This window comes from Equus caballus, chromosome 11 (genome assembly GCF_041296265.1).
Source record: "Equus caballus isolate H_3958 breed thoroughbred chromosome 11, TB-T2T, whole genome shotgun sequence".
Taxonomy (NCBI): Eukaryota; Metazoa; Chordata; class Mammalia; order Perissodactyla; family Equidae; genus Equus; species Equus caballus.
In genome coordinates this window covers 60,017,501-60,072,542 of record NC_091694.1, presented here as the reverse complement: position 1 = coordinate 60,072,542, position 55,042 = coordinate 60,017,501, and the positions used below count along the sequence as shown (strand labels likewise).

The 55,042-nt window shown below is 58.0% G+C and overlaps 2 protein-coding genes across 8 annotated transcripts in view; both read left to right on the top strand.

Moving 5' to 3' along the window:
* The first annotated feature begins 2,476 nt into the window (after nt 1–2,476).
* On the top strand, nt 2,477–30,706 carry DRG2 (developmentally regulated GTP binding protein 2). 7 transcript variants are annotated; one of them, XM_023653645.2, is made up of 14 exons: nt 2,593–3,277; nt 6,647–6,802; nt 12,289–12,431; nt 12,511–12,600; nt 13,228–13,288; nt 14,899–14,989; nt 15,627–15,699; nt 15,808–15,898; nt 16,740–16,837; nt 17,224–17,300; nt 18,690–18,778; nt 19,598–19,656; nt 22,942–22,995; nt 23,319–24,131. In XM_023653645.2, exons 1-14 carry the CDS (start codon nt 3,214–3,216, stop codon nt 23,403–23,405), a joined length of 1,233 nt encoding a protein of 410 aa, XP_023509413.2. In that variant the 5' UTR covers nt 2,593–3,213; the 3' UTR covers nt 23,406–24,131. The 7 variants fall into 7 exon arrangements, with proteins under 7 accessions (XP_023509415.1, XP_023509413.2, XP_070082716.1 ...); XM_023653647.2 differs by lacking the exon at nt 12,289–12,431 and having other exon boundaries at nt 2,477–3,277; nt 6,647–6,807; XM_023653644.2 differs by lacking the exons at nt 2,593–3,277; nt 6,647–6,802 and adding an exon at nt 10,502–12,151.
* A 2,332-nt stretch (nt 30,707–33,038) lies between these two features.
* MYO15A (myosin XVA) overlaps nt 33,039–55,042 on the top strand; it is a 52,759-nt gene continuing 30,755 nt past the window's right edge. The window contains exons 1-22 of the mRNA XM_070226611.1: nt 33,039–36,977; nt 39,025–39,107; nt 39,725–39,788; nt 40,593–40,702; nt 41,040–41,114; nt 41,328–41,418; nt 45,359–45,462; nt 45,598–45,661; nt 46,551–46,664; nt 47,177–47,338; nt 48,430–48,543; nt 49,418–49,476; nt 49,563–49,686; nt 50,706–50,801; nt 51,210–51,341; nt 51,849–51,974; nt 52,651–52,728; nt 53,444–53,592; nt 53,710–53,755; nt 53,944–54,068; nt 54,532–54,649; nt 54,977–55,042. The exon at nt 54,977–55,042 is cut by the window's right edge and continues 110 nt beyond it. Coding sequence (XP_070082712.1) covers nt 33,414–36,977; nt 39,025–39,107; nt 39,725–39,788; nt 40,593–40,702; nt 41,040–41,114; nt 41,328–41,418; nt 45,359–45,462; nt 45,598–45,661; nt 46,551–46,664; nt 47,177–47,338; nt 48,430–48,543; nt 49,418–49,476; nt 49,563–49,686; nt 50,706–50,801; nt 51,210–51,341; nt 51,849–51,974; nt 52,651–52,728; nt 53,444–53,592; nt 53,710–53,755; nt 53,944–54,068; nt 54,532–54,649; nt 54,977–55,042 — 5,664 coding nt within the window. The 5' untranslated portion in view covers nt 33,039–33,413. The remainder of the gene's footprint in view (nt 36,978–39,024; nt 39,108–39,724; nt 39,789–40,592; nt 40,703–41,039; nt 41,115–41,327; nt 41,419–45,358; nt 45,463–45,597; nt 45,662–46,550; nt 46,665–47,176; nt 47,339–48,429; nt 48,544–49,417; nt 49,477–49,562; nt 49,687–50,705; nt 50,802–51,209; nt 51,342–51,848; nt 51,975–52,650; nt 52,729–53,443; nt 53,593–53,709; nt 53,756–53,943; nt 54,069–54,531; nt 54,650–54,976) is intronic.

Genomic DNA, 55,042 nt, shown 5'->3' with positions numbered 1-55,042 from the left:
TCTGTACTCATTAAACACTGACTCCTCCCCTCCCCCCCTGGTAACCTCTAATCTGCTTTCTGTCTCTATGAATTTGACGATTCTGGGTATCTCATATAAGTGGAATCATACAGTATTTGTCCTTTTGTGACTGGCTAGTTTCACTTAATACCCCGTGTTGTTCATCTGCTCGTCTGTCTGTGGACAGCTGTGTGTATCGACCCCGCGTTGTTCATCCGCTCGTCTGTCTGTGGACAGCTGTGTGTATCGACCCCGCGTTGTTCATCCGCTCGTCTGTCTGTGGACAGCTGTGTGTATCGACCCCGCGTTGTTCATCCGCTCGTCTGTCTGTGGACAGCTGTGTGTATCGACCACGTGTTGTTCATCCGCTCGTCTGTCTGTGGACAGCTGTGTGTATCGACCCCGCGTTGTTCATCCGCTCGTCTGTCTGTGGACAGCTGTGTGTATCGACCCCGCGTTGTTCATCCGCTCGTCTGTCTGTGGACAGCTGTGTGTATCGACCCCGCGTTGTTCATCCGCTCGTCTGTCTGTGGACAGCTGTGTGTATCGACCCCGCGTTGTTCATCCGCTCGTCTGTCTGTGGACAGCTGTGTGCATAGACCCCATGTTGTTCATCCGCTCACTTGTCTGTGGACAGTTGGGTTGCTCCCACCTTTTGGCTACTGTGAATAATGCTATGAACACGGGTGTGCAAATACCTCTTCAAGACCCTACTTTCAGTTCCTTTGGATATCTATCCAGAAGTGGAATTGCCACATCATATGGTAATTCTATTTTTAATTTTTTGAGGAACCTCCGTACTCCCTTCCATGGTGGCTGCACCATTTTCCATCCCCATCAGCAGTGCGCGAGGTTCCAATTTCTCCACATCCTCACCAACGCTTGTTCTTTTCTGGGTTATTTGTTTGTTTTTATAATAGCCATCCTAATGTGTGTGATGTGGTATCTCATTGTGGTTTTGATTTGCATTTCCATAATGACTAGTGATGTGGAGCATCTCTTCATGTGCTTGTTGTCCACTTGTAACATCTTCTTTGGAGAAATGTCTATTCAAGTCCTTCATACATTTTTAAATTTGGGTTGTTTGTTTTCTTGTTGTCGTCTTGTGGAACTTCTTTATAGATTTGGGATATTAACCCCTTATTAGATATATGATTTGCAAATATTTTCTCCATTCCATGGGTTGCGTTTTCACTCTGCAGATAGTATCTTTGGATGCACAAATCAAGTATTTTTACAGTTCCAGTATCAGCCTCTCCAGAAGTTTGTAAATTCTACCTGAAAGTATCCTTGGGCAAAATGAACAAGCAAGGTTCACAGTTGGTTTCTCGGGTCTGGGTTTGGAGGACCCAGACTTCCCAAGCAGGAGAGCTGACTGCCTAGAGAGCATTGATGCGTGGGTTGTCTCCTTTGACCCTTGAAGTAGGCAGGAGTCTTATGTTATTTACAAACAAATGGAGGCCCACGGGATTGCGACTGGAGCAGACACAACAGCAGAGATGCCAGGACTCTTGGAAGGTGAGTCATATTTCAGAACATTTCTGTTTCCCCAAATGTAAACTGGAAGGGAACACACCTCCGTGGGCACAAGTGTGGTGGTAAATGAAGCCAAGGGAGCCACAAAGGAGAAATGACGTAACGGTGGCTCTGGTATTGAAGGAGAACTTCGGAGCAAGCAAACGATGTGCCAGGTGCTCAACACTGACTTCATTTTCATAGCGACCATATTATTCCCATTTTTAGGATGTAGAAACAGGTTCAGAAAGGTTAAGAAATTTAACCAAGCGCACACAGTTATGAACCTCAGATTTGAACACAAATAGTGTAATTTCAAAGGATCTGCTCCTCACCCACAACTTTTTATTAAAAACATACAGAGGGGCCGGGTGGTTGAATTTGTGTGCTCCACTCCAGTGGCCCAGGGTTTCTCTGGTTCGACTCCTGGATGCGAGCCCGGCACCATTCATCAGGCCATGGTGAGGTGGCGTCCCACATAGCAGAGCCAGAAGGACCTACAGCTAGAAGGTGCAACTATGTACTGGGGGGCTTTGGGGGGCAGAAGAAGAAAAAAAAGACGATGACTGGCAACAGATGTTGGCTGAGGAGCCAATCTTTAAATAAATAAATAACACCATACAGAAAAGTTGAAAGAACAATTCAGTACCCACCCACATACCATCCCCCAGGTCCAACAGCTGTTAACACATCCCACATTTGCTGCAGCAGGCTGTCTCTAAAGGTATACACATTTCCAACTGCTCGAAAGTAAGATGCAGACCTCATAACCTTTCACCCCTGTTAGGGACCGAACGTTTGTGTACCCCCCAATCCTTACGGTGAAGCCCTAACCCCTAACATGACGGTGTTTGGAGATGGGCCTGTGGGAGGTTATCAGGGTCAGACAGGGTGCGGAGAGGGCAGTTCTCGCAGGGCGATCAGCGCCCTCCCAGGAAGAGACACCACCGAGCCCCCCGCTGCCCTGGCCCGCCCCCCGCGCCCCCGGCCCCCCCGCTCCCAGCTCCCCCGCTGCCCCGGCCCCCCGCCCCCAGCTCCCAGCTCCCCCGCTCCCCCTGCCGGCACACGCCACGCAAAGGCCCGGAGGCCAAGCAAGCAGCGCCGCCCGCCGGCAGTAACGGGGTCTCCGGGACCCAGCCGCGCCGGCGCCCCCATCTTGGGCCTCCAGCCTCCGGAGCTGGGAGCAAATTGAACGCCGCTGCCTCGGGGCGGCCGCGCAGCCCGAGACAAGCCCCGAACGCCGCGCGCCGGCTACCGTCACCCCAAGGAAATCCGACCAGCTTTCGCCCAGCGTCCAGCACGGCCCACACGTTACACCCCTTTTCACCCGGAACACCCCCAGGGAGCACTGTGAGGCGCCCGGGCCACCCGACTCGTAAAAGCGCCCCTCTCCAGGTCTGCCCGAGGTGTGCTCGTGCGCGCAGGGCAGGAGTCCCGGCGGGAGACGCCCGGGACCCCCTCCGTTTTCCGCGCCGGGCGGCCCAGCCCGGCCCGGCTCGTTCTGGCGGCCTCCGCGCCCGCCGGCCCAGGGTGCGGAACCAATAGTGTCTGGCACTCCGCTCGACGTCGCCCGCCCGGACTCTGAATCCCGGAGCGCCGAGCGCCAGAGGACGCTGTTCTCCGTGGGCTTCCGCCGCCGCCAAGCCCGAGTTCGCGGTGCCGCCGCGCTCTGTCGGTGCGCCCAGTTCGGCCGCCGCCATGGGGATCCTGGAGAAGATCTCTGAGATCGAGAAGGAGATCGCTCGGACGCAGAAGAACAAGGGTGAGGGCCGGCCCGGCGGGGCTCAGTTCTGCGGTGGAGCGGGAGCCGCGGAGCGGGGCCGGAGCGGTGACCAGGCGGCCCAGCGCGCCCGCGGCAGGCGGTGCCGGACGGGCCCCAGGCCCCACGGCCCGGTCTGATTGCGGGCGGCCCCTGAGGGATCTGGCCAGGCCAGGTGACCGAGTAGAGAGGCCAGCTCACAGCTAGCGTCTGACCCGCAGCGAGGCAGGGTCGGGCTTCGAACCCGGCCTCCTGGCGGCCGGGCTGGGGCGTTGGTGCGCCCCCCTTTTGTGCTGAGAAGTCCGGCGGGAGACCTCTCCCAGGTGCAGCCTCACCCAGCAGCCCGGAGCCCGCAGGTGGCGCGCAGGCAGTCGGGACTCTGGAGGCTGGCGGACTGGGCTTTGAACCCTGGCTCCACCGCTCCCTGCTGTGAAAGCTGGGAAAGTCACTTCGCCCCTTGAAGCCTCAGTGTCCTCATCTGCAAATGAGAAGAAGAATCCCCTGTCCCATCTCAGCTCACAGCTAAGTTAAACTAGGTAGTGTTTGCAAAGAACTTGGCACATGGTGAGCACTCAGTGCAGAAAGCAAAGCCCCAGTGTAAACAGCACATAAGGAAGCAGTGAATCCGGACTTCAGATGGTGAGGGCTAGAGGAGCTCAGAGAAGGGCCTGGAGGAGAGGAGGCTTCCTGGAGGAACTGGGACTTGAGCTGGTTGAGGGGAGGGTATTCCAGCTGAGGGGCGCTGCTGGGGCAAAGGCAGGGGAGTCGAGGTGAGCATAGTGCGTTCGTGGGACAGTGAGAACAGTCTAGATCAGGAGGAATACTGGGAGATGCACTTGGCCAAGGTGGGTGAGACCCAGCGTCTGGCCAGTCCTGCCGTAGGCTTGCAGGAGCCAGGACCTCGAGGTGGCTGGTCTCAGTGTCTGTCCTCCCTTGAGTCCATCTAGTTCTGAAGGCTGAGGAGTTGGGGGACTTCTTCCCTTCATTCATTCTGTAAACCTTCACTGAGCTCACACTTTGTGCTAGGTGCTGTGGTTAAAGCAGCGAACACAGCAGGCACGTCCCTGCCCTCATGGACTGACCTTCCAGTGGACGGTTTGTAAACTAGTAACCAAGTAAACAAGATAATTTCAGCCAGTGATAAATGCTGTGAAGACAAAGCAAGGTGATATAGTAAGAGTATCAGGGGTGAGGGCTGGGCCTACCAAGGTGCAGTGATCAGAGAAGGCCACTGTGAGATGGGGACATTTGAGCTGAGACCAGAATGAGAAGAAGGAACCAGCTGTGCAAGGATCTGGTGGAAGACTGTTCCTGGTAGAGGAAACAGCTGGTGCAAAGGCCCTGAGGCAGGAACAAACTTGGCTTGTTCAGGAATTTGAAGGTCTGGGGCTGGAGTGCAGTGATGGGAAAGGAGAGGGCCAGTCACGTAGGGCCTTGTAGGTCATGGAAAACAGTCTGAGTTGTGTTGTAAGGACAGTGGGAGCTAGTGGAGGGTGTTAAGCAGGGGAGAGACATTGTCTGATTTTTGTTTTAAAAGTTTCCTCTGGCTGCCCTGTGGAGTATCATCTACAGGGCTCAAGAAAAGTAGCAGGGAGGTCAGAGATGCTGCCACTTTGGCAGTGTCAGAGGAGGTGACGTAAAGGTGATTAAAGGATGACGGCGGTCCTTCCCCTCAGAGCCGCCCAGCCTCTTGGGAGGTGACAGGAAGGCCCGTGTGAATCTGACCATTGCTGAACCGCTTCTGGACCATTTCTCACTGCCGTCAGCTTGCTCATTCACTCGGTAAAACCTTCTCTGAGCACCTGCCCTCTGCTGTGCCCCTGGAAGCTGGGGATCCTGCCCTACTGGAGTGAGGAAGTGAAGAAGTTTCAGATAGTGATAAGAACCGTGAAGACAACAAACAAGATCACGAGGCCGAGAGGGGCCCGGGAGGGTGGGGCTGCTGTACACAATAACAGTGACCCACGTTTTTGGGTGCTTACTGTGTGCTGGTCGTTGTTCTTAGTGCTTTCTTTAAGCCTTACAGAAATCGAAGGAAGTAGTTATTACTGTTAACATCCCTGTTTTGCAGGTTAAGGTCAAGAAGATTAACTTTTCCAAAGTGAAGTGGCCAGTAATGGCAGGGTGGGGTTCCAACACAGGCTCTTACCCTGCATGATGTGGCCCTCCAAGGCGGGCAAGGGGGGCCTCTGAAGAGGCGATGTTCGAGCTGAGCCTCAAATGTTGAGAAGGAGCCAGTTCTGGGAAGATAAGGTTGAAACGGAGGCAACAGCAAGTGTAAAGGTCCTGAGGCAAGAATGGGGTCAGCATGTTCTGAAGAAACAAAAAGAAAGCCACAGTGGCTGAGATGTAGTGAATAAAAGGGAGAGTGGTGGGAGATGTTGGAGAAGTAGCCAGGGATCAGGTGACCTGGTCATAACCGCCTGTTATAGCGAAGGTTTTGTAACACCCCCTTTTCTGTCCTGAAATGCAGCTCCCCATCAACAGTGTAACTTTTTACACACAATTCAGAAAAAATCAGCATAATACCCTAATGCTCATATAAAGGAAGAGAAAAAGGGGAGTAACTTATAATTGAAATAGTGTGTGTTCCAATGTGTAACGCGGGGGCACAGCCAAGGTGTAACGAAGGTGCAGTGCGAGGTGGGAGGCCTGCGCTCTGGGCAGAGGCCCTGGGCACGTGGCAGCCGCAGTGCAGACTGATACAGGGGCGTTGTGTTGGTGACTCAGGTACCCTACAAGAGTCGTCACTGTTGGCAGCTGGGATCCCAAGATGGTAAGCACGTCTAGGTAAAGTTTCAAACGAAACGTGTTATAGTCTTTCCTTCACACACACGCTAGTTGCATTCCTGGAAATTTCAGTGTTTATTGACACTGCAAAAAATGCCCTGTGTTTACATGTGAAACAGAGCTGGGCTCTAGGCCCAGGTGATCCTAACCCAGGCCATCCCTCTGTGGATGTCCGGGATGTGAGGAGTCACGTGGGATGCGTGAGCCGCGCTGACTCACGCCTTGTAGGGCAGCTGGCTTCCCTGGACCCTGCTTGGTGAGTGCCAGTGAGGACTTCACCATCACAGTGACAACAGAAAGCACCCCTGAAGCCCCGGGGAGCGGCACTGCCTCTGCTGGGAGCTTCTGACTTGGGGTCATGAGGTCTTAGTAAGGAGACTAGCTTTTATTCTAAATGAAGTCAGAAGCCAAACGGGCATTTTAAGCAGGGAAGTGGTTTTTTCTTTCCTGGTCTCCTTGACAACGATTGCTGTCTGGTTCTGGTGTTCCGCGCCAGCATTTGGTTATGTGGAGAGGCCTGCCTGACCCACGGGGCTTGGGTACCCTGGACACTTACCTTCTGTCTTGCTTTATGTCCTTTAGCCACCGAGTATCACCTGGGCCTGCTGAAAGCAAAACTTGCCAAGTACCGGGCCCAGCTGTTGGAACCGTCCAAATCGGCCTCGTCCAAAGGGGAGGGCTTCGATGTCATGAAGTCGGGCGACGCCCGCGTGGCGCTGATTGGATTTCCCTCTGTGGGTAAGGTCAGTGATGGTCAGTGTGGGCCTTGAGGAAGGCAGGTCGTCTCCTCTCAAACATGACACTGTGCCTCCTCTCACTGCCTTTCTGAATTAGCTTCAGGGACTGAGAAGACCTGCCTCTCTAGGATCAGGGCCTACCCCTTTGTTTTCCTGACTTAGCGAACGTCGTTTCCTCTCGTCAGAAGCGGCTCCACTCGGTCTCTGACTCATCCCTCGGGCACACACCTTTGCTGGAGGCACAGCAGGGAACAGGACAGTTCTGAGCCTGCCCACACAGAACCTCCATTCTTGGGGCAGGAGAGACATAAGCAAGTGGAGTAAAAGATGAGGTGTCTCGGGGCGAGGACTGCTCCGGATGGTGTGCGGGTTGAGGGCTGTGGTCTTGCCATTTTATGTTGTAGGTTCAGGAACGCTGCTCTGGTGAGCAGATATTTGAGCAGAGGCCTGAAGGAAGTGTGGGAGTTTGCAGAGCCCTCCGGAGAGAACATTCTAGGCAGAGGGAATGGCGAGTGCAAAGGCCCATAAGTGGGAGCTGACTTGGTGTGTTCACGGGGGCCCAGGGCACGTGGGTCTGACTGAGTGGCAGGAAGGGCAGTAGGAGATGGGGTAGGGAGAGTGGGTGGCCTCGTGGGCTGCCATACAACTTTGGCTTTGAGTGAAGAATGAAGTGGGAGCCACTACAGTTTTCTAGAAGGTTTCTTCTGTAAGCTTAATTTAGTGTAAAATCCATGTTTAATTTTTATGTGAGGAGTTAAGATAAATATCATTGCAGAGTTTTGAGCAGCAAAGGGACTGAACTGACTGGCTTTTTTTTTGTAATATACTTTACATTTTAGAATAGTCTTGGATTTACAGAAAAATTACAAAGATGGTAGAGAGAGTTCCCATGTACCCACCTCTGGTTTCCTCTACTGTTACATCTTGTACTGGGAGAATGTACTTGTTGCCACTAATGAGTCAATAGAGACCTGTTATCATTAACTAAAGTCCATACTTTATTCAAATTTCCTTAGTTTTCCCCTATTGTCGTTTTTCAGTCCCAGAATCCCACCCAGGATCCCACATAACTTTCAGTTGTCATGTCTCCTTAGGCTCCTCTAGACCTTTTCTTGGGCTTGCTTTGATTTGAGGACTGACACTTTTGAGAAGTGCCTGTAGGCGTTTTGCAGAACACCCCCCAACTGGGATTTGTCTGATGTTTTTCTCATCGCTAGACTGGGTTGTGGACTTTTGGGAGGAAGAGACAGAGATGAAGCGACGTTTTTGTCACCTATCAAGGTTACATGCTCTCAACAGGACTCGTCCCTGTTGACGTTGACCTTGAACGCAGGGCTGAGGTCGTGTTCCTCAGGTTTCTGCACTGTAAAGTCCCTGTTCTCCTCCCGTCCGTGCTGTCCTCTTAGGAGGGAAGTCGCTGTGGGCAGCTCACGCTTGAGGAGTGGGGAGTTAGCTCCAGCCCCTCGCGGAGGGAGCAGCCGCACACGTTATTCAGGGTGTTCTGCACGAGGGATTTGTCTCTTCTCTCCCATTTGTTCTAGTCATTTACTTCTGTCAGTGTGGACTCCCAGGAGTTTATTTTGTACTTTGGGTTCTAAACGCATGCTGTGTTACTTTGTTACTCAGGTTGTTGTAGCTCTGGGGCTATTTCAGATGGCTTCTTTGACATGCTCCTGTTGTGTTTGTAGCGCTTCCTTACTTTCTGATACTGCATGCTTTAGCCTCGGCTTGTATATTCCTTGCCCCAGCCCTGGAATTGGCTGTTTCCCCGAGGAGCTCTGTTCTTTGTATTGGAGAATGGTATGTAGAGACCAAGATCCTGGGTGCTGACAGGCTGTGTCGCAGAGCCCCTCTGGCTGCCGTGGGAGGAGAGGCTGAGGCAAGGGTGGGGGCGGCAGGCCAGTGAAGAGGCTGCTTGGATAGAGGCCGAGTAAGCAACAGCCAGGAGGCTTCGACCAGGTGCCGGAGGAGTAGCCTTTAAATCAATTCAGCTAAAAATGTGTCTGCCCCGTTACTCTGGGCCGCACGTGGGGGAGGTCGGCACCAGCCCCGTTTGTGGAGTGCTGGCTGCGGGCAGGGAGGATGCTCTGTGCCGTCCGTGCTTCCTTCCCTTTGTTCTCTCCTCTGCCTGTGGAACGGGGATGGGGTTGGTCTGCTCCCTGACTCCCTTCACACACGCGCACACAATGAAACTGGGATCATATCTGCACTTGCCACTGGCATTTTCATTTCACCGTGGATATCTGTCATGTTCACACGTCAGAGTTCCCTCGTCTCTAAGGGCTGCCTGGAAACCGACGCTGTGGTCCTATGTCATTACCGACAGTCCGTTCCTTCCCTCCCCTGCTGATGGTAGCTCAGTAGTCCCCAGACTTTTGTCTGACCTCTCAGGGCTGCGGTGACTGTCCTGTGCTGGGACCTTTGTCCCCTGGAGCTGGGGTTTCTGGAAGAAGCACTCCTGGAAGGGAGCATGGTAGTTCCCGGGTTTGTGGGTTTTAAAAATGGCCATCAGCACTGCTGGTTGCCCTCCACAGAAGCTCTGGCTGAGTCCATTTGGGGACAGTTAGGAACGTCTCCTGGTGCCTGGTCACGCACCCCCATGTGGTGCTGTGTCAGAGCGGGGCTGTGTGCTGGGGCAGGCGCAGATTGCAGTCAGACTAGTCTCTGCTTCGAGATCTGCAGGGTTCCTTCTTGATGGCATTTAAGTGCTTCTTAATCTTTGGAAACACTCACCCCAGTTGGATTTTGTTCCCAGTACCCAGCTGTATGCTTTTCTCCTTGTCCTCCCTTGGGGTGGGCGCAGGAAATACCAGGTCACTTTCGTTATCCTCTGAGCCAGGTGGACTGAGGAAGGGAAGTCGCTGTGGAGGAAGGTTACAGAACACACTGGAAACCTGTCACTGAGCCCCTGTAGCTCCTGCTCCTCCAGGCCGCTTGCAGTCCCTCCAGCCTGTCCCTTTCACCCTTCCATAGAACGTGAGCACCCCCTTTACCTGAGGTTTCCTGACCTGAGCTCAAACACCTTTAGTCACGGGGTGCTCATGACTCCCCAGCTCCACAAAAGCTGGACACAGAGTGGCTCACGGGCCTCCTGCTTCAGCCCCTCAGGAGGAGCTGCCACCCCCACTGCAGGAGCCCCTTCAGCTGAAGAGGGCTGGGACTGCCCCCAAGCGTGCCCTCTGCTGGCTGACCCCCTCACAGTCTTCAGTCCTGGCGTGGTGTCCAGATCCCTCTCTGCCTTTTTGGTCCTTTCTCATTTTTCCCAATTTTGTATAATAAAAATTTCCAAACCTGCAGAAGAGGTGGAAGAATGAGTATGATACACCCCCTGTCGAGATGCATTGATTACTGGCATTTTGCCGTATTGCACTCTCTCTTTATATTTGCGTGTATGTGTGTAGGGGTTTGTTTTTGTTTTGACTGAACCATTTGAGAATAAATTGCAGACGTCATGCTTCATCACCCTTTACCCCTAAATATTTAAGCGTATATCTCCGAAGAATAAGGACATTTTCCTACTTAGCCGCAAACTGTAATATCACACCAAATAAAATGAACAGCAATCCAGTCATCCTCTAGAGCCTGGGCCGTATTCTGATTTCAGCAGTTACCCCAAAAGGACTTTTGCAGCTGGTCTGTCCAAACTAGGGTCCATTCTGGGACCATGTATGGCCCCTGTGTGTTGTCTGTTTTAATCTAGACCTTTGTCAAGACCCTGGCTCTCTGAGAGACCAGAGCAGTCATCCTACAGAAGGCCCGTGCTCTGGAGTCGTCTGCTTGCTTCCTGGTGGGTGCTTTGGCTTGTTCGTCTGTTCGTTGTACTTCCTGTGAGCCAAAAGTCAGATGGAGGGCCAGGTCTGTGTTGGCCGGGTTCCATGTTGGAGGTGGTGCGTACCTCATTTTCCACCATGCCAGAACCCCTGATAGCTGGTTTCATTTCCAGAACCCCTGGGTTGAAGGGAAGAACGCTCTGTACCCTCTTCGTATGGTTACCTTACCCGACCCCCTAGCGACCAGAAAGCCACCTGTAGGGAGTTACTGTGGTGGCTCACTGAACTCAGGCCCTGTCAGTGTCCTTTTAGTGACTTTGACACCAGTGATTGTGCCTGCCGGCGGTTCTTATTAGTGGTTGTAAAATGTCAATTTTCTAGTTCTCTTGTTCCTTCCTCACTTATCAGCTGACATTCCTCTGTCGAGTAGCACTTCTCTCATCACTGTGGGCTGTTTGGTTACCCTGAAAGAGTTGCATCTGGAAAGGCAGGACACATGCTTGTGTGTTGCCCTGAAATGACCAAGCAAGGTGGTGGGTTCAGAGCTGCCCGCGGGTGACAGGTGAGTATTTTCAGGCTTTAACTCTTCCGGTGTTATTATGAACTCATTAGTTTTGGCCTTTTCTTTTGATTTTACTTTCCAGCCTGCCAAGGGCTTTTTTCCCCAGGTGAAAAGCCCAGGCTGGGAGAAGCTGCTCTAGTTACCAAGGGCTGTGCTCCTGGGGTCTGGACCCTGTGGCCAGATCCCACCACCCTTTTGGGAGTCTGTGCTCTCCGACCGTGGGAAGGCCCAGGCCTCTGTCCTGCAGAGGCCAGACAGCATCAGGGTGTCCTCCGGGTTGGCTTCTAGTAACTGTTGCTCAGTGTCTTGGCAGCCGTTACCCTGGGGGCCCTGCGTCCACCCCACCAGGTTTCATCCTCCCTCAAGATGCCAGGAGCTCCCCAGGGCAGAGGGTCTCGACTTGAGGCCTCTGTGTCCTTCGCATGCCCATTCTGGGTTTCAGAGGCCTGAGGGGGTGTGAGTGAGACGTGCCCCCAGCCTTCCTGCTTGCCACTGAGGGGGCAGGGTCCGGGTGGCACTGGCCCCTTGCCACTGCATCTCAGACTTCCTGTTCCAGGTGCCCTGCTGACTAGGATGGGGGTAGGAGGCCAGGGCTGGGTTTCTTTCCCTCCTGGCGCTGCCCACTGCTTTGCTGGCCTCTGGGCCCCAGTGTCCATCACTGTGGTCTTGCTGTGCTCTAGGTGTGGTGCACCACATCCCGTAGCATCTCCTTGAACCCCCATGCGGCCCTGTGAGGTAGGGACCGGGTGGATGGCCAGTCTACATCTGAGGACTCTGAAGTCAGAGGATGAAGTTTCTTGCCCACGGTGCCCCAGCAGAGGCAGGATCCAAGGCAGGGTCTCTCTAACTCCCGGCCAGGTCACAGCCCCATTCCCACAGGGAACTCTGATGCAAGTGTTCGCATCCAGATCCTTCCTGGCTCACCTCTCTGTTCCTTGGCAGCACATTCTTCCACATCTGGCTCCGTCTCAGACTGTAAGGTCGATACCTCCTTGCACATCTCCTTACCCCTCCCTGGGTGAGCAGCAACTTCCAGTGCCATGGGGCTATCTCTGGGGCCCAGGAGGGTCTGGAGGGTGTGTGGAGCTAGGGGAGGGCCCCTGATTTACTTGGGGAACCCACTTAGAAACCAGGTTCCTGTGTCCACCGAGACAGGCCTTGAGGCCTCCAAGGAACAGAGGGGCCTTCTGCTGCCTGAACCCCCCAGGCGTGGCCAGAGGTGCCTTTTCCAGCTATTCTCTTCACACCCATCCAAATTACCAAGCCAAGTGGGGGAGACCTCTCTGCTGCCTGCACCGGTAGGCTCCCAGCCTGTGGGGAACCTCCGAAGGGGCTGGGACTGGACTTCTCACTGCAACGACCATCTGTTTCTCCTAGTCCACCTTCTTGAGTCTGATGACCTCCACAGCCAGCGAAGCTGCGTCCTATGAGTTCACAACCCTGACATGTATCCCTGGGGTCATTGAAGTGAGTTGGTGTTTACTGGGTCCAGGGGGAGGGGTGTGAGCTTGTGTCTGTGATTGTGTGTGTGTATGTTGTCTTTGGGTGTCCCTTGTGGGGAAGGCTCTAAACTGAGCTGCTTGGCCCTCAAGCACTGGCACCTCTCGGGGTTCTGGCTGCTGGGACCCCAGGATGCCTGGGCTGTCCTGGAATCCTGACTGGTTCTGCAAGGCAGGCCAGCGTACGGCAGCTCTCCCTGGTGTCCCTTCATGCACTTCTGCCCCACACCACCCCACCTCGGGTTATTCATTGCTGGTTGTCTGGATCCTTCCTTTTCCCGTGAGGCTTCGGCGCCCGTGGCGGCTGGGGTCCTGTGGCCTTGAGCCTCTCACAGTGAAGTGATTCATCTGGGAAGAGCTGTCACCATCAGTGATGCGCGTGTGGGGTTGTAAAAGCTCAAGAGCTCCCCCAGGTGGCTCTCAGCCCGCAGGCTGTGCCGGGCTGGCGCAGTGACAAGGCTTAGGCTTGACCCTGGAGGCTCACCCTGGGCTTCCCACTGCCCCTGAACCACAGGCTGTTGTAGGTGTCCTGGGTTTAGGCAGGCCCTTCCCAGCACTGACCCAGCCTCACTCTACCTTCTGTTCTGCTTCCTAGTACAAAGGAGCCAACATCCAGCTCCTGGACCTTCCTGGAATCATTGAAGGCGCAGCACAAGGTGGGAGGCGGGAGCAGGTGGGGGAGACAGGGTGGAGCTCAGCGCCCAGGCGCCCTCTTCCACAGGGTCTTGGGCGTACTGGCCTCACTGTTAAAATTGGGTGTGGCTACGGAGGGTTGCTGGCTAGGGGTAGGCTTACAGCCCCTCACACTGCTCAGTGCTCTGTGCTTAAGGGACTCTGGCCTCCTATGTTCCTGGGAGGCCCCATCTCGAATCTGAGGAAACTGAGACCCAGTGAGGTGAAATGACTTGCCAAAGGTCACACGGCTCACCAGACAGGTTTGAATTCCCACATCCGCTCTATGTGCTCCACCATGCCACTGAGCAGACTCCTGAGAGGAATGGATACTTGTTAGCTGGCCAGCTCAGACCACACTGCTGGTCCTAGAGCCGTGTCCTTTGTTGTTTTGTCTTTGAGATGGGAGCATGCCTGTGGCTTCTGGTGGCAGGTGGCCGCCTGCAGCATTTGCAGAGACGGTTACCAGCTGATGGTTATCCAGCACTTGTAAGTGCCGCGCTGGTGCTGACCGTTATCTCGCTTACTCCTCAGATAGCCCTGTGACTTAGGAAGTGTCATTATTTCCTTTTCATAGCCAGGAGGGACCTTGGGGACAGAAAGATAAAGAGTCTGCCCCACACGACTATCCACCTGCAAGTGCTGGAGCTGAGGCTGGAGCCTGCCTCTCTGGTTCCACAGCCCTGCCCTGCTGGCCTCCTCCCTAGGAGTCTCTGCCATCTCTCCTCTGTGCCCTCCCATGCCCCACTACCTCATCAGGGTGAGGTCCTGCTGCTTAAATAGGGATGGGGGGAATGGTAATGGTCCTCAGGAACCTGCTGTCCCAGTCAGCACCATAGGGCCTGGAGGTGGTCTGGCCCCTGCTGGGGAAATACACTGGTGAGAATCAGGGGCAGCTGGCCCAGGGAGATCACTTGGTCCAACCCCTTGATTCTCAGAAGGGGAGGCAGGTCACGGTTGGAACCCACAGTGTTTAGATCTGGTGCTGTGACCTCAGTCAGAACTTTCTGCGTGACCTTGGCAAGGTACCTGACTTCTCTGGTCATCTGATAATAACAGGGTCTGATCTTCGTGTGGCAGTTCCTAAAGCACCTCCTCCTGTGTTGTCTCATGTGATCCTTTCTGTAGCCCCAGGTGGGTGGATGCTATCACCCCATTTTCCAGAAAGGGGAGACAAGTTCAGATCCTGGTACCATGCTAGCTTTGTGATCTTGGGCAAGTGACTGAGTAGCTCTAAGCCAAGCCTCAGTTTTCTCGTCTGTAAAATGGACATGATAACACCGATGATACAGGATACTTCTGAGGATTAAGTGAGGCAGTGTTCACGAAGCACTTAGCAGGGGCCTGCTGCACAGCAGGGGCAGGGGGAGGAAGGAACTCCTCCTAAGCTGGTGATGTCGGAGTTCCTTCTAAAACAAGTCTCCACGAGTGAAACAGCATGTGGATTAAAGAAAAATGCCAAGGAAATCACAGCCCAGGGGATGGCACATAGCAGGTCTGTAAAGGGCAGGAGTCTGGGGCGCTGTAGACTGGGTAGGCGCCACATGGGTCTTGTCTGTGTCACTGTGTAACCATATCCCTTCCCCCTGTCCAGGGAAAGGCCGTGGCCGGCAGGTGATTGCTGTGGCACGCACAGCTGATGTTGTCATCATGATGCTGGACGCCACCAAGGGAGAGGTGCAGAGGTCCGCAGAGTGGGACAGGGGCAAGCTGGCATGTCTGGGGAGGCCCCTCAGTGCGGCAGCAGGACACTGGCTCCAGCTGATGTCTCTGAGCTCGTGGTGGACAGTCCAAGGGGCCTTGGCCCTCTCGCATGTGGGAGTAGTGGCGGGACTGTCTAAAGGCTAAACGCAGTGTAGTCAGCTGGAACATGCTCCCAAGGGGCTTGCGTCCAGCTCAGAGGTGTCTGGAGGCTGGGGACTGTGGTGTGCCATGCCAGCTGAAGCCTGTCCTGGATGCTCCTTGACAGCACAGGCTATGCCGGCTCCGGCCCCTGCCTGCAGAGGCCTAGGTGCCCCAGTCACTGCCCAGAACCTGCCAGGAGCCCAGCCTCAAGCAACCAAAGCCTTGTTCCTTCCTTGGCCTGCTGGCTGATTGGCACATCGACCACAGACCCAGCCAGTCCCCCGTTAGATTGGGCACAGGGTCCAGAGGCTCTGTCTCATCAGCCTTGGCTTGTTGAGAAGGAATGTTCTGGGTTCCTGGTGGATGGGAGGGGAGGACGTTGGTCTCTGTTTGGGTGGGCAGGGGCTTCCTGTGTAATGCAGAAGCTGCACAGCCTGCCTCTGGGCATCTCTGAAGCCTTGTGGGGGCTCTGCCCAGGTCTCTGCTGGAGAAGGAGCTGGAGTCGGTTGGCATCCGCCTCAACAAGCACAAGCCCAACATCTACTTCAAGGTGAGGCCCCTCACTGAGCAGGTTTGGGACTGCCTCTGCAGGCCGCTGAGGCATGGGAGTGAATGCAGCTGCCCTTTTGTCAGCAGCTCTCCCTCTCTCCTCCTGCAGCCCAGGAAAGGTGGCGGTGTCTCCTTTAATTCGACAGTCACGCTGACCCAGTGCTCGGAAAAGCTGGTGCAACTGATCCTGCATGAATACAGTATCCTTCCCTAAGGAGCAGCGGCGGCAGAGCCTGGAGCCCACAGGGCAGGGGAGGGGCAGCCTGAGACAGGAGGCCCGTGGCCCAGGGTGACAGCACACTACCCCAAGCCGCCTCGTATCCATCTGAGCAGCCTCCAGGAAAGCTGCCGCCGGCTGACACCAGGCGCTTCCTGTCCCCTGTGCCTCTGTGCTCACCAGGCTCCAAGCTGGCAGGGCTGCAGCCGCGCACTCAACAGTGGCTTCCTGGCACTGTGTCAGGCAGTCACCTCTGGAAAGAAGATGAGGTGGTGAGGTGGGGCTGAGGGAGACAGCCCCAGAGGACCATGGATTCCTGGCCTGGAGAAGCCTGTGTGCATACCACTGAAGTATTATCGAGGAGCTGGGTGAATCCTAGTGCCCTGGAAACCAGGGCAGGGCCCCAGGGACAGAGTCGAGCTCAGCATAGGCAGAACTCATGGTGGAACAGGCTGTGTAGCTAGGTGATGAGGCCCTCGTCACTAGGATGGCCCCAGAGGAGATTCCCACGTGGGGAAGCTGGGTCAGAAGCGTGCTTCCCGCCAGTGCTTCTAGCACTGGACCTGGGCTTCCACTGAGCTGCTCTGGGGATTCTGGCAAGTGTGTTTTTTTTTTCTTACTTAACAGTGAAGATTTAAACCATTGATTAAAACCTTTCCATATTGTGGTTCCTTTTGAAGAAAAATGAGGGAGCTCCCCAGACTTTAAAATCTTATGAAACCTCAAAAGCAGATAACTTCCAAGGTCCCTTTGAGCATCGTATTTCCTGATGGGGGCACGAGGGGCTGCTGGCACACAGGTTGCCCTTAATCTGAGCTCCTCAGAGATCTTTAATGCGGAAGTGCTCTTCCGAGAAGACTGCTCCCCAGATGAGTTCATCGATGTCATCGTGGGCAACCGCGTGTACATGCCCTGCTTGTATGTAAGTGGCGCCAACCCTCCAGGGTGTCCCTGCATGCGGGGAGCTCTTGTCCCAGGCTGGCCCAGATGGGAGACAGGCTTCTGAGAGGAGCAGAAAGAGCCTGGAGCCATCTCCACCCTCACCTCCCCTCTACCCCAGTGGCTGTTTGAGTCTTGCAGATGTGGTTAGCTTGACACAGGGGTTCTAGCCCAGCCTTTCCTTCTAGGGGCCAGTGGCCCCAGGCCCCTTCAGCCTTGCCCCATCCTTATGGTAGACACTTAGCATCAGCCCCCTCCCCTTGTGCCTCGGAATGCAGCGGGAGGAGCCCTGGGTAGGCCATGGCTGCCTGGGGCCCTGTTCCTACACTGCTTTGTTCCTTTCCTTCTCTAACACCTTTTCAATCCCAGGTTTATAACAAAATCGACCAGATCTCAATGGAAGAAGTGGACCGCCTGGCCCGGAAACCCAACAGTGTGGTCATCAGGTGAGGCTCCCAGCCTCCTGCTGCCCTGCTCTCCTCTCTGTGCATGTGAGCCCGGCAGTCAGGCCTCCCAATCGTCTCGGCCAGGCAAAGCCTCCACTCACAGCCCAGGGAAGACAGTCCTGATGGCTGCTGGTCACCTTGGCCTGGTCCCACGCTGAGTTGGCCTGGGCAGGGTGGGTGATGTCGGGTGGGCTCTGGTTAAGAAAATAGAAGGATTTCATCCACCAAGGTAAATGGGTAAGAATGGTTAAAAAGCTTAGTAGTTAACTGCAGACCCCCTGAAAGCCCCAGAGTGTGAGCCAGCTGCTCCGGGTGCTCTGGAAGATGTGTCTTCTGTCACTACAGTGGGAAGGGAAAGGGAGCTGAAGTCCTCAGGCAGCAGGGCTGTCCTTGGCCGCCATCTCCCTGCCCTTCTTTGAGGCTGTGTCGTGAGGGTGTCGCCTGGCTCTGGCTGACACCTGTGTGCTCGCTTCCCACCATTGCTGCAGGCTTCTCTTTTGGGGTGGACTGACTGGGGTGCTCCACTCTGTTAGTTTCCCAGCTCAGACAAGGGCTCTGTGGCTTCACAGTGAGGCTTGGCTTATGGGGAGCGAGATGCTCGGGGACCAAGTAGGGGTGACTGGTGCACATGATGAGTGAGGGTCTTGGACCCAAGTGTGAGGACCATTTCCTGGGCATTGCCAACTGCCACAAAGAGCAGCAGAGAGTGAGTGTCCTTCCCACAGGACAGCTTCAGTTCCTCTCCTGCTGCTGCATCCCAGGCTCCCTCTGGGGCCTCCTGAGGGCCTGGCCGTCCTCAGGGTGTGAGAGCACCCGGACACCACACCGTTACCTGCTCAGGCTCATTGCAGCTCACGGGAGGAGAGGGGACCCGCTCAGGGTCATACTACTGCAGACTGTCGAGCCAAGGGCCATGCCGTCACTGAAATCCCTGCTAGGCTGCCCTGTGCGACTCGGCAGCCCCTCCTGCTTCTGGGAAGGGGTGAGCTCTGGATTGTCATCCTCTGCCCATAGTCCCATCAGAGCCCCTCGCCAGTCTTCTAATGGCAGGTGCCAGGAGGGAAGCCCAGCCTTGAGGCGCCCTGTGTCAGTTAGAGATGCCATGTGTCCTCCCCAGAGTGCAGCTCTGAGCCCCTGGAGAGACAGCTGAGCTTTGTTTGGCGTGATCGTGGTTGGTGACTAGAGGATTGGTGACAGCATCGGCAGCTGAAGTGTCAAGCTGCAGTCAGAACTATGGGCTTGGCTCCCCACTGGCACCAGCTGGGCCACACTGGCCTTGGTGCCCATGCCCAGCCAGATGGAGGTTGTCCTCTGCAGCAGTGGGAAAGCAAAGACCCCAGCCCCTAAGCCCATGGGGCTCCTCTGACTGGCTGCCTTCCTCCCTGGTAGCTGTGGCATGAAGCTGAACCTCGACTACTTGCTGGAGATGCTTTGGGAGTACTTGGCCCTGACCTGCATCTACACCAAGAAGAGAGGACGTGAGTTGGGTGGCATGTGGCCTGAGAAACAGGCTGAGCCTCATTCTCCCTAGAGGGCTGCCAGGCTCTGTATGTGGTACCCAGAGGGCCCAGTGCTCTGGCCCAGCTGGTCTTGTACATGTCTCAGCCTTTCTCCCATCTCAGAGCCTGTACTGCTCTCTACCTCAGGCTCACAGAGACCTTGGCCCAAGCCCTTATAGCAAAGAATGCCAAGCTCTGGCGCCACTGGTCTCGAGGGTGCCCGGGTGGGCTGGGTGGGCAGTGGGATACAGGCTGTCCTGGAGTTCCCCACTGGCTACAGCAGTAATCCCCTCCCAACCTCCCCTAGCAGTGGCAGACCCCACATCAGGACTGTAGCCAACTGGAATACTCAGGAGCCTTCCCCATGACCCCACCCACCCATGTATGCACACCTCACACACCCCGGGAGCCAGTGGCTGAGTTTGCATTGACCTTGACCGTGTTGGCAAGGGAAGAGATGCAGCTGCCTCCGACTGGTTACCAGCAGCTGTCACGTCTTGCCAGTTCATTCCACATGCTTCACGTGGCTCGTCTCAGTCGGGCTCTCATGGCTGATTGGGTTGCAGGCAGTTTGAATCCTGGACTTAGATTTATTTAGATTTTCTGTGTTGAGGTCAAGGTCATAGGAGACTACATGGGGACATGGGAATCTATAGCAAGGGTGTGCCAAACAGTTGGGGGAAGGTTAAGCCAAGGTGGGAGGCCGGAAGGGCCTCTGCGCCCATATGGTAGGGAATCACAAAGCAGCATGGGGCCGTGACTGTGACTGACTGCCCCCTGCAACCTCCACCTATGCAGAGAGGCCAGACTTCACGGACGCCATCATCCTCCGGAAAGGGGCCTCCGTGGAGCATGTGGTGAGTTGACAATACCCGTCCAGACAAGGGTGTCAGGGAGCCCTGCATCCTGTGTGAGGGGCTCTGCCTGAGCTTCTCCCGGCCCTTGGCTGGCACGCTGCAGTGGCGGAGCGGCTGAGGGCGGGCTCTGGAGTTAGGGCGGGCTCTGGAGTTAGGCCTGGGTGCATCCTGACCCCCTTGCCAGCTGCACGTCCAGCCTCTGCACCTTTCCAGTGAGGCAGCTGCGCTGTTGCCTCCCTGAGGGGCCGTGCCCGAGGCTGAGCCTGTGGGCACTCGGCCTGCTGCCTGGTGCATGGGAGATGTCCAGGAAGTGGCAGCGTCCCCACCCTGTCACATCCTTGTGTGCAGGGTCCTCAGGGCCACGCCATTGAGGTGTTTCGTCAAGGAGAGCTGCTGCTCTGGGCACTTCTGTATTGTTACTCCCCCTTTTGCTTCCCCAGGGCTGGCCTAGGGCTCAGGTTGCCACCTTGTGTGTCCTTGGTCCCTGCTGGCTTCCTGTACCCCCTTCAGCCCCCAGCATGACCTGCCCCTCCCTACTCTCACATCCTGCCCCCTAGCCTGGGAATGGCTTTGAATGCTTTCTGCACTCAACACGTTTATTGAGCACCAACAGTAAACAAAATAGCCCCAGTTCCTGCCAGAATTGGGGTCCTTTGGGGTCAACAGATGTGAAACCGCCAGTGCCAGAGCTAAGCACTTGCACGTAAGGTGAGTGCAGTGAAGGAAGGGGATGGGGAGCAGCAAGGGGCGGCGCCGAATCTACACAGAGAAGCCAGGCCTTGGAGGAGGGGACCTGATGGCGACGAGTGGGGGTGGGGGAGCCCCAGGCAGGGGAGCAGGTGGACGAAAGCCCTGAGGTGGAGGGGCTCTGCACAGGCTCAGCGAGGGAGGCTGCATTTCTGTCTGGAGCTTTGTGACCCTGCGCCATCTTTTATGAAGATCGTCGGGCCCTGCAGGAGCAGGTGATGCCTGAGGACCTGGGCCCATGCTCCAGGTCACACACTTGTCTTCTTGGGCTTTTGTTTTCCTCGTTTTGTTTTCCTCCAGCTCGTTTCTTCTCGGGGTCTGTGCTGTGGACACTGGTTGCTGGGGCTGCAGTTTGGCTCATACATTCATTCATTTGGCAAGGCCAGCCTGAGACCTCTCCCAGCCTAGAGGTGCTGGTACAAATGGCAGGGCTTGGCCTTGAAGACTAGCATGCTGGGCAGAAGCCAAGGAGACCCCTCCCAGATCCCTTCAGTCGCTCACAAGGAGCTCCATGTGGGAGTCCCTGTCCCTGGGCCTGTTTCAGAACCCATGATTGCAGTGTCTTCTACTGGGGCCCAGCAGACTGTTGACACTGGTGCCCATGAGTGCTGGCCCTCCCTGGGGTTACCCTGCACCTTCTGTGGCCACTTTCTTCAACCCTCTCAGGCCCTTGGCCACTTACCCAAGAAGATGTGGGGCTTCAGCCACGCCCAGGAAGAAAAGCAGGAGATTGCGGGAGAAGGGCCCTGCAGGCAGTGGGAATGACAGGTGCTGAGGCCCAGAGGCAGGAGTGAGTGTGAGGACTGCTGGCTGTCTGCCGTCAGCTGGCACCAGGGTGCTGGACCCAAGGGTGAGGAGGGGCCGGCAGGAGGGGAGGAGCTTTGGAGGCCTTGCTCCAGAGTCTGGACTTTGTCCCAGAGAGGCCTGGTCTTCGGTGGTTCCTGCGTGCCCTCCCCCGCAGGTGCCTCCCTCCCAGGACATCCAACTGTCCCAAGTGCTGTGGAGCATCCGTAAAGGCTGACCTGAATGCTGACACCAGGGACCCAAGGTAGATGAACCAGGTAGACATTGCAGCCAGGCAGACCTGGGGTCTTTGGGTTGCACTCAGCCCAGGCCCCTGGTACATATTTAGTGAGAGCCGACAAAGGCCTTGCCTCCAAAAGGGTCATGGGCCATAAGCCTCAGAGGCAGAGAGGACCGTGCAGGGCTCTCAGGAGTGAGCAGCACAGTGAACTCTGAGGAGCAATAATCTTCCCATCCCCAAACAGTATGCTGTCTCCCATATTGAAAAAGATCCCCTTGGATGACCTTCCATTCTCCCTCATCGGTAGAGACACAAGTACAGAGAAATACTTCTCTCCTGCAAACTTGGTAGTAAATGGCTTCTACTGATAATGCTTGACCTTAGTGTCAGAGACGCTAGAGCATGGTGGGGCCTGTGGCAAACTGGAGAGTACACAGCCCATCTGCCTCAAGGGTGTGAGCACCGGCCCAGTGCTCCCAAAGCTCTTAGGGTCCTAGGAGAATGCTTGTGATTGTGTGATCCTGCCTTGTAAACTTTGCCAGTGGGCTTAGTTCTTTTTATTGTTGGACAAGCTGCATAAAATGTAAAATGCATGTTTGCAGGCCAGAGCTGACTACTGGGCCATCAGATTTCATTCTCTGGTCTAGAAAACAGCAAGTGTTGGAATTGATTGCGTGGGTGTCTCTGCTTGTCACTGGCAGCATGGCAGCAGTGTCCTCTCTGCCGTGGCCACCCAGAGGAGGCCCAGATCAGGCTGGCTCCCTGTATGCACTGGGGAAATGTTCTTGCAGGCCTAGCGTCCCCACAGCAGCCGGGCTGAGGCACCTGCTCCTCTGACTAGGGCCTGGAGGGCTTGTGACACGTGCACGGAGAGGCACCACCCACCGTCTTTGCCTCCCCTGCGCCCGCCTGCTGCTGTGCAGCCAGGGGTCCACATTCTCAGGGAAGCGCTGGCTGCCCTTCCAAGGTCTCCTCCTGCCGGCCTCCTCAGCGCTCTGGGATTCCCGTGACCTCAGCCCTACCTGGGAGTGTGAAAGGATGTGGGCTGTCCTGGGGTGGGGGGTAGATGATGTGACATGCTGGAGGCTCCAGGTCACAGCTGCGGCCAGGAGACAGTGATGAGGTGTGGTGACTCCAGGCTGAAGTGAGGTTTCCTGAAAACCACTCTTGCCCATCTGAAGGAACATTGTCAGGGCTGTTGTTCAGGCAAGGCGGGCAGAGGGCCACCCACAGCCAGATCCTGGACCTTGCTCTGTGAAGAACAGTCCTAACCGGGCACCACAGCCCTTGGACAGACCTGGGAGTTGGGGCGTCAGAACAACCTGCAGCCATGAATAGGAGCCGGCTTGTGGATCGAGCACGTGGCGCTCCTTGACTCAAGGCCAGTGCTTATTTGAGCATCTGCCTTGGAAATTGCTACTACTTGGCACGTGCCCCGGGCTTAGGTGTGTGGCTGAGCTCGATGTGGGGTTGGGCACAGCCTCATCTTGCTGTCTGACTCTCTCATCCTCTAGTGCCACCGCATCCACCGGTCGCTGGCCAGCCAGTTCAAGTACGCCCTGGTGTGGGTGAGTCTGGGTGGAAGGTGGCTGGAGTCATGCCCAACATAGCCCCTGGGTTAGGCAGGAGCAAGGTGTTCATGCTTGTGTGCACAGTGTCCCACTGCATGGGGTGTGCCTGCTGACCCAGGCTGGACTCGGGCCTCTCCCACCTTGGGATCCAGGGGTGGTTAGACCACTGGGGATGTCCTCTTATCTGAGGCCTGTGGGGTTTGCCAGTGCCGGGTGTTCACACACCCCAGCACAGACATGCCTTCCTCCGTGATAGCTCCATCACCTTGGGCTTGGTCAGTACAAGGCTGATGTGGCCCCCTGCCCTGTTCCCCACCCAGGGTACCAGCACCAAGTACAGCCCACAGAGGGTGGGCCTGACCCACACCATGGAGCACGAGGATGTCATCCAGATCGTCAAGAAGTAGTGGCTCCTGCCAGGCCTCCCCCACCCCCACCCCATCTCCCTGGGGAGTCGGACCCAGTGGGACACACCAAAGCCCAAACAGGAAAAATACAAATACAACTCAGGAGGGGTCTCTTAAGTCTCTGCTGTTTCCAGAAGTTTCCTCAGTAGGCAGATGATGACGAATGTGCTGTGGCAAAGGGATGGCTGAGGTTGGGGGACTTGGCTAGGGGGCATTTCCCATGAGACTGGTCCCTCAGTTCTGAGTTTGGAACCCTGGGCCTGTGCCCCACCCCTGGCCCCTTCAGGCACTAAGGGAGCAAGTTGTCCACCTGGCCCCGGTCAGGGCCTAAAGCAGATGGCTTGCTTTGGTGCTGGGCAGGGGGCCTGGCCTACCTGCGTCCCTGGAGGCAGTAGTTATTGTTGGGGCCCCTCAGCCCCTGCCAGCTTCTCTGGCACTCAGGGAGGGGGCCTCCCAGGATACAACTCCCTCACACTCCCCTACTCAGAGCTGCCCCAAGGTGGAAATGAGAGGTCAGTGGCTTTAAAGGCCCAACTCACGCCCTCCATAGCCTGAGGGATCCTGAAGTACCGCCCCCTCCCAGGGCAGCCCCTGATCAGCACAGAACCCCAGGAGCTGGGCCCTGCACAGACACCTGGGGTGGGGACTTTGGAGTTTGGGTTCTGTGTTTTCTCTCAGGCCCCTGACATCTCAGATCTCCTTTCTGAAATAAAGGATGAAAACAGCTCCTGTTCTGACTGAGGACAATTTTATAAATTTACTGAACCTGGTTGTCAGGTTGGGTCGGGGGCAGCAATGAGCCTGGTGATCAGAGAGTGGGTAGAGCCTGGGCCCTGGTGGAGCAAGCCCAAGTCTGGGGTGCAAGGGAGAATGTGGGGTGTTCCAGGGTGGGCTCTGCCCTGCAGAGTTGGCCAGGGGCTCTAGGCCCCAAACGTGGCCCCTCCTGAAGCCAGGCCTGGCTGCTGAGCTGGGCAGCCTCCCTAGAAGGCCCACGGAACCCTTGGGGCAGCAGGGCGGCCAGGGATGTCTCCTGTTCCTCAGAAGCTGGGGTGGAGAAGCCTCGGGGTGGTGCCAGAGGGTGGCGCAGGGGTCCCTGAGCCCCACTGGCTGCAGCGTGTTCTCCAGGGCAGCAGCCTGCCCTGGGCCGCCCGGCTCGTAAGTGCAGAGCCAGGTCTGAACCACCGTCTGAGGCTTCGGGGCAGCGGTGGGGCTTCCTGCTGGAGGCGCACCTTTAGGGGTGAATGGTAACGAGTTTGTGAGGCTGCCAGGCACTGGGCCAGCGGGAGGGACAGAGGGCTCCCCTGGGGGTCTTCAGGCCGGGCTGGAGTGTGGAGCAGGCCCACTGCAGCTTTCCAGGCTGCTCCCGGCTCCTCTGTCAGCTGCTCAGGCTCCTTTCTGCAGACAAAACAGGAATAATAGACATCATTAAATATACATGAGGCCCCAGGCGGTCGGCGTGGTGGGCTGGGCCTCCTGTCCCCACACCTGGAACTGCTCTGCTAGGCCAGCCACACTCCTGGGGCCAGCCACAGGACCCCCATTAGGCAGCATGCAGGAAGGGAGCAGGCCACGGGACTCAGGTAAGGGCCCTGGGCCTTTGGGGTCTGTCACTAGCCCCCCAGGTTTCAGGGGGGAAGCGGGGAGAGAGCAGTAGCAGAACTGGGGCTTTGCCCCTAACTCATTGTGAGGTTGTTTTATCAGCCTCAGTTTCTTCACCTGTAAAATGGGCACAAGGATGCCCATGAAATGGCCCTCTCGGCAATGATGGAATGCCAAGACAGGTGTGTGCTCAGTGGCTTACCTCAGCCCCCCTCCCCACTGCCATGAGGCCTAGCCATGAGGTCCTAAGTGAGGGTGTCTACTTGGGGAATGGTCACTGCCACTTCCTGCCTTATAGTAGGAAAGGGCCCTGTGTTCACAGGGCTTCAGATCCAGGCCTATTCTGCCCCGCAAGCTGGCTGGGAAAGGGTGGTAGATGAGGCCGGAGGTCTGGGCGTCCTCAGGCAGTGCAGGCTTGGGGCAGGCAGCATCACGGGTTCCAGCCACCGAGCCACCATGTTGCTCACTGTGGAGGCTTGTTTCCTGGGCCCGGTCTGTCTCTGTGTTGAGTCCTTGGTTCTCTGGATCTGTGGTTGCTGTGGTTACACTGTCTAGGCCTGCATGCGATCCAGAGGAGCCTCCAGCTGTGCAGGCCCAGGTCAGCGTGAACTGGCTGCTCGCGGTGCCTCGTGCCGGGGGAGGAGTCCTTGGGGCTGGAGAATCCCCCTAAGTACCCACAAAGGTCCCTGCCCCACCCCACCAGGGTGAACTCCAGGGTTGGGCCAACCTGTTCCCATCACTCACCCTCCGTGGGTCTTCTGTGCAGGGAGCCTCTGGCCAGGGTGACCCAAAGGCCCTTCCTGCTCAGACAGCCTGTTGTCTTGTGGGTAACACCCACATCCTCAGCCAGGCCCAGACCGTGGGCCACAGGGCTGCACTCCCAGAGCGCCCAGCCTGCGGCTTTGCAAGACTTGGGTGCAGAAGGGTCCCGGGTGTGAGTGTTCATCCGTGTCCGTGTGTTCATCTCCATGTCCCTTCCTCTCCAGTGTAGATTCCTCAGTTCCTCATTTCAGAAACCTCCTTTGGCAAGAAACTCTATGCTCAACTGTCCCCCTCAAGATCCTATCTGGCCTGGCCCCAGGGGGGACTTGCCCCCCCGCCCCTCAGTTGTCAAGCATCTCCCCACAGCACTGTCTCCTCAGCAGCTCTTCTAAACCTGCTCTGCTCCCTGGAACCGTGGCTAGAAACCTCATCTTCTCCAGACACCTCACACTTACCTGCACCCCTGCTCCCTCCGCAGTGGAGAGGCCATGTCCAGCCCGCCTCCCCCAGGGCCTTCACACTCCATGAGGAGTCAACATCCCTGCTTCTCAATATCCGCCCCTCTCTCTCTCCCCCACTCTATCCATCCATCCATCCATCCACCCATCCATCCATCTCTCCTGGATCTGTCCCACTGATCAGCCCACTAATCTGTATGAGCTTGCTCAGGCTGCCATAACAAAGTACCACAGACTGAGTGGTGTAAACAACAAACATTTATTTCCTCACAGTCTGGAGGCTGGCAGTCCCAGATCACAGTGCGAGCAGGGCTGGTTTCTCCTGAGGCCTGCCTCCTTGGCTTGCAGCCTCCTTGCTGCCTCCGTCATTGAAAAAACTACGAGCCCCTGGATGCTTCATTCCCTTGGCCACTTCCTTTTCATGATTTAGCTTCTCCAAGTCCACCCCCCGTGTCAATTCCCTCTCCTTCCTCACCCATCAGCCCTCGCCAACATGCTGCCAAAACAGCCCCTGCCACGGCCTGATGCCAACACTGCTACCTAGCAACCACTTCTAACCGCGCACCGGGCCCAGCAAGCTCGCGCAGCCGGCGCAGCCCCTCCTTGCAAAGCTCCTCCTCGCCTCCTTCCTGCACAGTCACTAAGGGCCGGAGTCGGAGGCTCCCCCTTCTCGCTCTGTCCCTCTCCTAGACAGGCTCACCCCTGCCTCTGTCTCACCTGACCCGTGTGTCTAAACAGCGTCCTTCACTCTCCACCTGATGTCCCACAATCACCCCAAACCCTCCGTCTCCCGGACCAAACCTGTCAGATTCCCACCTCACCCCATCTCAGAGAATGAGTCCCCCATTTGTCCTGCTGCACCAAGCCAACCCCAGGGCCCCCCATGCAGCCCCTCACCCAGTGTCCCCACTGCACTCCATCACAGCTGTCCCGGGCCAAGCTGCTGTCCTCACTCTCCCTGCCTCTACTGTGTACCCCTCCCCATCCTTCTCGACACGGTGGCCCAAGTGCTTTCCTCCAGACCACTTTCCAAGAAGCAACGTGACGCAGTGGTTGAGAGCACCAGACGCTCGAGCTTGCACCCAGTTTCAAGCTGTGTGGCCTCAGGCAATGTACGAGATAGACCTCACTGGGTCTGTTTGCCCATCTGTGAAGTGGGAAGGATAATAGTACCCACTTCCCAAGGTTGTAGTGAGGGTTGAATGAGTCCTGCGTGGCCTGGTAGTTCTCAGCACGCCTCATCCCTCCTTCGCTGTGGGCTCTCTGCTGACGGAGCCCTTCATCTATAAAATGGGAAGAGCACCTCCCACCTTATATATTGTGAGAATCTAGTGAGATATTATAGGAAAGCATTCAAGACCAGGCCTGGCACTTAGTGAAACTTGGCAATGTTGGTTATTGTTATTATTTTCAAAATGCAAATCTAGTCGCAGCACTTCTGACAGCTTAAAACCCTGCCATTGCTCCCCACTACCTTAGGGATGGAGAGCAAAATCCTGCCCCAACCTCTAGTCTCATGGGGCTGGTCCCTCCTGCCATCCTGGCAGTTTCTCATTCCATATGCCCCGTATCACTCTGCCCTTCTCACCATTTGGCCTTTGCAGGTGCTGTTCCATCTGCCTGGAACACTGTTCCCTCTTCCATTTGATTAGCTCCCTCTCATTCTTCAGATCGCAGCTCAGTGTCACCATCTCAGGGCAAACTCCTAGACTTTCAATGCAGTGTTCACCCACGTGGGTCGTGGCCTGGCCTTCACAGCTCTTGTCATGGCTGCATTAGAGTGGCCCTTTGCTTAACGTCTGTGTCCCCGTGCCATGGGGAGCTAGCTCCATGAGGGCAGAGACCATGCTGGTCAGCTCAACTCTGTTACCCTCCAGAAGCCAGCACAGTGCCTGGCACATAGTAGGTACACAACCAATATTGAGGAATGAGGGAATACATGAGAGACTTGTTCCCCGACACCCACTATGTGCCTGTTGCAGAGACTGGGGATCCGAAACCCACCAGAGAAAGGGTAACCCTGGTCGACTGGAGATACTGTCCCCACAGTCTGGGGACAGCCTGGGCCCCAGAGCCCAGAAAGGGTCATGTGAGCAGGCCCTGCTGCCAGCAGTCACCCAGACCTTCACAGAGCAGACCGGAGCAGTGACCTGTAATAACAATGATAATAATAACAGCAGTTTATTCCAGGCCAGGCACTGCCTGGCTCTATTTGTCTCATTTAGTGCTTCCGTCAGCCAGGAGTAGGAGGTGCTCTTAGTGCCCACACTTACAGTTGAGGGGATCCGAGTGCGGGAGCTGCATGACATGCTGGGGTCAGAGCTTTGAGTCGCTCGGCTCCTGCTCCTCTGGGCTCCTTCTCTGAGCATGTGGGCCCTCCTATGGCCGGGTTCACCTGTCAGAACTTCAGTCTCTTCATCTGGACAGTGGGGCTTTGGAGCCCAAAGATGCCTGCCAAGGACCCCCAACTTGGGGCAGGCAGAGGGTGTGGCTCTGGGAGGTGTCTTTGAGCTCAAACCCTCCCTGCCACCGCCTCCTGCCCCTGTTTCCTCAAATGTCACATGGACCTGGGGCGAGGGTTTGGACTCTGCCATCTCAGGTCCTGACATTCTTTCGGGAGCTCCTCGAAAGGGGTATTTCTGCTCACTGTCTCCAATTCCTTTTTTTCCCATTTTGTCTTTCTAAATGTTCCTTTTTTGTTTGCTTGAATCAGAAGTACATTCACATGGTTCAGATATCAAACTGATATAGAAAGGTTTACAGCAAAATAACCATTTTCATCAATTTCCTGTGTATCTTTTCCAGTATTTCTACACGTAAAAGCAAATATGAAGTTATATTCTATGTCCCCCTCCCCCTTATTACACGGGGAATGGCCTGGGCACATGCTATAGACAACACTGCTCTACACCCTGCTCTGCTCATTGGCACCTCCTAGGGATCAGTCCCTGTCAGGGCACAGAGCTCTTCCACGCTCTTTGTTTATAGCTGTGTAGTACTCCATCATGGAATGGACCATAGTGTACATAGCAATGAGTAGTTTGGTGTCTATGCCCTTCCGTGTGCACAAGGGGCTCTGTAAGATAGAGTCCCAGCAGTGGGCTCCTCCCTCCTCCCTCTCTCTTCCTCCCCTTTTTTTTTTTTTTTTTTTTTTTGAGGAAGATTAGTCCTGAGCTAACAGCTGCTGCCAATCCTCCTCTTTTTGCTGAGGAAGGTTGGCCCTGAGCTAACATCTGTGCCCATCTTCCTCTACTTTATACTGGGACGCCCACCACAGCATGGCTTGCCAAGCAGTGCCGTGTCTGCACCCGGGATCCGAACCGGTGAACCCCGGGCCACCAAAGCGGAACATGCACACTTAACCGCTGCACCACCAGGCTGGCCCCTCTTCCTTCCTTTTTTGTAAGAGCTTTATTGAGATATAATCCACACACCATAGGGTTCACCTGCTAACGTGTGTACAATGCAGTAGGTCCTGGTATGTTCACAGGCATGCATACCCTGTGACCACCACAGTCCTTTCTTCCTTGAACCCTCTCCCAGCAGGCTGTAACTGCCCTTGCACCCACCACTCCAGTGGGACCACCCTTGTAGCTCTACGCAGCTGCATCCAGTGGTCAGCTCTCTGTCCTCAACTAACCTGACCCATGTGCCCATTTGCTGCAGCTGCCCTGCCCTCCTCCTCAGCCACTCGCCACCTCCTTGTCCCCAGACAGTGCAGCCCCAGGGCTCATTCCTTGTGTGTCTCCTCCATCTGTACTCTCTCCCTGATGTCATCCTCCAGAACTGTGGCTTCAACACCACCTACACGCCACTGCCTCCCTAACTGATGTCGTCAGCCCCGATCTCCACGATGTACCCACCCCCCAACTCCCCGGCAAAGCCCAACGGACATCTGAAACCAACACGTCCAAAGCTGATGCCTGGCCTTTCCTCCGCTACCCGCTCTGCCCACAGCCTTCCTCATCTCAGCTAACGGCCTCTCCTCCTCCCCCTTGTGCAGTAAGGAAAACTGGGAAGTGCTCGTGACTTGCCTGTAAATCCTGTTGGCTCTACCTGCAAAATATACCAGCACTCCACCATCCCTCTCCACCTCCACTGGCGCCGCTCACCAGACCACCATGGAGCTTCCATACTAGCCTCCTGCTCTTGGACTCACCCCTTGCAGTTTGTCTTTTCTGAAGCAGCCAGGGGGATCCTGTGAAGACTGAGGACCAATCCCATCCCTTCTCTCCCAAAACTCTCTCATGGCTCTGACCTGACTCGTGGTCAAAGCTGAGTTGTCACCCCTGACCTCTGACTTCACCTCCCACCTTCGCCCCTCACTGCACTCCGGTCACCCCAGCCTCACTGTTCCTCCAGCACATCTGGACCCTCGTGCTTCCTCCAAGGCTCCCTCCCTCTCCTCCTGCGGCTCTCAGCCCCAGTGTCACTTCCCAGTGTCGCCTTCCCCAGGCCCCATTAAACGTCTCACACACCCGACTTCTCAGTGCCCCTCCCCTGCTTCATTGCAATCTGTAGCGCTTATCACCATCTGACCAATTCTATCTTTTACTTATTTGCTTTGTTTGTTGACAGTGCTCCCATGAGGCATTGTGTGTCAGCCCGGCAAGGGCAGGGTTTTATCTGGCTCCTCCTCAGTTCTGTTCTCAGTGCTCAGACAGTGCCTGGTGCACGGCAGGCTTTCAACAAATCCTTCTGAGTGAGTGAATGAAGGAACAAGCAAATCCATGCTGGCTACAGGGCCCTGAGGGGCAGGGCCCAGGCTGACTGAGGAATCCAGGTGGGGGTCCCAAGCAGGCACCCGACCCGGGCACCTCCATCGGCATGTCAGGGATGAGTGCCGTGGAGGCCTTGCTGAGTGTCTGGCTTGCCCAGTGGCTCATGCAGGGCCCTCAGCCCCAGGACTCCCCGAAGGCCTGAGGCTCTGGGGTCAGCTTGGTTAAGGCCCCACGTGCGCCCAGTGTCCTGAGCTGCCCTCCTCCAGTATGGCAGCCCAAGCACCAGGAGCCTAGCGGGCAGGAGGGCCTAGGAAGGAAGGTGGCTCCGGACCCACCCAGGCATGCGGCTGAGCCGGGTTCCGCACTCCCAAGCTGGGTGACTTTGAACAAGTCACTTCACATCTCTGACTTTGTTTCCTCATCTGGAGAACGGGGATGATAGTCCTCACTCCACAGGCCTGTTGTGTGAATCTCATGAGATACGAGTGGCTGAGGCCTCAATTTGAAACAGGCTCCGGGAGGAGAAGGAGTAGGTGTCGGCATCTCTGGGCTCAGAAAGAATGAACCCCCTGCCCTTTGTTTTCCCTCATGTGGACAGCAGCCACAGCCTAGAACAAGGTGGGAGAGTGGGCAGTGTAGGAGGCAATGGGGAGAGCAGACGCCCCCTCAAGACCCCACACTGCAGGAGGCCCAGTTCCTGCATGCCCCCCAGAAGCTCTCTGATTGCTCTGGTGTCCATCAAGTGCCCATTCCACTCCCTGGGGGGCACTGCAGCAGGCACCACCAGCCCCTGGCACAAAACCCCCCGAACTGTGTCACCTGACCGGCTCTCAGTGAATCTCGGGGACAAAGAGCAGAGACAAGAGGAGGAAAGAGAAAAGGCAGAGCAGGTGAGGAAAGGCAGAGAGGCCGATGGGGAGGAGACTGCACCTTCGCCGCTCAGCTCCTCGCCCCTCGTCTGAGAAGGGGTTCTCGCTGTCTCCATTTCCCAGCTGAGGAAGCTGAGGCTCTGAAGCCACCTGAGGGCATGGAGTTGACAAGTGGCAGAACCAGGACGGAAGCCGCTCTGCTCGGAGGTCTCCCATGCAAAAGCTTCAATGACCAAAGAATTCACTTTAGGACTTGAAAACTAAACAGAAGCTCAGTGAGCGAAGAGCCTGACGTCAGTTGGAGACCTGCCTCCAACCACCCTGGGCCATGTATGTCCTGATCCTTGACGCTGGGGCAAAGAGGGGAGGGAAGGTTCCGAGGCCTCAGGTCCCAGAGATGTGCCCTGCCCCCTTCGGCCAACAAGCCACAGCCCCTACCTCTCACAGTGCAGATTCTCAAAAGTGGACTGGCCACCGGCCAGACAGTGTGCACATGGCCTTGGGTCAAGTGTTCACCCGGGAGCAATGAGCTGCGGCCAGAGAGGGCAGGGTCCACATGCCCACTGCCTTCTCAGCAAGGGCAGAAACTGGGAGGAGGGCCAGGGCCACATGTGGCATCTCCAGCCACTGAGGCCACCCAGCAGCTTCATCAGGTCTTGCTTCCTCCTTGTTAAGGAGACAGAGCATGGCTTGTCACTCCCATCCTACAGCTGAGGAAACAGGCCCAGAGAGGACAAAAGGCTTTCCTGAGGCCACACAGCCAGTCAGTGGCAGAGCTGGGGATCACAGCCAGGCCTGACCCACCCTCTGTTTCTACTCCCCTAGACCCCCCACATGCAGCCTCACAGGGCGCTGCTGGAGTTCCACTGAGACGACCCCATCTTACCCCGCCTTCTGAGCCCGCAGCCTGGCTCTCCCCAATGCATTATTCATGCTCCTGAGAGCAAGCCAGCTCCAGTTACGCTGACCACAGCCCTGGGCACCTGCCCTGCCCACTCACATCCTCCCTTGCCCAAGACCTAGAGGGTCCCAGTCTCCCCTCCAAGGCAACTTGGTGGGTTTGGAACCTCCCTCCCTGGCTCAGGAGGCGCAGCTCCTTCCACCCAGTGCAGACATGCTGGGTGGTTCAGGGCAGCCGGCTCCCCTCTCTGGGGCTCAGTGTCTTCTTCTGTGAGGTGGCAATGACCTAGCCTCTCACTTCGGTGGGCTGAGCTAGCTGAGGTACAGGGAGGGCCTGACCCATGTCAGCACAGTCATCCTCCTGGCGACTGTAAGGCCAAGATGGTCCCCCAGCACAGGCCGCGGCCATGATTCTGCTGCTCGGGTAACAACATCCACGCACTTTCCACCACGGCTCAAGGGTGAAACCCAAGGCGGCGTCTGGAGGAGATGAATTATGGATCTGGCCTCTTGGAATCCTGGTCCCGGCCAGAAGAAGCTTGACTGTCCCTCCTCAGGCTACCCAGGCCAGTCCCAGCTGCTCTGAGCAGGAGGCGGCTGCCTGTCCAGCCACGGGCAGGAGACTCGGCAGGTCCCCGTGTCTCCAAGAGCCTGAGCTTGTGACACCGGCCCCAGCCCAGTGGGGAGCAGACAGCCACCATGGCAAAGGAGGAAGAAGATGAGAAGAAAGCCAAAAAAGGGAAGAAGGGGAAGAAGGCGCCGGAGCCGGAGAAGCCCAAACGGAGCTTGAAGGGGACGTCGCGGCTGTTCATGGGCTTCCGCGACCGCACGCCCAAGATCTCCAAGAAGGGCCAATTCCGCAGCGCGTCGGCCTTCTTCTGGGGCCTCCACAAGGGCCCTCAGAAGACCAAACGCAAGAAGAAGGCGCGCACCGTGCTCAAGTCGACGTCGAAGCTCATGACACAGATGCGCATGGGCAAGAAGAAGCGCGCGATGAAGGGCAAGAAGCCATCCTTCATGGTGATCCGCTTCCCCGGGAGGCGCGGCTACGGCCGCCTACGGCCACGCGCCCAGTCGCTCAGCAAGGCGTCCACAGCCATCAACTGGCTCACCAAGAAGTTCCTCATTAAGAAGGCCGAGGAGTCCGGCAGCGAGCAGGCCACGCTGGACGCCTGGCTGAACCGCTCCGGCTCCCGCACGGGCTCCCGCAAGCTGCCCTTCCCGTCGGGCGCCGAGATCCTGCGGCACGGAGGCCGCCTCCGGAGGTTCCCCCGCAGCCGCAGCATCTACGCGTCGGGCGAGCCCGTGGGCTTCCTGCCCTTTGAGGACGAGGCCCCGTTCCGGCCCTCGGGCTCCCGCAAGTCGCTGTACGGGCTCGAGGGCTTCCAAGACCTGGGCGAGTATTATGACTACCACCGCGAGGGCGACGACTACTACGACCAGCAGTCGCTCTACCAGTACGCGGAGGAGCAGGGGCCCTACCTGGCCGGCCATGACCCCTACGGCCCGGCCTGGCCGCCCTACGGAGACCACCCCTACGGGTACCCACCCGAGGACACCTACGGCTACTACCACCCGGACTATTATGGGGGCTCCTACCACCCCACATACACCTATGGCTACGGCTACGACGATTACGAGCCCCCCTACGCGCCCCCGTCGGGGTACGCATCTCCCTACAGCTACTACCCGCACGGCTACTACCTGGATCCTTCCGCACCTTATGAGGCGCCATACCCGCCCTATGACCTCGCCTATGACCTGCCGTACGACGGACCCTACTTCAATCCCTACCGGGTGCCCTATGGCGCCCCTTATGGCGCCCCCTACGCCGAAGGCATCTATGGTGATGGGGACCAGGCCATCTACCCCCCCGCAGAGCCCTATGTTTACCCGGAGGAGTCGGCCTTCGCGTACCCGTGGCTGCCGCCGCCCATCCTGTCGCCCCACAACCCTTACGCCCACCCCATGGATGACATCGCGGAGCTGGAGGAGCCGGAGGAGGCGGGCGGGGAGCGGCCGAGCACCTCCTTCCGCCTGCCCAGCGCCGCCTTCTTCGAGCAGCAAGGCATGGACAGGCCTGCCAGGTCCAAGCTGTCCCTCATTCGCAGGTTCCGCCTCTTCCCGCGGCCCCAGGTGAAGCTGTTTGGGAAGGAGAAGTTGGAGGTGCCCCTGCCCCCCTCCCTGGACATCCCTCTGCCTTTGGGGGATGCCGATGAAGACGAGGAAGAGGAGGAGGTGCCCCCGGTGCCATACGCTCACCCCTTCTGGGGCTTCCTCACCCCGCGCCAGCGCAACCTCCAGCGCGCCCTGTCGGCCTTCGGTGCCCACCGGGGCCTGGGCTTCAGCCCCGAGCTGGGCCGCCCCCCGCCTCGCCCGGCCACCTCGCTGGCGCGGTTCCTCAAAAAGACGCTGTCGGAGAAGCCCCCCTCGCGGCTCAGGGCCAGCCAGGAGGCCCGGCTGGGAGGCCCGGCGGTCAGGGAGGCGGCCTACAAGCGCTTCGGCTACAAGCTGGCCGGCATGGACGCGGAGCGGCCCGGCACGCCCATCGTGCTGCGGCGGGCCCAGGCGCGGGCTCGCAACAACAACAACTCCCACCGCGCGCCCGCGCCCGCGCCCGCGCCGCCCTCCCGCTGGGGCGCGCTCGGCTCCCCGCCGGCCCCGCGCCGGCCCCCCAGCCCCGGCCCGCCGCCCGCCCCGCCCTTCGCCCCGGCCCTCTCGGGCCTGCCCCGGCCCGCCTCGCCCTACGGCTCCCTGCGCCGGCACCCGCCGCCCTGGGCCGCCCCCGCTCACGTGCCCCACATCCCCCAGGCCAGCTGGTGGGCCTTCGTGGAGCCCCCTCCGGGCAGCTCCGAGGCCCCCCCCGACCTAATGCCCTTCCCCGGCCCCCGGCCCTCCTTCAGGGGCTCCCGCGGGCGAGGGGCGGCCTTCGGCTTCCCGGGGCCGTCCCCGCGGGCGTCGCGGAGGAGGGCCTGGCCGCCCCTGCCCTCGCCCCAGCCCTCGCTCAGGAGCCTGCCCGGCCCGGGCTACCGCTCGCCCGTGGCGCCCGCGTCCCCCCAGCCGTCCGTCCGCGCCGCCCTCTTCCAGCCGCCCTTCTCGCCGCCGCCCCGCCGTCCCCGCTCGTGGCGGGAGCCCGCGTCCCCGCGCCGCGCCTCTGGGCGCCTGGGCCCCCAGCGCTCGCCCGCCCTGGGCGCCCCGCGGCCGCCCTCGCCGCCCCCTCTGCTGGGCTACAGCCCGCGGCGCCGCTCCCTCCACCTGCCTTCGTGCCTCCCGCACATGTGGCGCCGCCTCAGCGAACCGCCCACCGGGGCTGTGAAGCCCAGGGTGCGCCAGCCCTTCCACCGGCCTCCCAGCGCAGGGTCTTGGCCAGCCGCTGCGGCAGCCCCTGAGCTCCGGGAGAGCCCGCGGGAGCCCGAGGACTCGGAGACGCCCTGGATGGTGCCCCCGCTGGCCCCCAGCTGGGACGTGGACATGCCTCCCACCCAGCGCCCACCCTCGCCCTGGCCAGGAGGGGTGGGCAGTCGGTGCGGCTTTTCCAGCCCACACCCTGTACCCAAAAACCCCTTCCTCCAGCACGTGGGCCCTGAGCCCTCCCTTGCCCCCCAGCTGGAGGGCCCAGCCTCAGACTCAACCAGTGTCTTCCTGGGTAGACACTGCGAGCCTGGGTCTGGACAGCTGGCCAAATCGGCTGGCCCGCCCCCTAACAAGCCTGGAGAAGAGGCCACCCCCCGGGACTCCCAGCCACCAGCAGAGACTGAGCCCTTGACCTTGACACCCTCCAAGGATTCCTCTCCAGAGCAGAAGACACTAAGGCTTAGTCTCTCCCACCCACTGGCCGCGTGTGACAGGAAGAGGGCCACGTGGCCACCATGGCGCCGCTGGGGTACACTGCCCAGCATCCCAGCCCCCTTGGTGTCCACTGGGGCCTCAGGGCCCCTGCCCAAGGTGGGTGAGCGGTGCCAGGCAGGCCCTGGGCGTTTTGCCGTGGTCATGCCTCAGGTTCAAAAGCTGAGCTCTTTCCAGCGACTTGGTCTTGCCACCATGCAGCCCCCCAGCAAGCCAGCCCAGGACCCAGAGCCCCGCCCCAAACCAAGAGCCTGGAGTCTGCTCTGGTCACACCTCTGGCTGCCAGTGGAGGCCCACCAACCCTGGCCACGGGTACACACCCGCCACCTGTCCTGCTGTTCCCCTGGCCCTGGAGCTGCCTGCCTGCCCCATGGGGGCCCCTGGGAAGAGGTTGGCCCCAAAAGCTGGTGGAAAAAGGTATGGAGTCACAGGTTAGAGGGAGGGCTTGGGGGTTCTGTTCTGGGAAGCAGGGTAGAAGACAGCCTCAGGACCTCAGTGAGCTGCTGCCTGCTTGGGCCTCAGTCTTCTCATCTGTAACTTGGGGAGAACAGGCTCAGGCTCCCAGAGCCTCTGGAGGATTGAACAAGGGGATGCCCAGCACAGGCAGGCACAGGACAGCGAAGCCAGAAAGTCCCCCCGCATCACTTTGAGGAAAGGCTTTTCTCCCAGCCCGGGCTCTGCGCAGCCCTGTCCTGTTCCAGGCTGGATGGCATGTCCATCCCCAGCTGCCCCTCAGAGGTTTTGGCTGAGTATAACGCTGCAGTAGTTGCCTGTGCACCCTGTCCCACCCCCACATTCATGTCCATGCTGTTCCTCTTGCCTCCTACTGACCATCCCCCAAATTGGAGTCTTCTCTCTCTTTGAGGTTCCTGCTTAAGGGCAGTCCCCTTGGCTGTAGGATTCTGGACTGAGGGTGAGGGGCTCAGAAACCAAACTTCCAGCCTCTGCATTGCACAGTGGGGAAACCGAGGCCCAGGAGGTCACCCAGGGGATCAAGGCTGAGCCAGCAGTTTTTCTGTGGCCCATTGTGGGATGCAGGGCAGGCAGCTTGTCTGAGGGGTGCCAAACCTGTGCCTGGCTGCCACAGTCGTGGTGGAACACGAGCTTGATGCCGAGTGGCTCTCAGCGGAGGGGGGTGGTCACCGGAGCCTCCCCCGGGATGCCAGGAGTGGGCGGGGCATGCAGGGGCGGCAGGCATTTCTCAGCCTCTGCAGAAGTGCCCCCGGGAGCGGGCAGCCAACCGGCCTGGCAATGGCGACCGGGGCAGCCTGGCTGCTGGGGGGGCCCTGGCCCCGGCGGCGGGTGCCCCGTGCGGTGTGGGCCGCAGCGTTGCGGGAGCGGGGCGCAGGGCGCCCAGGGGTGAGGGGCAAGGATGCCTGGGCCCTCCTCACCCTGGAATACGTGAGTGGCTGAATTATTTAGGGTTTGCAGCCACTGGCGCACATGGGCAGAGGGGTGGGCAGGAGGCCAGAGCCTCGAGGGTGATACTCGCTGTGTCCTACTTAGCAGGCAGGGCTCCCTCCTGTGTCCCCTTTCCTTGCTTGCTCAGGGAAGGATGCAGGTCGGACCTGAGAGGCCAGAAAGGGTGCACATGTGTGCATGCAGTCATGTGGTCACACCAGGCCTGTGTGCCTGGGACGTGGGCATGCTACAGCCAAACAGGGAAAGTGTGTGTGCCTGCACCATGGTCTGAGCAGACGCGGCATCCGTGGGGTCACACATATGCACATAGACGGGCACAGTGGAAATTCTGCAGCCCAAAAGTGGCATCAGGACTTTCGTCTTGAGATGAAAGTCCTGGGGACTTTGTGCCCAAGTGTGGGGACAGCCCCAGCTGTCAAATGGGTAAGAGTGTGTGCCTGCATGCGTGTGCCTCCAGCCAGGCACCGCAGGCCTGCGTGCATGTCCAGAGACATCTTGCATCTGTGTGTGGGAGTTGTATGAGTTGCAAGTACTGTTGTGTATAGGTCTGTGCATGTGAGTATGCATGTCTGGGCACAGGGGTATGGTGCTGAAGGGGACAGTTTTAGTCTTTGCCCTCCTGGAGGCCCCATGCAATGAGATACGGACGTTCATCAAGTTGTCACATAAGAAAAGACTTGGGGTCCGCCCTGGGGAAGGGTGTCAGCACTAGGAGAGCATGAGGTTGGGGGTGCTTCCAGCAAGGCAGAGGGAGCAGTGCCTGTGTGCATGTGCTCGTCCCCCGGGAAAGGGCCCTTGGGAACACATGGGAGCACCTGCCACAGGGAAAGCGTGCACAGAGGCAGGCAGGCGGTGCCCCTGTGAGTAATGCATGCAGGCTCCATGGGCCATGGCATTCCAAGGCAGGGAGGCCTGTAGGACCCACCTGGCCTGGCTTTCAGGTTCCCTCCTCCACAACAGGAACAGGTCCCAGTCTTGTCCAAGCCAGGGGGCCATGCGTGGACACCCTCCCACTGGGCTGACCACAGACTCTCTCTGGCAGATGCACTCCATCCGCAACCTGCCGTCCTCGAGGTTCCGAGAGCAGCACCGGGAGGATGGCGTGGAGGACATGACACAGCTGGAGTGAGTGGGCGGGCTGCGGGGTCAGTGAGGGGTCGCCCCGGGGTTGCCACGCTCCCGGCCAGAGCACCTGCTTTTACCAGGGATGCCTCACCTCCTGAAATGTTTTCAGAGCCTCATTTCCCTCCTCTGCAAAGTGAGGGTCATGCAGTGTGACAAAAGCCAAATGTGTGCACATCACAGCTCTGTGAGTCACACGGGGCTGGGTTCAAATCCCAGCCCCACTACTTACCAGCTGGGTGACCTTGGGCAAATCACTTTGCCTCTCTGTGCCTCGGTTTCTCATCTACGATATGGGAGTGGCGTGGCTGTTGTGAGGGTGCTGGCACAGGACTGTGCTGACGGTAGTCGGTGAGGGCTGCGCTGGTCAATATCACTGTCCAGTCACCGTGACTCAGCCCTCATGTCTGCTACCTAAGAGCATCCTCCAAGCCTGTGAGGTAGGAACAGTGATTATCATACACGTTGCACAGATGCAGAAAGTGAGGCACGGACAGATTGTCACTTGCCCAAGGCCTCATGGTTGGTGTCAGAGAAAGGCTTGAGTTCAGGCTTTTCTGACGAAGGCCCTGCACCGAGGGGGACAGCGGGCCCTGACTGCCCTCTCCATGTCCTCCCAGAGACCTCCAAGAGACAACCTTGCTGTCCAACCTCAAGACGAGATTTGAACGGAACCTCATCTACGTACGTCCTGGAGCGGGCTCTGCCCTGGGCTTGGGTGTGGAGGCAGCCGTCTCCTGCCTCCTGGGGCCACAGTGGGAAGCACAGATCTCTCCTGCTGGGCCCCAGGCTTGTGGCCTCTGGTTTGAACTCGGGGGCTTCTGTTTGAGCATAACATATTAGAGCCTGGAGTTCTAAGATCTCAAGTCCTAAAACACAGAATCTTGGAGTGGTGGATGCCAGGGGCAGAGGTCTGGAGACAGGGAGCCCAGAAATGTGTGACCCCACAGGAGACCCGATGGTAAAACTTCCAGAATCTAGAATCCATAGACGTGGATCCCAGGATGGAGGTGGCTAGGGGGTGGAAGGGAGCTACTGGCCCCAGAGTAATAGAACAGAGGCACAGAACCACAGTGCAGGAGGCAGGGCCACCCCGAAGGGCTCTGGCCACCTCAGAGTCCCCTGGGCTCCCAGCTCCCTCCCCACAGCAAGCAGTTTGACCGTGAAGCAGAGGCTCCAGGAGCCTGGCCCTGATGGTGAGTAAATGAAGTATGCAGCAGCCAACATGACCACCTCTGCAGAGTCGTGGCTGTGGGGCTTTACTCCCTCCAGACGCCTCCCAGCCTCAGCCCTGGTACAGTGCCTGAAATTCGGCTCCCAGAGCAGATGACACAGGAAGCTGTTAGAGGGTCCGAGGTACAAACACCAAGGCCAGACAGCCAGGGATCTGTCCCCGGAAATGGAATCCAGGCTCCCAGGAGCAGGGGAGGGAGGGACACAGAGGGCCATGAGGAGCCACAGGCACTGAGGCCACTGTCTGCCCAGCAGACGTATATCGGCAGCATCCTGGTTTCAGTGAACCCATACCGAATGTTTGGAATCTACGGGCCGGAACAGGTGCAGCAGTACAGTGGGCGGGCCCTGGGAGAGAATCCCCCGTGAGTGTCTCTGGGGCTGGGGGAGGGGACTGCCCTGGGGTCTCCTGGGTCCCTGCCTGAGCTTGGCAAGTCCCTGGCTGCCCCTCAGCCATGGTTCAGGGCAGCCCACCTGCTTGGCTCAATAGTTTCTCCCCAAGCCTGGCTCTTTCTGGGTTGGAGGCCACTATGGCTCAGACCAGGATGGTGAGCATCGCAGGGAGCATTCCCCGAGGGAGTGGGGGTAGTGTAGGATTGGCTGCTTGGCTGGACAGAGATGCTCCCCTGCCCACCCCCTGGGAGGTTTGGGAGCATGGAGGCAGGGGCTGGCCCCAGTGATGCCTGTGGCCTGTCTCTCTAGGCACCTCTTTGCAATTGCAAATCTCGCCTTCGCCAAAATGCTTGATGCCACACAGGACCAGTGCATAATCATCAGGTGACCAGCGGGCAGGCCGGAGACCACGCTGTGTGTGCGTGGGGGCGTGGGGGCGTCTCAGGCATCAGGTCTGCCTCCGGCCAGACCTGTAGTGAGGCTGGGGAAGTCACTCGACCTCTGGAGTGGAGTGTCCTCTGAGTCACGGTGGGGTTGGGGGAACCCAGAGGAGGCAGTGAACAGATTGAAGCTCACTCTGCTCCTTTGCCTGGTCAGTGGAGAGAGCGGCTCTGGAAAAACTGAGGCCACAAAGCTGATTCTGCGCTACCTGGCCGCCATGAACCCAAAACGGGGTGTCATGCAGCAGGTGAGTCTGTCTGTGGTGTGATCTGTCTCCCTTCCCAGAGCCCTCTGCCGAGCACCCCTTGTGCTCCCCAAGAGACAAGACTCCGTGGCCCCAGGTGGAGGATGGGGAGGCTGAGCTAGGGTTGCACAGAGGGCTCACGGGACTGGGGCTCCCTGGGCCCGGCCAGAGTGGAGGCCACATGGGCAAGGGGAGTCACTCCACTTCTCCCGCCTGGCCTCACCTTCCTGGTTATGGGTCCTGGACATGAAAGAGGCCTGAATGTGGTGGAGGTTCCTGGGGGTGCAGCAGTAGATGCTGGGGCCCAGCGTCTGCAAGATTGGAGGTTTGCTAAGAGTGCTAAGTCCTCCAAACCTGGGAATGTTAGAACCTCAGTAAAGGATTCCTGAGGACCTCCTGGGTGCCAGGCCCAGGCTAGGCTCTGGGGAGGCAGGCAGCAGCAACACAGACTGACAAATGTTCCTACCCTCCTGGGAATTTCATTCTAGTGGAGGATCAGAATGAAAAATAATACAGAAGTAAATTACATATACGTGAAAGGGTGGTAAGTGGTGGAGAAAAAAAGTAGGGAGGTGGATGGGGAGCGTTGAGGGGTTGTAATCTGAAGTGTGGTTGTCAGGGTAGGCCCTACTGAGAAGGCAAGGGAGTGGGCCCTGAGGATGTCTAGGGGAAGAGCAAACAGGCAGAGGGAAGAGCAAGTGCAAAGATCCTGGGGTGCCAGCACTCTGATGTGCTCAGGGAACAGCAGAGCAGCAGTGTGGAGTCCAGATGAGGCAGGACAGTGGCTTGGGCCAGGGAGGTGGCAATGGGGTTGGTGAGCACGTCTGGATCCTGGTACAGTTCAAAGGCCAGCAAACAACTTGCTGAGGGACCAGACAGGGGTTTGAGAGAGGGAGACGGTCCAAAGGCAACCCCACGCATTCAGCCTGAGCTACAGGCAGCACAGAGATGCCATCAGCTGAGCGGGCAGGGCTGCAGAAAGAAGACACCAGTGCCCTGGAGCTGTCTTCTGGGTGTTCACCCAGGGACTGGGGGGAGGCGGTGGATGCACCACGAGCCTGGAGCTCAGGGAAGGTGGGGCTGGAGGCGAAGGCTCACCAGCTCAGACTCCAGAACCTGACTCTCAGACTCCCTCCCCTGGGCCCTCGAAGGTTTGCAAGTGGCCACAGTATCCTAGCCAATAGTGATCTTGGCACGTGATCCTGGGGGCATTGGGTGGGGGCTGCTCCGCCCTCAGGCAGGAGTGGGTCGACCCAGGCTCTGTGGTCAGGTGGGGTTACTTCCTGGCAGGCCCTCTCTGATGTCTGTCTTGGCCTGCCAGCCCCTCCCATTCCAGCTTGGGTCTCCTTACAGCCAACTGGACCATCCCTTTGCTCTAGGCAGGGTTTTCACAACCTCTAAGGTTAGACTTCTGGAAGGACTGACTAGGTAGGCAGGCAGATATGTGCATCAAGCCCTTCCTGTGTGCTGGGTGCCTCCAGTTATGTCATCACAGCAGAGCCTCATAGCAGTGTTGGGGCTGGTACATTTGTGTCCATTTACAGATGGGGAAACTGAGGCCTGGGAGGGGGGATGACTTGCCCAATGTCCCACGGTCAGGGAGTGGAGGAGCTGGGATCTGAAGTTCATAGCAGAGAGCTGTCTTGACGGGTCAGGGAGGACGGTCAGAACCATGCACGTGGCTGGCCTGGGAGTTTCTGTGCTGGGCACATAGTAGGTGTGAAGATGTGCTTGTCAGCTGGGACAACCGTGGGCTCATTTTCTAGCCACTGCCCAGCTCTGCTAGCGTAATCAGACAGTCTGATCTGTGGTCAGTTTTAGGCCTGTTTGGACCCAGGGTCTTAAACAATGTCCCTTGTCTTGGCTCCATCCTCCCCCATGTATGGGCGTCATTCTCAACTTGTCTCCCACTGGTCAGCAAGATGGTGCCACAGAACCACAACCCACACCAGGAAAAGTCTCTGGGCTCCCTCTCGTTGGGCTGTTTTTGGCCCTGTGTCCTCATGGGACCCAGTCGTGCCTTGACCAGCCGAGGCCTGGGCCACAGGCTCGGCCTCTAGGCTTGGATGTGACAAGGGTTCCCAGATGGGGAGTGGCTGGATGCTGCACAGCCCAAACCATAGGCACCACCCCCCCTGGGGGCCGGGCTGGTTGCCCCCACAGGGTCAGGTGTTCACCTGCCTGGCCCACCATTCCTTGCCCCAGCCCCGGGCTGTGTGCCCCACCCTGTGCTGGACACCAGGAACAGAGAAGCAGCCGACTCACCTCCAGGTGCCCTCAGGGGGCTCCCAGGCTAATGGATGGCACAGGCCAAACCTCAGGCAGACCCTGACTCATTGAGCAACCCCAGGCCAGCCCCTGCGCCTCTCTGGGCCTCAGGCTACTCTTCTGTTCAGTGGGCACAGTATTTCCTGGACAAAACAGGACCACGGGAGTGAGCAGATGGAGGGAACTGGCACCATCCTCAAGGTAGCAGTTACTATTTCTGGAGAGACTGGACTTCCCCTGCTTCTCCCCTAAGAATTTATCCTGAGGAAGTGACTCAGCCAGAGAAGCACCGTATGCGTGACAGTGCACATGCTCGTCGCACTCCTGTGGTCTCTTACAGACTCTGGAGTCCCTGGGTGTGTCGCCTCACCTCTCCAAGTCTGAGTTTCCTGATCTGTAAAGCAAGGGGGTTATGAGCACCCACCTCGTAGGACCGTTAACGACAATGTAACGAGGGCAAAGGGCCTGGCACACAGTAGGTGCATAATGAGTGGGGGCTGTGATTAGCTATGACCTGGGCTGCTCTACTCTCATAAAACGATACTCCTTCTTGCATCCATTTAGCAGCTATGTTTTGAGGGCCTCCTCTGCACCACATCCTGTGTAGACGCTGGGGACCCAGAGGTGTTTAGACCGACAGATTCCTGCCTGTGGGGCTGACATTCTAGTTGGGGGAGACAGATGATACAAGGAAATGAGAGAGTTTGCCAATGGCGCTGAAGGCTACAGAGGGAGGGAATACTGGTGCCCAGAGGCAGGAGCGTGCCTGGGTGTGAAGCGCACAGTCCGGAGGGCTGTGGTGCTGGGCAGAGCGAGGGAGAGGAGGAGAGACGGAGATGTAGCCAGCCGGGGCTGGGCTGGGCAGGGTCGTGAAAGTCTGCGAGGACTTGGCTTTGAGCCTGAGTGAGGTGGGCCGTGGGCAGAACATGACCCAGTGCAGGTTTGCCAAGGACCCTGGAGGGAGCAAGGCCGGGTTTGCAAGGACGCTCCTGCGGGAGCCCAGGTGATCCGTGGTGCTGTGGCTGTGGGGATGGGGAGAAGAGGACATCCCCAGAGCCTTTTGGCAGGTGGACCCAACAGATTCCCACACCCTGGGTTACACTGCAGTCCCCAGGCCCAGACACCTGGGGTCTCTCACCTGGTGGTCTCCCGCCTGCCGCAGGGGCCGAAGGGGTTGGCTAGTCTCTCCATGGTCTGAGGCCCCTGGTGTCCTGGGGGGAGGTGGTCAGTCCTACGGGTGACCGCTTCTGTTCTTGCTCCTCTCTCCTTCTCCTCCCTCCTGGCTGCTCCTGAAGATAAAGGTACTTGGAGTGTTTGTGTGCGTGTGCAGGCTCGTGCCCCTGTGAAATGCGTGTGTGGGGTGCACGTGTGCACATACTCGTGTGTGAGGCAGGATGGGTGGGAAGACGTGTCTGAAGGCCTGTCCAGGCAGGGGGCCTCCAGGTGAGGGCCAGGGGGCTGGAAGAGGGGTAGCTGAGGTCTGCATATGGGGATTGGACAGCATGAGGTGGGGACACTGGGAGACCCTGGGGTTCTATGGGGAGCCCACCTCCAGTTGCCCCTTACAAAGGGGATCCTTGAGGGGTCTGTGTCTGGGGAAACCTAGGAGTGGCCCCGGCCATGCTCCCTACACTAGGCCCCCAGAGCAGTTCCCACATCTTCTTTTGGGGTCCAGATCCTAGAGGCAACACCCCTCTTGGAGTCCTTCGGTAACGCCAAAACCGTCAGGAATGACAACTCCAGCCGCTTTGGGAAGTTCGTGGAGATCTTTCTGGAAGGGTAAGTGGGACAGTGGAGGAGCCCCTGAAGGCCTGCAGCTCACTCTGTGTCCTGGCACAGCCCCTCAGAGCCGACATCAGCCGCCCCTCCCCACCCCTGCTGTGTGCTTCAGCTGACTGTGCTCCCCCACCCTAGGGGCGTGATCTCTGGTGCCATAACCTCCCAGTACCTGCTAGAGAAATCCAGGATTGTGTTTCAGGTGGGCCAGGCCCTCCCAGGCCCTTGTGTGTTGGAATGGGGTCGGGGCGGAGGTGTGTATACATGCAGGTGCTCAGAGCCTGGCCCTGGCGGGATGGCCGAATGGTGAATTAATGAACAGATCCAAGGGTGTGTGTGTGTGTGTGTGTAAGCATGTGACCGTGTCTTCTCCCCTCCCCCACGCCCTCCAACCACATGGGCTCTTCCTTGTCCCTAAGGCATGCTGGGCTCTCTCTGCTGCCTCAGGGCCTTTCTACGTGCTCTTCCTTCTATCTGGAGCATGGCCAAACCCCTCACCTCCTCCAAGTCTTCCCTGAAATGTCGCCTGCTCAGGAAGCCACCCCATCTAAAAATGCAGCCCCTCCCCATCCTGCTGGAACTCTCTGCCCCCTTCGCTGCTTTGTTTCTCTCCAAAGCACTTCTCACTGCCTGCCAGCTTTCGTGTTTTAACCGGTGGTTTGCTGAGTATCTGTCTCCCCAGCTAGCAGGAGGCTCCATGAGGTCAGGGGTGTCTGTCTGCCCTGTTCCCCACTGTGCCCCTAGAACAGCACTCGGCACACAGTCGGTGCTCAGCCCTGGCTGAGGGAACCCTCAGGAGGCCTCGTGTGTGCACGTCTGGTCTACAGATACACGCGTATGTGCATGTATGGCCGGTACGCACGTGAGAAGGGCCACCTTCCTCTTGTTTCTCTAAACAAAGTGAAATCCTGCCCAGAGACCCCCGCCCCAGCCAGCAACAGACCGGGAGCTCGCTCATCACAGAGGTGCCTGGTCTCACCTGCAGGCCCGTGTATTTATACTTGTGGGCACACCTGGGCCTGTATGTGTGTGTCTGGGGGGTCACCTAGTTGGGCGGCTTTCCCCTCTGCACCCACCCACCCACTCTGCAGGCCAAAAACGAGAGGAACTACCACATCTTCTATGAGCTGCTGGCCGGGCTGCCTGCCCAGCTCCGGCGGGCCTTCTGCCTGCAGGAGGCTGAGACCTACTATTACCTGAACCAGGTGAGCGCCAGCAGCACCTGAGGCCCCCGCCTGTGCCCCCGCCCATCAGCCCACTTGGGCCTAGGGAGTCACGTTGTGCTGTCCTAGTGGCCAGCCAAGGCAATGGGGGCTTGGGAGGGCAAGTTTGGATTTAAGGTGTTTCCTCATGAGGCAGACAGGTGTCTTTGGGGTCCAAACCTAGGGTCGGGGAGGCTTACCTGACTCTTCGTTTTCCTGGAGCCCAGAACAGAACTAAGCAGCCTGGAGCTACTGCACTTCCCCTCCAGTGCCTCAGTTTCTTCATCTGTGAAATGATGAGGCACTCTTCAGGGACGTAGCGAGGAGCGGAAGGAACCACATGTCAGGCGCTTAGCACAGGGCCTGGCAACTAGCACCTGCTCAGAGCCTCCGGCCCGCGGGAATGGAACGGGGTGACCAGCTCGGCCAGGCTGCAGGTCTGGGCAGAGCAGGGACCTTGAGGGCTCCCGGCCCCCACTCCGGGTCCCTGACCCCTGGCCCCTGCCCTCACCCAGGGTGGGAACTGTGAGATCTCGGGTAAGAGCGACGCAGATGACTTCCGCCGGCTCCTGGCTGCCATGGAGGTCCTGGGCTTCAGCAGTGAGGACCAGGACAGCATCTTTCGCATCCTGGCCTCCATCCTGCACCTGGGCAATGTCTACTTTGAGAAGTATGAGGTGAGAGGACGCCCTGCCTGCCACAGGGCCCCAGCACCCTCGGGACATGGGTGTCCTTTCAGAGGCTTAGGCACCATCCGTACTTGCCTTTCAGGCTACATGGGGCACACACCGCTTGTTCTTGCCTCCACTTGGGGGTGGCTCATCTTTTCTTTAGTGATGTGTGCGAGCACTTTATATATGTATATGTTAAGGAAATTAGCCCTTTGTCTCTGATATGAATTGAAAATATATTTTCTAGTTTATCATTTATATTTTGGCTTTGTTTACAGGTTTTCTTGGTGTTTGGGGATTTTTTTCGGGCCCTGCAGATTTTTAAAATTATTTTCAGGCATTTCATTTATCAACCTTTTCTTGTATAAGTTTTAGACGTTTTGTCGTTTTTAGAGAGACCTATCTCTCTAAAATTATAACAGGCTTCTCCCATATTTTTTTCAAGACCGTTTTATGGTTTTTGTGTGTATTTTTTTTTTAACACGTAAATATTTGGTTTATCAGGAGTTTATCCTAGTAAGGTGTGAGGTAAGGATCCAGTTTCTTTTTCCCAGATGGCTACTCAGTTACTAATGCCCCAACTTGAGAAATGCGTGTTGATCATGCACTGAATCCCTCTGGACATTCGTGTCCTACGCCAGGCTTTCTGTTGTGTTTCATTAGCCTATGCACATCCTCTATGCCTATCCGCAGAGGCCACTAAAGCCACACTTGTTAATGGTTGTAGCTTTATGATGTGTTTTATCATCTCGTAGGGCCCCCTGCACTCCTCTTCTATTCCAGAACGGTCCCGGCTATTCTAGCTTGTTCATGTTTTTTGGTTTTTGTTTTTCATTTTTTTTTGAGGAAGACTGGCCCTGAGCTAACATCCGTGCCCATCTTCCTCTATTTTATATGTGGGACACTTGCCACAGCCTGGCTTAACAAGCAGCCTTAGGTCCACACCCGGGATCCGAACCCACGAACCCCAGGCCGCCGAAGTGGAATGTGCAAACTTAACCGCTTGCCACTGGGCCGGCCCCTTATTTATGTTTTTTATATGAACTTTAAACTCAGCTTTCTACCTTAGAACATGCTCCTGTTGGTACTTTGTGTAGACGGATGCACAGGAGGTGGCCTCGGTGGTGAGCGCCCGGGAGATCCAGGCCGTGGCAGAGCTGCTGCAGGTCTCCCCTGAGGGCCTGCAGAAGGCCATCACCTTCAGAGTGACCGTGAGTCTGCGCTGTGAGGGTTCTAGCCCAGCCTCCTGCCAGCGCCCGCACAGAGCTGCTTTGTGCCCCATCCTGTGGGCCCTCTCTCCCTCTCCCTTCTCCTCCCCGTCCTGCCCATCTTCTGGGTTGGGCCCAGAGTAGGGTAACCTCAGACCCCAAAGGCATTAGGCATTAGATGCCAACCTCCAGGCCTTTGCATAGGCTGTTCCTTCCGCCTGGAATGCCCCTCCCTTTCTCACACCTACTCATCCTTCAAGACCCAATACAGGGGCCGGCTCGTGTTCTGCTTTGGTGGCCTGGGGTTCGCCAGTTCGGATGCCGGGTGTGCACATGGCACCGCTTGGCAAAAGCCATGCTGCGGTAGGCATCCCACATATAAAGTAGAGGAAGATGGGCACGGATGTTAGCTCAGGGCCAGTCTTCCTCAGCAAAAGGAGGAGGATTGGCAACAGTTAGCTCAGGGCTAATCTTCCTCAAAAAAAAAAACAGACCCAATACAGGTATCCCCCTCCTGCAGGGAGCTATCCCTGAGCCCTGGCTGGGTGAGTACCTCCTCTGGCCCCTCACAACCGCTGGCCCCTGCTCCCTTCCCAGATCCCCCTGTGTCTGCTCGTGCTCTTATGCTCTTAGGCTCACTCTGTCTGCGAATGCCTCTGCCTCCCCGTTAGTCCAGCGGCCCCACACCCACCAGCATAGGCAGGCAGAAGGAGGGATGAGGGTGTCCTGTTCCACACCCTGGCCAGCTGTGTGCCTGAGACCAGTCACACCATCTCTTGGACTCCGTTCCCCACACGTCCTGCCCTCCCAATCCTCTGGGGACTTCCTGGAGGTGGTGGGCAGCCTGCTGTCACTCAGGGGCTATGTCCCTCCCCAGGAGACCATGCAAGAGAAGATATTCACCCCGCTGACCGTGGAGAGCGCTGTGGATGCCAGGTGAGGCCCCGTCCCTCCCTGCCTGAGTCCCCAGACCCCCAGGCGCCCCCGCAGTGCTGCCCACCCCAACACTGGGTCTGCTCCAGGGACGCCATCGCCAAGGTCTTGTACGCACTGCTGTTCAGCTGGCTCATCGCCAGGGTCAACGCACTGGTGTCCCCACAGCAGGACGCGCTGTCCATCGCCATCCTAGACATCTACGGCTTTGAGGTGGGGCTTCACGGGAGCGAGGGGCAGGGCTTACGGCTTCACCCCTCGCGTGTCTGCCCACGGCACGCGTCGTCTGTTCAGGCCCCTCCCTCACTGTTCTCTCCTGTCTCCTACGGCCTCTTCACTCACCCACAAGCATCCCTGAGGCCCCTGGCTGCCGGGCCCTGTGCTGAGCAACACCAGGGGCCCCGGGAAGGACCAGACCTGGGCCCTGCCCTTGGGAGCTTCCAGGAGGGCCTGGCTTGGGGTGGGGGACAGACGCCGACAAACACGGGTCAGAGCCGTAACAGAGGCAGCCTGGCAGTGGGGGAGCCTAGAGAAGACCCTTAGCTGGGCCGGGCAGGGGTCAGGGAGTCTTCCTGAAGGGGGAGGAGACACCCCCGAGCTAATTCTTTAAGAACCAGTAAAGGCACCTGAGGCAGAGGGAACAGCTTCTGCAGAGGCTGAGAGGTGTGGTGGGGCATGCTGTCTGGGAGCCGGGGCAGGCGGGGTGTGGGCAGAGTGCACAGGGAGCGAAACGGTAAGAGACATGGCAGGGTCGTCACAGTGGAAGTGCTGGCTGGTACTCACCTGGCCATGTCATGTGCCAGGTACTGTTCTGAGCACTTTCTGTTTAAAGTCACTATAATCCTTCCACCCACCCTAGGATAGATGCTGTCGTTATCCTCATTTTATAGATGGGGAAACTGAGGCACAGAGGGATTTGCCCAAGGTCACATAGAAAGTGGCAGAGCTGGGATTGGAACCCAGGCAGAAGGTTCCAGAGCCTGGGACTTTAACCACTACCTGTGCTGCTTCCTGAGGGGACCTGGCCTGGGCACCTGTGCACTGGGAACCGTAGAGGGTTCTGAGCAGGGTGTCTGTGATCAGGACTCCAGCTTTCTGAAGCTGTGGCCGTGAAAGGCAGGGAGGGCACTGAGCCAGAGCTTGGGGCGGGGGGACGGACAGGGCCCTAGGCAGGGACAGATGGGCTGCTGGCCACGGGGGGACCAGGGCCAGCCTCACTGCCCACCCAGCAGGACCTGAGCTTCAACAGCTTCGAGCAGCTGTGCATCAACTACGCCAATGAGAACCTTCAGTACCTTTTCAACAAGATCGTCTTCCAGGAGGAGCAGGTGTGCAGGGCCCCCGCGAGCGCTCCCGTCCCTGTCCTGACCAGCCAGCGGGCCTTGCTGTAGACAGGACATGCTGCTGCTTTAAGGGCGCATCAGTGGTTGTCAGTAAACCGAATGGCAGGAAAGGCATTCTAAGCTGGGGGCCAGCACCTGTGAAGGCCTGTGTTCTGGAGGGGAAGGTGCTGGGGTGCTGAGCCCAGAGAACAAGGATCCTCTGGCCCTCTGCAGGGCTGTCCCAGGTGGAGGGAGGAGCAGGGCCCAGAGATGGCTCATGTTGTCCTGCTAGGAAGTGAGCTCCCTGTGCTAGGAGGTGTGCAAGCAGGTGCCTCTGGCCAGGCCCATTCAGACAGATTTGGCCTGGGAGGCGAGGTGGGCAGGGCTCGGAGGCTGAGCCCCTGCTGCCCGCAGGAGGAGTACATCCGGGAGCAGATCGACTGGCAGGAGATCGCCTTTGCCGACAATCAGCCCTGCATCAACCTCATCTCACTGAAGCCCCACGGCATCCTGCGCATCCTCGACGACCAGTGTTGCTTTCCCCAGGTGAGCCGCAGTGGCTGTGTGAGCCTGGCCAGGTTGCTCAGTGTCTCTGAGCCTCATGTCCTCATTAGGCCTGAGTCCGGCAGTCTTCTCTGCTCTGACCTGGCTATGGGGACTCAGGACACCCAGCCTGCCATTCACAACTTGGGGTAGTTGAGGTTGGACAGAGGGCTATGCGTGTGCAGAGGAGAGGCTGCCCCAGCCTGAGAAGTCACAGGAGGCTTCCTGGAAGAGGTGACCGATTGGGCCTCAGATTTTGACTGGAAGACACAAGGGTGGGATAAGTGCTCTGGGCAGTGGGACAAGAGAGTGCACAGGCGGCTTGGCTGGAGGGGAGGCAGCTGGGAGCTAATCAGACTCACCTGTCTGCAGGGGTCCGGCAGTGGGCAGTGAGGGGAAACCGTGACCCTGTGCTGGCTGGGGACCAGTCAGGGCTGGAGAATTTGCCACTAGACCAGGAACACGGTGCCCAGGCCTCCTGCCCACCCACTGGCCCCCACTTGCCCTCAGGCCACAGACCACACGTTTCTGCAGAAGTGCCATTACCACCACGGCGCCCACCCCCTCTACTCTAAACCCAAGATGCCGCTGCCCGAGTTCACCATCAGGCACTACGCGGGCAAGGTCACCTACCAGGTGAGGCCTGAGACGGCTGGCTGCCAGGGCTGTGTCCCCGCCAGTGGAGACACTGAGCGCCACGTGGCCCCAGGCGTTCACACCTGGTCCAGTTCCAGCCTGCTGATCCCTGTCTGTGTGACCTTGGGCAAAGCACTTTACCTCTCTGAGCCTCAGTTTCCTCATCTGGGAAACGGGGGCAACAATAGTGCCCACATCATGGGGCGAGCGAGAGAAATCCAGGGCCAGGGTGGGTTTGATGAAGAGTGGCTGTTGTCAGTAGTGATGTCACTGTGGTCGCTGTTGTCCCTGTTGTCTCCGGCATGTCCCTGCCCTGGACGTGTCTCAGACCAGGCTTCTAAGCCTCTGTCCCTGTCTGGGCCTCCCTGTTGTCATCTGTGGAGTGGGCACAGGGCAGGGTCCTCCACTGAGGACAGGGCTGAGACCTGGACGAGTCATGTGGAGCTGCAGCTGGTGCTCTCCTCCCCCAGGAGTGGGGAGGGTAGTGGGACTGTGAGGAGGGGGCCAGAGCAGGGGGACAGGGAGACCGAGTCCTGGGGGGCAGGGCTGGGGTCACCTGGGGGCAGTGAGCCCCGACCCCCAGTAAAGAGGAAGAGAGGAGGAGGGAAGCAGGCAGACTGACACACTGGGGTGGGTCACCCCCTGCTCTTCCCCCTGAGCTGTAGCCCCTTTGCAGGTGCACAAGTTCCTGGACAAGAACCACGACCAGGTGCGCCAGGACGTGCTGGACCTGTTCATGCGGAGCCGGACACGGGTGAGCAAGCCTCGCCTCCTGCTGCCCTGGCCCTGCCCTGGAGCACCCAGCCTGTGGTCAGGCTCCTCTCCCAGTCCTGAAATGGGGAGGTACCCTAGCCCCCACCCCTTGTCCTGCCTCTGGCTCACCCCAGCCCCGGCCACGCCCTGACCCCCGTCCCAACTGTTCTCTTTCCTTCCTTCTGTCCTGACCTTGCCCCCTGAAGGGCCACACCCCTGGCTGGCCCCACTGGATGGCCCTGTCTCTCTGCCAGCCCATCCTGACCACGCCCACCCAGCCCTGCCCCATCCCCTCGCTGCGCAGGTCTCGGCTGCTGGTGTCCTGAGCCACCCACCCATCCTCTGGACCTCCGCTTCCCCCTCTGTTAAATGGGCACCGTCCTCCGGAGGCCATTGCCAGAGTCCACAACCATGTGTGTAGCAGGCCACCTTGGGGTCAGGCACACAGTCAGTCCTGTGTGTCTCCAGACTGAAAAAAAAAGTCAGCCCAACCACGGGATGGGTCCTGTGGAAGGTGCTGAGCACCCTGACTTGAGAGGCGTGCAAGCTGGGAGCGCAGTGGCCTTGCGGAGAGGGCAGGGGTCCAGTGGTTAGTTTTCTGATCCCTCTGGTCCAGAGATTGGCCCCTTTTATTCTCTCCCTGTTTCTCTCCCCGTTGTCTCTTGCCCCCCGCCTCTCCCTGGCCCTCGGTGCCTTGACCGCTGCCACCTCTGCAGGTGGTGGCACACCTCTTCTCCAGCCACGCCCCGCAGGCTGCCCCACAGCGCCTGGGCAAGAGCAGCTCCGTCAGCCGGCTACACAAGGCACACACAGTGGCCGCCAAGTTCCAGCAGTCGCTCCTGGATCTGGTGGAAAAAATGGAGAGGTGGGCGTGGCAGACGGGAGGGCACCCAGCCTCACCTCTGACCCACTCCATGACCCTCACGGGTAAGCACCTTTCTTTTCTGGGGCCTCACACTGCCCTCCTCCCACCCCTGCCCAGGTGTAACCCCTTGTTCGTGCGTTGCCTGAAGCCCAACCACAAGAAGGTACGTGATGACTGAGGTCTCAGGGAGAGCTAAATCCTCTTCCCCGTGCTGTGTGACCTTGGGCAAGTGGCTTTGCTTCTCTGGACCTCCATCTTCCCAGCCCACTGTGGGGACAATTCACCATTGACAGTTACCTTTGCACACGGGTGGGCGAATGTGCAGACTCCCTGTCTGGGCCTTCCCCACAGGAGCCAGGCCTCTTTGAGCCAGATGTGGTAATGGCACAGTTACGCTATTCGGGGGTGCTGGAGACTGTGCGGATCCGCAAGGAGGGCTTTCCGGTGCGGCTGCCCTTCCAGGTGTTCATTGACAGGTACCTCAGTCAGAGTGGTTCCTGATCTCCATGGACCCCTAACTAGCCCCCCAGGGCCCCAGGAATACACAACCAAAGCAGGACAGGGCTTGCCGTGCACAGTTGCTCAGGTTGTACACCACACAAGATCACCGCATGCTAGCTGTTATATGGCAAATATATCTATTGTTTTGCATTTTTTTGTAGTTTCATGTTGATTCCAAAGAGGAGTAATTTTAACAGTTATTATGATAAGCTTCCAGCAGATGGCAGTAAAGCGTCTTATTCTACTGAAACCAACCAAGGATTTTCTGACACCCAGGAGTAGAGTCTTGAGGATGGAGTGCCTTTTTCTGATTAGAAGACACTGAGTAGAGCTACTGCTGGGGCCTGGGCCTCCTGGAGTCGGGGGTTGGGGTGAGCCTGTGGTCTAGCAGGCAGCCAGGGTGAGTGGCACAGCCTGGCTAAGTTTGGGCCCCTGCAGGTACCGCTGTCTAGTGGCCCTCAAGCACAGCCTGCCAGTCAGTGGGGACGCGTGTGTGTCAGTGCTGAGCCGCCTGTGCACCGTCACGCCGAACATGTACCGTGTCGGCATCAGCAAGGTGAGTCCCGCGCCACACTCAGCCCTAGAGGCCCCGAGTCAGGGGCTCCAGAACTGGCGCCGGGACGCAGAAATGTCCCAGAGGCCACCCGGCTGAGCTTGGTAAATGGAGTGCTGACCCCACCTCTGGACCTTAGCTCGGCAGTTCCCACTGCCTGACGCACCAGCACCCTCTCTTCCACTTCTCCAAACCCAGCCCATCCTCCGCCCAGCTCCAGGAGGCCGCCCTCTCTGTTCTGTCTCCATGGACTTCTGGGGGCGGGGGGGGGGGGGGGCGCCCGTCCAGCCGCCTGGCCCTTAGGGCCTCAGTGCTGCCTCCCATCCTCAGCTGTTCCTCAAGGAGCACCTGCACCAGCTGCTGGAGAGCATGCGGGCGCGGGTCCTCAACCTGGCA

Coding starts and splice junctions, on each gene's coding strand:
- DRG2 (XM_023653644.2), top strand. CDS start 11,854: ATGCGGCCCTGTGAGGTAGGGACCGGGTGGATGGCCAGTCTACATCTG. Junction 12,601..13,227: donor GTATCCCTGGGGTCATTGAA/GTGAGTTGGTGT, acceptor TCTGCTTCCTAG/TACAAAGGAGCCAACATCCA. Junction 16,838..17,223: donor TGTACATGCCCTGCTTGTAT/GTAAGTGGCGCC, acceptor TTTCAATCCCAG/GTTTATAACAAAATCGACCA.